Source organism: Salvia splendens, chromosome 1 (assembly GCF_004379255.2).
Source record: "Salvia splendens isolate huo1 chromosome 1, SspV2, whole genome shotgun sequence".
Taxonomy (NCBI): domain Eukaryota; kingdom Viridiplantae; phylum Streptophyta; class Magnoliopsida; order Lamiales; family Lamiaceae; genus Salvia; species Salvia splendens.
This window is the reverse complement of record NC_056032.1, coordinates 11759913-11831366: the sequence shown is the minus strand read 5'-3', so window position 1 is coordinate 11831366 and position 71454 is coordinate 11759913. Positions and strand designations below refer to the sequence as shown.

The window sequence follows — 71454 nt, the reverse complement described above, 5'->3', positions numbered from 1 at the left end:
ACCCTTTGATTTTCGCCCGGTCGGGCGTTTCGTGTCTCAACTGCTGAATAGCAGTTTTTCGGCAGTTTTGTCGAGGAAAAAAGGAAAAAGGAGAAAGGAGGTGTCAGGGAAAGAAAAGAGAGAGGTTGTCAGGGAGGTGACGTGAGGAGCATTAATGATTCAACAAAAATTGTGGGAAGAGAGTTGACTTAGGAGGTGAATTTCAGAGCAGTTTCGACCGTCATTGCGACGCTCCGTTTCCGAATCTCAATTCCACTCAACGAGAGCATGCTTCCTACGGTTTTTGTTGCATATTTCACCATGTGTTTAGGCTAAACTCCCTATGTTGCTCCAAGTTGTAATCTAGGCTTGTATGGATGTTTTTACACCATTAATTTCATATGTTTGTGTCCAACAATGTGCTTAATTTTATTCACTATGTTTTTGGCTATGGATGTAGTGATGTTAATTCCTTTGCTATCGTCTCTTTAACATAGCTTAGGATTGATCGTTTGTTGGTATGCTATCGATTTAGAACTGTTCATGGGATAAATTGATAGTGGATTAGGTAAGTGATTATAGTAGACGACGTTCGTTCCCGCGCATCCGCAGGAATTAAATGTCGTTGAAAGTTGGTTCATGGAACAAGTGTTCAGCTGACTGTGAACTATACGTCGTAGACATGTTCAGTGCACGCGATTAGGTTGATTAGTTAATCCCAAATATGTGCTTTTAATATCGGTGTAGAATAATACAAGCCTCGTGAGCAACTTGGAGTGACGTCTTTTTCCTGTTTGAAAAGTCTTCCTTAGTTAACTTGCAGTAGTATTTTTGTAATCAACTTTTGGAAATCAAAATCTTCAAAACAAAATACCTTCATTTATGTCTTTTCTTTGTTTTAGAATTAAATAATCAACTCCTTCCCTGTGGATCGACACTCGAAATATTACAATCGACACTGTATTCTTGCAGTATTGCTGTAATATTAGAGTTAATTAATCAAACTTGTGTGACTAAACACTTGATAATTGAACTCCAAAATTACACATCAAGTTTTGGCGCCGTTGCCGGGGAAGGCAATAGATTGTTTAACTTCTAGTTTGTGTTTTGTTTTATTTTTATTTTGATCTTTCTCTTATTTTTGTAGGTACTCATTTCGTGTTCTTGGAGGTGATAGCCATCTACCGCGTCTGGACTTGAAGACGAAGGAGTATATTTTCTAGGTGACATCTTTTAACTCTTAGTTTAGGTAGTCTAGTTTTTCACTTAAGCACACACATTTTATAGTACTTACCCCGAAGTTGTCGAGAGGTCTCGCTTTCGGTAATAGGAAATATTTTGTGCTTGTGTTTGGTGTATTTTCTGTTGTGTAGGTTTAAAAAAAAAAAAAAAAGTGAATGCACACGCGATCACAGGGTACACCACCGTTTGGACTACTCTGTTATCAAAGAAGAAGTAAGGTTAGAGGGTCAGAGTTTGAGATCTTCCCGGACTATTCGAGTCCATTCAGGAGTAACCGACTCTTTGGTGAAGAAAGGGATCAGGATTCAGACGGTGAATCAATGGCATATAACAATGAGATTCCACCACCCGTGGTGAGGTTTGGCGACACTCTGAGATCGGGAATTGAGTACCCAGGGGAGTGTGCCTACGCAAATGACAACGTCAACATTCCACCTCACTACATCAGTTTGGTGAATGGAGGAAATCTTTTCCATGGACGGGATGATGAAGATCCGGTGAGTCATTTGAATGCCTTCTACGAGCTGACAAATTCTCATAGACCTCCAAATGTGGAGCATCATCGGATTAAGAGGGCCTTATTTCCATTCTCATTGAGGGAGAAGGCAAGAGCGTGGTATGACTCACTCCCGGGCTACAACATAGCAACGTTCCAAGAGTTGAAGACGTTGTTCCTCTTGGAATACAATTCTCCTATGAAGATTGAGAAGTTGAGAGAGGAGATCACCTCTTTCCGACAGAAGTATGACGAGTCCTTCGCGGAAGCATGGAAGAGATTCACGGAATTGATAAGGAAATGCCCAAGTCACGGACTAGCTCCGGGGCATGACCTTTTGAAATTCTACAAGGGACTCAACAGTGAAGGCACGGGATTGGTGACTGCAGGTTCGAATGGGAACCTAGATGATCTAACTCACGATGAGGTGAGGGCTTTGTTTCAAAGGCTGGCCAACAATCAACGGAATTGGCACAATCCAAGGCGAGGGGCTGATAGAGCAGGAGATACATTTGGTGCTACAAAGGATGCGGAAAGAGTGACCGCAATTGAGGCTCAACTGGCGGACATTAGTACCCAGATGTCTTCAATGACAAAAGCAGTGAAGTCTCTTCAACTGAATCCTCAACCTCAAGCAGTGACTGTGATGAAGTGTGGACTGTGCCAAGGTGGACATCATACGGATCAATGTCCAAGTCTTCAAGGGCCACCAACGGAGGATGTGAACTACATTGGTAACAATCATCAAGGGTTCAACCAAGGCAATCAATACAACAATCAGCAGAATTGGAGGCCTCAACAAGCAACCTGGAATCAAGCTGGTCCTAGCAACACTTCGGGGACTCAATGGAGGAACAACACTCAACCTCCGGGTTATGAGAAGAAGCCATCAGTCGAGGATCAATTGGGACAGATTCTCTCGTTTTTGACTAAGAGTCAAAGGGAGAATGAGAATTTCAAAGAGAAGACGGTGGAAAAGTTTGGACAGATGGAAGCTACAATGAGGAACCTCGAGACTCAAATTGGGCAGATTGCTACAGCATCTCACACAAGAATTCCTAATGCTATCCCGAGTGATACGGTGCCCAATCCTAAAGGTTTTGAACAGTGCAAGGCAGTTAAGTTAAGAAGTGGAAAGGATCTTGAGTCTCCAATCATGCTAGATGTACAAAATGGCTCGAACATCTTGCACGCAGGGGCGGACAAGTTGTTTGGCTCACAAACCTCGCACGCAGGGGCGGACGAGGGGATTGAGTGGGCTACTACCGAAGCTAGGGAATGTCAACAAGGAAAAGAAGAGTCAACCATGAGTGATATCCACAAGAAGAATCCACTAAGTCCGGCAATGGACCCGAAGTGTCCATTTAATTTTCCAGATTTTATCCCGCCACCACCTTTCCCAGTCGAGAATAAGAAGAAGGGTAGGAAAATAATTCAAGAGAAAGGACTCGATTGGATGATGAACATTATCAGGAAAGTTAATGTAGATGTGTCCCTGGTGGATTTGTTCCTACACTTTCCTAAATTCTCCAAGTTTTTTAAGGATCTTATTGCGAAAAAGGAGAAGATACAAGACGATGGTGTGGTGATATTGAGCGCATTTTGCTCACAATTTGTGAAGGGGAAGATGCCGGCAAAGAGAAGAGACCCTGGAAGCTGTGTGATCCCATGTGAGATGGGAGATAAGGAGTTCCCAAAGTGCCTACTTGATCAAGGCTCGGGAATATCATTGATGGCTCTGAAAACCGCACGGTCAATCGGTCTAGAAGCGAGGATTGAACCAATCGACATTGACCTACAATTGGCGGATCATTCAATTGTGAAACCAAAAGGTATCATCGAGGATGTCTTGGTGAAGGTTGATAGATTTGTACTCCCGGTTGACTTCATTGTCCTAGAGATGGAAGAGGACAATGATATGCCTATCCTATTTGGTAGGCCATTTTTAGCAACTGGTGATGTTGTGATAGAGACCAAGACAAATACGGTCATGTTTCGAGTAGATGGAGAGAATGTGGTGATCAAGCAAGAGAAGGCGGGGAAGCGCCTATTGGAGCCTGGATAGAGGTAGACAAGGATGAAGAAGGTCGAGCCAACGACTATAAACAAAGGCGCTGATTGGGAGGCAACCCAAGTTTTTTTGTTTTTATTTTTGATTTCATTTGTTGGAGGTTTTGTTTGCTCAATTCTTTCCTCTAACGTTTTTTTGAATTGAGTGTTTCTTTTTGTAGTTTTTGTTCTTTTTGTAGGAGCAACTGGGAGTTAGGATTGGAGCTTAGGAGGAAGCACACCTGCAAAGGATTTTTACACCCACCCTCCCACCCGAATGCACTATGGACGTCATGCCAAGTTTGGGGGAGTTTCATTTCCCTTTACTTTATTTGTCTTTTTTGCATGCATTGAGGACAATGACGCATTCAAGTTTGGGGGGGTTATGAATGATTTGTGATGTATGTTTTTGGGTGTTTTGCGTGATAAAGATGTTTTGAATCTATGTAGTTGACGGGTGCATGCTTTATCTTCGGCTTTCTGGTTAGGAAATCTTACTTAATTTTACTTGAACTTTGAAGCCTAGGATGAATGGAATGGGTGCATGAATCTATTTGAAAAGCATGTCGTGATTACATCCGATTTCTTGAGTTGAGGAGAGTATGAAAATCGCACGACTTGTGGAAATTATTTTGGATTGATTTGCTTTATCGAGTGAAATGCTTGCGTTCGTTTGTGTTAACGATTTGGGAGGATAAGGCACTAGGATGAACTCTATGGCCAAATGATCACATGCCTAGTCCATCACTTGATCCCCTAGAAGCCACCTTGAGCTTACTTCCTTATTCTTTGTGTAAACACTTAGCCAAACACTTAGCCACTGAAAAAAGCCTAATTTTAGCCTCATCAATTGACCTTGCTACTATTTGGGTGCTAAATACAAGTTGAGCTTGGTTTTTTGAGTTGTGAGTGTGGGGGTGGTGGACTGTAAAGAGTAGACTTCTCTAGACTTGATGTAACGTGAAAAAAATGAAGTTCTTAAAAAAAAAAAAAAAAGACGACCTCCAAATTCACAAAAGTCGAGGTCTTTACAAAAACAGAAAAAAAAAAAAGAATAAGTTGATGAAATAAAGATAGAGCTTCTATGTTTGTTTGATGTAATCTTGTCTAGAATAGATCTCAAGTTTGGGGGAGTGTGAGTTGGGTTGTAAAATTTTGGTTGTTCTATCTTTGGAAGGATGTTGTAGGAGGGAAGATTTTGGCACTCAAATGTGTAGCATTTGAGCTCACTATCCATACTTATCCTACCTCGCCCCTAGCCCCATTAAAACCTTTGTGGATGTGTGTAAATAGCTTGGTAGAGTTATTGGGGATGATCTGACAGCAGCCTTTTATATGAAGGATCTGGGTTCAGCCAAGAGAATATTGGGGATGAACATTGTAAGAGACAAACAGAAAAGACTGATTTGGCTGACTCAATGTGATTATGTGTCAAGGCTTTTGAGAAAGTTCAAGATGGATAACACTAAGGAGACTGCAACTCCTTTGGCTCAGCAATTCAAGCTGTCTGTAGAGTGATGCGAAGCATATTTCCTATACTTTTCCCCCGTAGACTAAACATTTCTATGTTAATTGTAACTCACCAAAGTGTGTTTTGAGTGTAGTTTTGGGTGTTGGAAGCTGGAAATGCGTCAGAATAGTAGGCAGAAGAAACACCCGGTCGGGTGAAATGTTTGATGCATGAGGAGTCCAGAAAGTTCGCCCGGTCGGGCGTTATGACATCACAAAAACGCCCGGTCGGGCGTTTCCCACGATACCTCCAGTAGCACTTCGCCCGGTCGGGCGTTTATACCCTTTGATTTTCGCCCGGTCGGGCGTTTCGTGTCTCAACTGCTGAATAGCAGTTTTTCGGCAGTTTTGTCGAGGAAAAAAGGAAAAAGGAGAAAGGAGGTGTCAGGGAAAGAAAAGAGAGAGGCTGTCAGGGAGGTGACGTGAGGAGCATTAATGATTCAACAAAAATTGTGGGAAGAGAGTTGACTTAGGAGGTGAATTTCAGAGCAGTTTCGACCGTCATTGCGACGCTCTGTTTCCGAATCTCAATTCCACTCAACGAGAGCATGCTTCCTACGGTTTTTGTTGCATATTTCACCATGTGTTTAGGCTAAACTCCCTATGTTGCTCCAAGTTGTAATCTAGGCTTGTATGGATGTTTTTACACCATTAATTTCATATGTTTGTGTCCAACAATGTGCTTAATTTTATTCACTATGTTTTTGGCTATGGATGTAGTGATGTTAATTCCTTTGCTATCGTCTCTTTAACATAGCTTAGGATTGATCGTTTGTTGGTATGCTATCGATTTAGAACTGTTCAGGGGATAAATTGATAGTGGATTAGGTAAGTGATTATAGTAGACGACGTTCGTTCCCGCGCATCCGCAGGAATTAAATGTCGTTGAAAGTTGGTTCATGGAACAAGTGTTCAGCTGACTGTGAACTATACGTCGTAGACATGTTCAGTGCACGCGATTAGGTTGATTAGTTAATCCCAAATATGTGCTTTTAATATCGGTGTAGAATAATACAAGCCTCGTGAGCAACTTGGAGTGACGTCTTTTTCCTGTTTGAAAAGTCTTCCTTAGTTAACTTGCAGTAGTATTTTTGTAATCAACTTTTGGAAATCAAAATCTTCAAAACAAAATACCTTCATTTATGTCTTTTCTTTGTTTTAGAATTAAATAATCAACTCCTTCCCTGTGGATCGACACTCGAAATATTACAATCGACACTGTATTCTTGCAGTATTGCTGTAATATTAGAGTTAATTAATCAAACTTGTGTGACTAAACACTTGATAATTGAACTCCAAAATTACACATCATAGAGCAGAGACCAAAATCAGAGGCTGAAGCTATTGAAATGCAGAGAATTCCATTTGTCAATATAGTTGGGAGCATAATGTATGCAATGATCTCAACAAGACCTGATGTAGCTCATTCCATCAGTGTGATTAGCAGGCACATGGCAAACCATGGAAAGGAACACTGGAGAGCACTCAAGTGGTTGATGAGGTACCTGAGGGGAGCTGGTGATCTTGGTATAATGTTCAGAGGTGATGATGAATACAAAGGGGATGTGATAGTTGGCTTTTGTGACTCTGATTTTGCTGGGAACATTGATAATAGAAGATCACAAACCGGATATATATTCACAATGTTTGGAGCAGCTATAAGTTGGAAATCAAGTCTTCAAAGTGTAGTTGCACTATCAACTACAGAGGCTGAGTTCATGGCCTTAACTGCAGCAGTAAAGGAAAGCTATTGGTTGAAGGGAATAGCTACTGACTTTGGTTTCAAACAGGAAGCGATCTCAATAGGCTGTGATAATAACAGTGCTTTGTGTTTGGCAAAGCATAAGGTATATCATGAAAGAAGTAAACACATTGATGTCTGTTTACACTTCATCAGAGAAGGCATAGAAAGGGGTGAAGTGAAGATTTTCAAGGTGCACACGGATGACAATCCGGCTGATATGTTAACAAAGTCACTACACAAGGATAAGTTTGAGAAATGTAAGGCTTTGGTTAATGTCTGCAAATTGAAGACAGATTGAGCTTCCTTCAATCAAGGTGGAGACTGTTATATGATTGATTGTAGCTTGTGATATAGAGCTTAATCGAGCTCATTGTTGGCTGATATAGAGAACTACTGCGTGGACCAATCTGAGCCGTCGGATGCAGATTAGTTAGCTGGTTAAATTATAGCCGTTAGATTTGTTTGAGTAGTTAGGATTTGGGTGTTAGTTAAAAGGAGCAAAAGGCTGATTTCAAATGTTAACTACTGTTGTATCTTCGTTCTCTTCTTCCATTGAATAAAAGAATTCCCTTCCTTGATATTGTGTTGTTGAGATTAATAGCTCACAATTCTTGTTCATCATATTGATCATCACAGTTTCTATCTTAAATTCTTAATTAATGAAATCGTACTAAAAAAGATTAGCAGGCAAAATTTTCATTAATAGTATCTGTTTGCTATCCTGACTCTTAAAGGGTGCTGACACTCAAAACCAAATATGAATTATTGACTAAAGGAAAATGGGTTCAGATTAACTACGCGGCTGCAGTAACATTCACGAAAGGATATAGACTTAAAGTGCAAGAAACATTCCAACTCATTATGTTTATGAAATACTGAGGTCATCCGCAACGCTGTCTCTTAACCGTCTCATCTCTTAACTATTCATGGGCCCATTGTACTTTTCACTCCATCTCTTAACTAAGAGACAACACCTACAACCCTCCATCTCTTATCTGTCTCTTAACCATGTCATACCTTAACTATTCATTCAATTTCATTTTTTATTTTTATTTCTAACAAATTCAATTAATAAAAACACACTTCATTAAATAAAATAAAATTACAACTTAAAATCCTAAAAAAAAAATACATAATTAAATTCGTGGCAAAATAAATAAAAAAAGACATAATTTAAAATATAAATTTATAGAAATTATAAAAACTACTCCGCCGGCGAATCATCCCCGAAAGCGGTGGCGGTGCACCGAATGGAGGCGGAATACCAAGTTGTCCCGCCAAATACACAATGTCGGCATGATGGGCTTGATATTGAACGGGCGTCATCCGGGAAGTGTCCGCCATCGTGGCGGTGAAGTACATGGACATTAGGGAGGAGGGCGACCCTTGGGAACCTGTCTGGCTTGATTCGTCTCGGCCCCTCCTCCCTCTAGCTGCCTTCGCCGCCTTGGTCCCTTATGGCCGACGGCGCACACGGAAGGACCCCCCTGCATCGTCTGCCGTGCCCTCAACCTCTTGTGCGGCGCTGCCTGAACCGCCCCCACTAGACGAGTATTGGCCACCCGCGGTGTGCTTTGTGCTTTTCGAGGTCGAGCCCGTACTGGACTGGACACCGCCACCCACCTTTCGACGTCTTTGACGGCCTCCCAAACATCGACATGTTTGAATTCTTTATCGTTGTCGTCGAAATATACTCTCAAAGCCAATCTCAGAATGTCGGCTCCAGTGGCTCCGCTTTGGTAATGAGCCGCTTCATTCTTGTAGATGTCGCATAATTTTTTGACCTCTCTGTCGACTTGGTCAAAATGACTTCGGAGCATCTTCAATGTGCGGCGGCGGGACACCTTCGGCTTAATCTCGTTGTAGGCCTTGGTGACCTTTTCCCAAAAGCACTTCCGGGATTATTGATTCCTAACGATGGGATCGTACGAGACGCTGATCCAGGCATTGTACAGAGCCATCGTGTCCTTGCGCATGTTCGGATGACGGCCTATATCCTCCTCCTCCTCGGCTGCCTCCTCCTCTTCCTCCACGGCGTCGAATGCCCTGGAGCTTCCACCGCCTCGTCCTCCTTCAGGATTGGGTTCATCGAGATAATCCTCCCTAATTTGGGATAATCCATGCGAATACCTCAGGGCGGAGGGACGAGTGTATGCATCCACATCAAAATGGGGTGGTTGGTACCCCGCCGGCGTCGACTAGCCTTGGGTGCCTGGCGTCGACGAACCGGAACCGGAACCACCCAAGACATTGTACATGCCCCCTAGTCGCCAAATGCGTTGATGTCGAACCCGCCGTAGCCGCCAGAGTTTCCCTCGCCGGACATTTTTTGATGAAAATTGGAGAGGTTAGATGAAAATTGGAGAGGAAATGGAAATGATTTGGGAAGAATAGATGTGTGTTTGTGTGTATAATGAGGATGAAATAGAAGTATTTATAGAATAAAAAAGAAAAATAAATAAATAACGGTCGAAAACGGTAACATTACCGTTTGAATTTTTAATTTTTTTTATTAAATTCAAATTTAAAAAAATAATTTATTGCGTCAGCGTGACGAAATCCACTCGCGGGCCGGCGAGTGGGCGTCACGCCTAGCGCCAGCGCGTGCCACGTCGCGCAGACGTGTGGCGAGCTGGCGAGCCAGCCGTCTCGGTGGGACGGGCGTCTTGGCGAGACCGGACGCTGCAACGCGTCTCGCTGCCGTCTCGTCTCGGAGGGACGAGATACGAGATACCCACGCGACGCGTTGCAGGTGCTCTGATACTTCAAAAGGTAAAAATGTTATAAAAACACCTTTTAAATTGGGATCACTGTAGAAACAATTCCTTAGGGTGTCCACTATAAGGCGGACACCCCAATAGCCCCGCCTCAGTTTTTGTCCATAGCCCCAAAATTTTATTTCCACCACTATGGTGGACACTTCCAACAGCCCTCAAATTTTATAATCAATTTTCATTTTAAAATGTTTTTTGTTTCAATCAAGTATAATTAAAATCATCGCAATGTATATAATTAGAAAACGAGGTAATTGGACCCAAATATTCGTTGTATTACAAAAGGTTAAAATTATCCTCCTCCTCCTCGGCCGCCTCCTACTCTTCCTCCACGGCGTCGAATGCCCTGGAGCTTCCACCGCCTCGTCCTCCTTCAGGATTGAGTTCATCGGGATAATCCTCCCTAATTTGGGATAATCCATGCGAATACCTCGGGGCGGAGGGACGAGTGTATGCATCCACATCAAAATGGGGTGGTTGGTACCCCGCCGGCGTCGACTAGCCTTGGGTGCCTGGCGTCGACGAACCGGAACCGGAACCACCCAAGACATTGTACATGCCCCCCAGTCGCCAAATGCGTTGATGTCGAACCCGCCGTAGCCACCAGAGTTTCCCTCGCCGGACATTTTGTGATGAAAATTGGAGAGGTTAGATGAAAATTGGAGAGGAAATGGAAGTGATTTGGGAAGAATAGATGTGTGTTTGTGTGTATAATGAGGATGAAATAGAAGTACTTATAGAGTAAAAAGGAAAAATAAATAAATAACGGTCGAAAACGGTAACATTACCGTTTGAATTTTTAATTTTTTTTATTAAATTCAAATTTAAAAAAATAATTTATTGCGTCAGCGTGACGAAATCCACTCGCGGGCCGGCGAGTGGGCGTCACGCCTAGCGCCAGCGCGTGCCACGTCGCGCAGGCGTGTGGCGAGCTGGCGCGCCAGCCGTCTCGGTGGGACGGGCATCTTGGCGAGACCGGGACGAGACCAGACGCTGCAACGCGTCTCGCTGCCGTCTCGTCTCGGAGGGACGAGATACGAGATACCCGCGCGACGCGTTGCGGGTGCTCTGATACTTCAAAAGGTAAAAATGTTATAAAAACACCTTTTAAATTGGGATCACTGTAGAAACAATTCCTTAGGGTGTCCACTATAAGGCGGACACCCCAATAGCCCCGCCTCAGTTTTTGTCCATAGCCCCAAAATTTTGTTTCCACCACTATGGTGGACACTTCCAACAGCCCCCAAATTTTATAATCAATTTTCATTTTAAAATGTTTTTTGTTTCAATCAAGTATAATTAAAATCATCGCAATGTATATTATTAGAAAACGAGGTAATTGGACCCGAATATTCGTTGTATTGCAAAAGGGTAAAATTATACAACGAATATTTAAAATAAAATACAACTAAAAACTCTGCTACTTTTCTACTCGGTGTCGGAGTCGGCTTCCTCGTCTTCTTCTTCTTCTTCTCCTCATCCTCCTCCCTCGCTGCTGCCGGCCGCGGTTTCCACAAGAGCGTCATCAACCAACCCAGCCGACTCTCAATCCGAGTGATGAGCCTCTTGTAGACGTTCTTGACGTACGGTCAGATTCCGCTGCGTATTTGCTGCATACGTCTTGCAGTTGTTGCATCAACTGCACATCTATGTTATCTCTCAAGACCTCGTGGGGAGCTTGCACCATGTGCTGTGGGAGTGGGGCGGGCTGGGGGATGCGAGATCTAGACGGGCTGGAGGTAGGTTTGGGCTAGATGCCCATGGTGGGGGAGATTGACTCCACATCCACGGCTGAGCCGGAGACTCGCCATATCCCGTCTGCTGAGAAGGATATCCGCCATACCCCGATGGCTGTGAAGGATAGCCGGCCGACGGTTGTGAAGGATCGCCGCCATAGCCCAATTCTTGCTAGCCGGGTGATTCGTCGTCTCCACCGTGCATTTTATAGAGAGTGAAAGTGTAGAGATTGAATGGAGGGATTTTGTGAAAATGGTGAAAAAATAGGGGGTGGAGAGTGGTATTTATAGAGGTAAGTAATAAAAATAATAAAATAAAATAAAATTTTCGAGTTGACCGCCGGCGCGCCGATCGCCGGTCACTATGGCCGGCACGCCTATAGGCGCGGCGAACGGACGGCCCGGCGCGTCCTCGCCCTCCCATTGCCTGTCCGCCCCAAAATCGTCGTCCGCCCCGAGGGCGGACACCTCCCCCACTATAAACCGCCCTGGGACCGCCCCGCCGGGGCTATAGGCGGGGCGGTCCCATAGTGGATGCTCTTACCAGCACTTTTGTGATCGGTTGTGGTCCGATACAGTAGGGAGGTATAAAAAAGTGTCCTTGCCATATATTCTGACAGATGGTCCGCAAACAACGGATACTCCATCCCTGCTATCAGTCCTTTTCTTAAGATACTGTGAGGTAGTTCAATGTAACGCATGCCAATCAAACACATTTTTCTGTCAAAGTGGTAAACCTCAGGAACATGATTTGGACACAAGCCACCTTGTTCTTGCAAAACTGATGATTCAAAATAGGCTCGTTCTTTTGTCATTGGCCATGATTCCCCTATACAACGAATGTACGGAAGAGCCTGCAGGTTTTTACCATCAGTTAAACAACAGAAACAATCAACAGTCTCTTACAACGATACTGGTATTATCTAGGATGTTTGAAAAAGATAAGAGAACTTCTAACAATCTTTAACTAAGAGCATGAGATCAACTTGGCCTGAGCACATTTCAGTGGCATTGTTTATGCAAAATCCTAGCTATAATGAGCTAAATAAAGTGAATGTGTTGTATTATTATTACTCTGTGACGGATTCCATTTCTTGTCCCAAGTTACCTGAGTAATTTCCCTTTTTTGGCAATTTTTTTTTATTAGTGTGTCTTCTACTTTCCTCTCTCTTCTCTCGTATTTTATTCTCTCTCCCTTTAAATATCAATTTTTTAAATTTTATGCCCAAAATGAATGCATCAGTTGAGTATTATATTAAGGGTGTCCACAATAGTAGAGCCCGTGGCCAAGCCACAAAACTTGGCCGGGCCACCAAAAATACTTGTTCACACTATAGTGGACAAGCCCAAGCCACCAAATATTAATTTTTTTTCATTTTTTTAGGTATTTTAATTTAACTATAATAAAATTATCGGACTATAATAATTATAAAAAAATGTATACTTTAATAAAAACAAAAATTAAAACCAAATCTTCGTTGTATTATAGAAAGGGGTACGACGAAAATTAAAACCTCAATGAGGAGATGACAGACTTTTCATAACTGTCAGGTTTCTCACCATCACTAGTTAAATTCTTCTCATTGAAGCAAAAAGGCAATTCCGTCGCCTTGGCGGCCCACACTCCGGCCCGACGTCATGTGAGGAGGTTCAATCAGGGTACGCAGTAGCCCATTAGAGGAAGTTAAATTCTTCTCATTCAACTAGTTCTTGCATAGGAGTTTTTGGCTTGGTCTAGTTCAGCAACACTTGACTGATTATAAAACAGATGAACACCTCAATATTGAGGATTTCTAAGTTATTGATGAATTTCTATGGTCGGATAGGAAAATAGGAAGTCAACATGGTGGAATATGAGAAGTGGGAAAGACCTAACAAGAAGCCAAGACTAAAGAATCTTATGAAGAAGCAAATTAGCAAGTTTGATGTGTATAAATTTAAGAAAGAAAATCGTTAATCATCCGCACATGCTTGATGACGATAGATCCCGAGGGTCCACTAACAATATAGACGAAGTTGAGATTTCCATCGCCGACCTCCTTGATTTCAAGCTTATCCAAGTCGTTGCCTAGCTTGGCGGCGAGAGGTGGAGTGACCTTCAAGTAATCCACCAGTAACTGCTCGGTGCGAGGTTGAAATTCGTCGGAAGCCATGTTGAAGGTGGCGGAGGGGCTGCCGGAGTTTTATAGTGGCGTGGATAGAGGCATGACTAACGCCAGTGGAGTATTATATTAGTGGCGAGAATTAGGGGAAAGGGTATAATGGTGATGAATGATTCCATGGCTCGACCAATCCGAGCACGCTCGCTCTACTTTTCGTATTTACTCCAGTGATAGGAAATTTAAAACAATATTTTAAAAAAATATATAAGTATTACTCCTTCCATCCCATATTAATTAATAGTAATTTTTATTCGATATACTTTTATATATTAATTTATAATAAAATATGTATAAATGAATTAGTAGAATGTAAAATTTATTATAAAAAATAATACTCCATCCGTGTCATAAATAGGAGTCACATTTGGTGTAACACATATTTTAAAAAATTTCTAAAATAGTTGGTTGGAAAAATTAGTGGAATATAAGGTCTATTTTTTTATATTGATTTTATAATAGAACGTGAGTGAAGTGAGTTAGTGAAATGTGTGACCTACTTACCATTTATGATAAAAGTAAAATGTGACTCTTATTATGGGACATACAAAAATGACAAAATGTGACTCTTATTGTGAGATAGAGTGAGTAAAAAGTAAGAATTTTAATTAATTAATGACAAACAAAAAGGGAAGTTGGTATCAATTAATGTAGGACAGATGTAGTAATACATTATCATAACAAGCGGTATTAGAAATCGATGTGGCTTAGAGCATCCACAATAGCGGACGAGCGACCGGCTAGCGGCTAGCGGCTCGTCTGTCGCGGACGTCCACTGTTGGATCCAGCGAGCGGGTGACGGACGAGCGCGACTGACGAGAGGTTGTCCGTGGTGGGAGCGCGGTGTCCGGTCGCTTGTCTGCTATTGTGGTCACGCGACGGGCAAGCGGACGAACGACAACATTTTTCAATTTTTTTTTTTTCAAAACTCTATATATACGGCTCGTTGCACTTCATTTTATTTGCACTACAAACGAGCGACCGGCTAACGCATGTATTATCCTGCCCCGTTCGGCTAGCGGTAAACTATACAGATTCAAGTCATACTAACATGTACTTTGTTTGAATCGTTTTTTTAATTGTAATATGTTAATTTTTTTATTTAATGAAATTATTATTGCATTTTCTTCATCCGTATTCGTGTCTAATTTTTAATTCCTTATTTTTGAATTTGTTTTATTTCTTATTATTGTGCTAGGCTATTGGGATATCCTAGTGACGTGGCATGTGGTGTTTTTGAGATGTTCTAGACTTCTAGTGCTATGATATTAGAATGTCCGTCCTACTGTGAATGCTCTTAGTAACTGTGCTATAGCCATATTATATAAAATAATTTTATATAATTAAACTTTTAGCTGAAATTAAAAATGACATTTTAAGAGCATCCACAACGGTGGACGGACGGCGTCCGTCCGTCCGTGTCGCTAGCAAGGACGAGCTCCGCCGCCGCTGCACTCTTGTCGCTGGCACGGACGTGCTCTTAGCTAAGAGCACGTCCGTGCCATCGGCAAGAACACGAGGCGTCGACGTGGCATGCTCTGATTGGCCCGTTAATTTATCATTTTTTATTATTTTTTTTAAAATCGAAAAAATCTGGAAAATTCAAAATTAATAAAAAAATATTTTCCCACTTCCTAATAAAATATATCCATTTTTTCCACACTTTTAATTTATTTTTTTTTATTATTTTTACCCCAAAATTCATACTTTCATCTATAAATAGTCTCATTTCAAACACAAAAATGACACTATACCAAACAACTCTCTCAATCTCAAATTTTAGGATTATAATTATGTAATTTTTAATTTTTAGGAGTCTAATTATGTAATTTTTAATTTTTAGTATTTTAATTATGTAATTTTTAATTTTTAGGATTTTAATTATGTCGTTTTTATTTTATTTGTCATTTGTAATATTATTTAAGTTTTTTTAATGAATTTTAATATTATGGAAATGTTTTTGTTTAATTAAATTTTAAATTTAATTGTGCTCGTCCTTGCGGAAGAGCACAACTGTGGGTGTTGTGCTCTTGCCAGAGAGCAGACAGAAAAAGTGGGTCCGGGACCACAACCGTGCTCGCTGGCAAGAGCACGGTTGTGGATGCTCTAATGCCAATAATTTTCACGACTTGAATGTCAAAGTTTGACTGGAATGTATCTTTCATGGTGGTGTTTGTTTCATAAGAGCATCTCCAATAACCGGCGTCACCACCGCGACGCCGATTTTTTGCCGACGCCGGTTTGACGCCGAACCATTGGAACCGGCGTCGGCGAAATCGGCGTCAAAATCGGCGTCGCCATGCCGATTCCCGCGCTGACGCCGGTTCCGACGCCGATCCTCACGGGCGCCATTGTGCGTCCCGGATCGGCGCCAAACCGGCGTCGGATTAAAATTTTTTTTTTTCGAAAACACTATATATACGCGCGTTGAACCTCATTTTCATTCGCACCACTTGTTTTAACGAGTATTCTCTCTACCTTACTTTCTGTTCAAGATCAATTTAAGAAATGAGTAATGCCGGTGGTAGTGGTGGGGATGCGGATGAGTACGAGCGTATGATGAACGAAGAGCTAGATGCCTATACGAGCCGTGAGGTTGATCGATGGATGCAGAGTTATATGCAGCCGGCGGCACCTCGCCCACGACCAGTTGTCCACCGTCGACAAGTGGTGCATCGTGATCATGAAGCTGCACATCAGCGCCTGTTCACAGATTACTTCGCAGAGGAGCCACGTTTTGACGCCAACCATTTCAGGCGTCGTTTTAGGATGAGGCGGGACTTATTTATGCGTATTGTTAACGCATTGGAGCAGCGATATCTGTATTTCCGCTTCAGGCACGATGCGGCTGGCAGACCCGGCCACACCCCTATTCAAAAGTGCACTGCGGCAATCAGGCAGTTGGCCTACGGCACCGCGACAGACATGTGGGACGAATACCTCCACATCGGTGAGACGACTGCCATCGAATGTATGAAGTATTTCTGCCAGGGCGTGATCGAAGTATTCGGTGATCAGTATCTCCGAAAGCCTACCCCCGAAGATTGCCGGAATCTGCTGCGGATGAACGGGGATCAGCACGGGTTCCCGAGAATGCTAGGCAGCATAGATTGTATGCATTGGGAATGGAAGAACTGTCCCGCAGCCTGGAAGGGATTTTACACGACCGGCTACAAGGGAAAAAATCCCACGATGATCCTCGAGGCCGTGGCTGATTACCGGTTGTGGATTTGGCATGCGTATTTTGGGATAGCCGGTTCGAACAACGACCTAAACGTCCTCAACTCGTTGCCCCTTTTCAACGAGCAGTGCCAGGGCGTCGGTCCGGCCATCAGTTTTGTCGCCAACGGCAACCAGCATGATATGGGCTACTACTTGGCGGATGGGATATACCCTAGGTGGCCCGTCTTTGTGAAGACGATCCGGTGCGCATCAGATCCGAAGAAGGCCTACTTTGCGACGCGGCAGGAGTCGGCGCGAAAGGACGTGGAGCGCGCATTTGGTGTGCTTCAAGCTCGATGGGCTGCAGTTAAGGGACCAACGCGTTTGTGGCATGTCGACTGCATTGCTGATATAATGTACGCCGGTATTATCATGCACAACATGATCGTCGAAGATGAAGGTGTACAACTGACTGATTGGGCCACCGACGATAATGAAGCAGGTCCAAGCCACGGCGTCACCACCGCCAACGTACGAGGTGGGGTACCGCACGATGAAGAAGCCCTCCTCCAAGCACATGCCGACATGCGTCAGACGGAGGCTCATATTCGACTGCAAAAGGATTTAGTTGAAGAGTTGTGGGCGCGGAGGATTGCAAGGCGTTAGTTTTTATGCAAATTTATGTAATTTTTAAAATGTAATTTTTAAAATATAATTTTTTAATTATTGTACTTTTTTTTTAAAATTAATGTACTTTTTAAATTTTAATATTATTATTCGAATTTTCCGTATTTGTCTCGTAAATTAAATTCCGTATGTTGATACGAGTGTAAATTAAATTATATAATTGTTATTAGTGATGTGGATAGGTAGTGTGAAGGCTATGTGAGGGCTATTTGATGTCCAGTTGATGTGGCAAGCTGATGTGGCAGGAGAATTGTAGTGCTGATGATGTGGCAGTGTGAAGGCTATTTGAGGGCTATTTGACGTCCTAACCTATTGGAGATGCTCTAAAGTCATTAATAAATCACTGTGAGATTAGGAGTATATCATCAACTCAAATGACATTTTAATGCCAATAATTTCTACGAATTGAATGTCAAAGTTTGACTAGAAAAATAGTGTTTCTTTTTGTGCAAGTTTTTGTTTCATAAAATCATTAGAGCATCTCCAATGCACGGATATCCTACTCGGACATCCACTAGGACTTCCTAAAAGCATCTTCTGCCACGTCACTAGGACTTCCCATCCCACTGCCACGTCACTAGGACTTCCCCTGCATAATCCGCCTTTCCCATTGCCCTTCCCACTAGGACTTCCCGCAATAAAAAAAATCACAATTATTTAATTACGTAACGGAATTATAATTTTGACACGAAATACGAGAAAATTGCGAATGAAATGAAGTTCAACGAGCCGTATATATAGAGTTTTAACAAAAAAAAATTTAAACTCGAACGTCCGACCCGGACGTCCGACCCACGCCACAATGGCGGACGTCCGCCCGCCCGTCGCTCGGATATCCGAGGACATCCGACGTCCATACGGGACATCCGTATCCGAGTTGCTTTGTTACAATGGCGGACGTCACCGTCGCCCGTCGCGGATGTCCGACCGGACGTCCGCCATTGGAGATGCTCTTAAATCACTATGAGATTAGGAGTACATCATCATCTGGATTATAAAAGAGTGTTTTTTTTTCTAACTCAAAATTATATCTTTACTTTCTTCCTAGTTTTCTCTCACCTGCTACTTTTCACATTATTGTTTGTAGTTAATGCTTATTTATTTTTCTCGATTTTTCTTATACTATTTCTTTTTATTTGCTACTTATTTCCTAAAATATGTTCTCATTATTATTACTATAATTTCTCTTACTCCCTCCGTCCCATGTTACTCGCACTTTTCATTTTAGGCCGTAAATTTGAGATTAATTTTTTAGTGTAATTAAATTTGAATTTTAAGTGTAATGAGTCATCACTTAATAAATGAGCTCTTAACTTAAATTAACATATTAATTAAATGCATTAATTCTAACTTAAACTATGAATAGTGTAAGTTTGTGACGAGCCGAAAAGCAACAGTGCAAGTAACATGGGACGGATGGAGTATATAGTTCGGCTAGTCCCAAACTACTTACATTATTTATATATTATAGCTAATTAAGTATTATATTACTAAACGATCTCCCATTACATTTAAAATACTAATTTGATTACACTAAAAAAATCAATCACAAATTAACGATCTAAAATGAAAAAATGTGAATATAAGATGGAGGGGAGTACTATTTATCTCTTTTGCTTTTATTATATTATCACTCTAATTTATATTAATAATAATAAAGACTGATAAAAATTATGTTAATAATAATGACGATAAGAATATATTTTATTTTCTAATCTAAAGTACTTATATTTGATAATTTGACACCATCTTAACATCTTATATAAAAATTTACTACTAATTAACTAGAATTTGACAAATTTTATTTTTTATATAGATATTATTGCAATTATTTTATGAAAATTGTTTAAATTTTATAATTATTTTGTATTGTGATAGTAGCTATATAAAAAATGAAATTTGTTAAATTCTAATTAATTACTATATTTTTATATAAGATCAACATCTTTTAGGATATAGAAATTAAATAATTTCAATAAAATTAAAAATAGAAAGTTTTATAAATTATATATTTTTTTAAATACGTAAAAATTTAACCTTTTTTATATAAATATTTTGAAGGAAAATAAAATTTGACCTAATACATTTTTTAACAAAAGTTAACGTAACTATTTCAATCAAATATAATAGAGAGAAAGTAAATGAAATAACGAAACTATTTTGATTAAAATATAGGAGTATTGAGAAAGTGAAAATATTTTTTTAGAAATAACTTTTTTTACCATAAAATGAGATCCATCTGTCAACTATTTAATATTGTATTAGAAAATGCGGTATGCAATATAATGAGGTGATCCTTTGGATCATCAAGAATTTCAAATATCAAAACTTTGGTTTCGCATCGTCAGCAGTTTTCAAAGACTAAAACTAAGTTTGAGCATAGTCGAGGATTACCAAACTACCTATGACTTGTGAACCTTATCTCGTTAAGAGCTCAAAAATCGTAGCTAACTTGTAAATATTATCAATCTGATAATTACTTTTAACTTTTGAACATTGTCTAATTTCAAGTTTAAAAGCTTTGAGTATTATTATCAACCACCTTTTATCGAATATAGATAGTAATTAACCATCCACCATTTACTCAATTCAAGTTGCTAGCCTTATTTGATTTTTCGGTAGATCTATTAACCACGAATGCGGATCTCCTACTCCATTCCTACTCAAATACTCACAATGTTTATAACATTATTTTATTGTGTTGAGTGTTGAAATCTATCAATATCTAAAGGGACAGTTTTTTGGAGTCTATGTGGCACACTTTTGAGCGGGAAAATTATCTATTGGGCAAATAAAAAGGCAAATATTATTGGATAAAAGTTGAACCAATGAGACGCAGAAAAAATTGGCTTCTACGAGAAGTTTGACATTTATAAAGACACAACATTAACTGAATCTGCATATTTATGGACTAATTTCTCTCCCTTTCCCTCTCTCTCTCGCCCGGTCTTTCTTTATCTCTTAACCTCACTGATTCTTGCAACTCCACGTCTTCATCTGCAAAAAAAAGCTCGAATTATCAGCGGAGAAAAAGCGGAGCCGAAACAGATCTGTTGATAAAAAACGAGAAAAACCAACCTGGAGAGTCTCTGAGGCTGTTGGTTCGGTGGCGGCGGCGGTTGAAGCCATTGGAGCCGACGATACTAGCTCTTCTGGCTTCTCGGTTTCTGTCCATCACTGAAATAGAATCAGAATTTCAGCTTGACCCAGATGAAGAAATCCAATCAGATACCTCATCAGAGGTCGCTATAGCATAACTCGCCGGAGAAGAAGAGGCTCGCCGAAAATCAAGATTCAGAATGAATCCAGCGGATAAAACAACAATCTTTTTCTCCATACCTGCAAGATACAAGAAAAGTTAATTGCAGTTAACATATTTGTCATTTGTGTTTGTTTTCTCCATGTTTCAGCTTAGTGATTCTTTCCTTTTTTTTGTTCTTGCTTTGTGATGCTTAGATTTTAGTTTGAATACTCATTTATTATTCTTCTAAAATCATTTAGAACTGAATATTGATCTTGGCTACAACTTCATTACCTTATAATTCCTGAGATAGACTCCGATTCCTCTTATTGGAGATAATAATTTAGCACTCTGTAATTTCTCCTTGAATGGAATGTTGTCCAATGATCGGCCCATCTGCTGGTGGTGGGGTCGCCGCTGACGGTAGCGCTGGGTTTGAAGTGTGGTTTTATGTGGTGGCGGAGGGCGGCGAGGCTGGCGAGAAGCGGGCGGAGAGGCAGCGCAGGCGAGACAGAAGAGCGGAGATGATATCCGCCGAGGTGAGAGAAAGGGACGAACAGAGAGGAGAAAGAGAGATGGAGGCTGAACATTTGTGTAGGGTTTGTAGGATTAATTATTAATGTACATATTATTTGGGCTTTAGTTTAGCCTTTTTAGGTATAAAGTGTATATCCAAGTTTGATACAATCTCTAATTATTTTGCTGAATAATTTGAAGTCGTTTGGTATTCCTAATCATGCATAGCTTTTGAAGGTTGGTTTTCATGTTTTTGTTGATGAGGAACATTGATCATTCTAATGAGTTGTGTAATGGAACTCTGTTGATAATCACACGTTTTGGTAATCATGTTTTCGAGGCGAAAGTTTTGATTGGTCATATCGTTGGTGAAAAAGTTTTGATTCCTATAATTTCTTTAACTTCTAATCCAAAATTGTCATTCAAGTTTTACACACTGTCATTTCCCTTTGACTATTGTCTCATGGGTGATTTAATTTATAATATTTTAGTACGCAACCGTTGTGATTAAAGACATTAAGGTTACTATTGTTAATATTTTAATTATAATATCCGTGTTCCAAATTATTCATCATTTTGTATTACCATTTGCATTATCGGTATATAAAGAAGATAATATGGAGGCGATTGATAAATTTTTTTATGTCAACGTATAGATAGAAATATTTAAGTGTGCAAATGTGATTATAAGAATTTTGTTTAATGCTACATAAGATTACATAAATATATATTTCCACAAGCATAGAATTTATTTTTTGAATACATATGTTTTGTTGATTAAAATTATTGAACTATTTATTTATTTAAATTATATGATTTTTTCGTCTCATATCCTCATTTGCACATATATTTTTTTATATATATCTTATTCTAACTAACCCACTATTTATCATTAATCGGGTATCTCATGTTTGTCATTTGTTTTATTTTATTTTACTCCACTCATATCATAAATTAATATTGCATAAAATCGTTTTCCAAACATAAATATTACATTTCTCTTTTTGTTACTGTTTATAATATTTTTAATCCTTTATAATGTTATGAATACTTATTATAATTAACACATTTTTTTAATCATAAATATTATTAATTCTCTTTATCCTTTTTTTTATTTTTCTTATTTTAAAATTTAATTTCATTATTAAAAAATCTTATGTCCCGTGCATAGCACGGGTGATAATACTAGTAGAAATAAAGTAGGAGTATTGGAGTAGGAGATACTCTTCGATTAACCACCCTTTGCTTCATTCTAGCTGTTGGCCTAAAGCGAGAGGAGAGAAAATATGAGAAATAAAATTTTAGGAAAAACATAAATGAAACAAGAGATCGAGAAAAAAAATGGAAATGAGAGAAAATTTAAAGAAATGAGTATGAGAAAAATAAATAAACCAAAAAAAGTGAAAAGAAAAAAAAAATCTGAAAATAGAAGTAATAAAAATCGTACAGTAAGTATTGTTAAAGCCCTAAATCATGGCGGAGCGCCTTCTCCTCCGACAAATTATCCGGCGGCCAGCGACGGTGAAAATAATTTTAACCAAGTTGGTCTACGAACAGAAATGTTGGTACACCGCAGCCAGCGACGGTGAAAACTATGATAAAGAAAAAAATACCAATCAATGGCTGATATTGCCTCCATTCAACCCCGCCCCCGACGCTTCTTCTATCGGGAAAAAACTGTACGGACGACCGGACGAAACCAATGCGTCGGCGCTTAATTGGATTCTCAAGTGCTGTCCTCATCTGCCGAGGTCTCTCGTTCAGAAACTCTTTCGCTTAAGACAGGTTCATTTTCTTTTTCTGTTGATTTATTTAACATCTCTTGACCATCAGCTTCGAAAACCTCGTCGATTTCCATCTTCTGATAACAAATAAGTTAGCACTTCAGTTCGTATCCTTTATAAGCTAGCAATGTACTGCATTTTTGGTATTGCATAAGATTATTATGAGTATTAATTTTGAGGTGGCTCCTTTTGATTTGCTACCAGGTGCGAAAGCAAAGCTCCAGTGCCGGATCTAAAGACCAGCGGCCAAGAAGGGTAAATCACAATCATTCACAATTCTTATGAAACTTCATGCTCTTTTATCTAGTACTCCATGCCATAATAGTGGAGTCATTTTACCATTTTAGTACGTTCCATAGTAGTAGAGTCATTTTTTTTTTTAGTAAAAACATATTTCTTTTCACTTCCTTTACTCTCTCTTACTTTATTCTCTCTTCATCTCTTTACTTTTTCATTTCCTACTTTATTCTTCTTTTTACTTAACTTACTTAACACAATTTTTCTTAAATCTCGTGTCGAAAAGAAATGACTCCACTACTATGTAACAGAGGGAGTAGTATTTTTCTAGTTGTGTCATTCCTACCTCAACGCATGTTTTGTTTTCGTGTCTGAAGGTAGGAGCCAAAGATTTGATGGACATTGGTGATAGGATATGCCTTCCCAAATCTGTTGATGATAAGTCTCACCCAACAGTCGAAGAGAAGAACCAGAGCTTTTCCAGTGAAGAAGAACGGAGATTTGTTCAAAGCCTCGAGTTGTATAAGGTATAAAGGTTCAGATATTGTAGTTAGTAGAATGTAGCTAGCCCTTTACTTTTCTGTAGTTAGTTGCGCGTGAAGGGAGCCTGATTTTGATTAAAACCTTTTTAGGACTCTGCTATAATTGTCATCAATAAACCACCTGGAATGCCTGTTCAGGTAAGATAGAAGTATTTGCTTTCGTTGCTTCTTCCCTGCCCCTCAACCCTTTCTATATTGCTAAAAATGGATTCTGTTTCACACTACGAGAAGTTTCTTTTCAGGGTGGCGTTGGGATAAGGAGAAGTCTAGATGAGCTGGCTGCCAAGTATCTGAGATATGACTGCATGGAGCCTCCTCGTCTGGTGAGTTTGACGAACTCTTTGGTTTCCATAGAGACACTAAGCTCACTAGGTCAGTGGCATTTACCAATTGAGTAATCGCATCGCTCACGTTCCTGTACTATCGTTGCTTGATCTGTATTATCTCTTTCCTGGATGGTGAGGCCATGACTTTACATAACAGTCGCAGCTCTCATTTCTACATATTTTCTATGACTTTGCTTTCTTTGTACTCTTGTTAATTCATTATAGTAATAGAAAAATGCAGACTAAATTGCTTTTGTGGGAGTACTATTGCATCCAAGTGTAAAGAAACATTTAACTAGATTTCCTGGTAGTTTTTCTTTTTTTTCAGGTTTATTGAAAAAATGAACTTGGCCCAGTCCCTTCATGTAGTTAGCTACCCTTTTTTTTTTACTTTGTACATAGTTGTTTTACTAGCTTGTTGGTAGGTGCACAGACTTGATAGAGACAGCACCGGCATATTAGTGATGGGAAGGACACAGTTGAGCACTACAGTCCTGCATTCTGTTTTTCGTGAGAAAACCATTGGAGCTTCAAATGACGTAACTTTTCTTCCTCATTTTAGATAGTACATTTCAATATTTACTGCTTCTGCTTTTTGTAAGCTTTTCAAAGAAATCAATAACAATGCCTTCACAGTGATACATCTGTCATCATGTAGAAGTCATCCGGGTCTCCTTTTCTTGCAGATTCTTGGCAGTAAAAGAATTCTTCACAAGAGGTATTGGGCTCTAGTTATCGGATCTCCAAGACGTCGACAAGGGTCAGTTTCTGTCCCCTTGATAAAGGTGAATTTTGCATTTCTCCACCTTAAGAGTCACTTTAGCATCTCCAAATCTTTTTTTTTCATCTGCCCTGTATCTTCTCAAGGTCTTTACATGTTCTTTAACTCTTAATAATTTGCAGCATGCTCGGTTTATACTAACATAATCTAGATTGTCTTTTTTGATTTCTCATGATATAGAGGCACATAAACCATTAATGTCAATGTTACCTAATCTCTGATCTAGGAAAAAGATGATTGATGCATAGTTTTCCTATATTTCACGTGATGGTTGCATTCATGCTCGTACCTTTTCGACAATCTTTTGGATGTACATTTGATTTTTTTGCCATTTATTAATTCTGACCCAGATATTGTTATGTGTATTTTTTTACTTCCTAATTCGAAGATCTATAGTAAAGTAGAAACAAATGTTCTATCATGCACTGTTTTACTGCATTTGAGGCTTGATTATACTGATATGATGATTAAACGTCTGGAAAATTCTATTTATGGATTCAGCTCATTTTTTCTTATTGAAATTAATTAAATCCTTGTTCTATTTTTTTCTTGTTCATTTCTTATTCAGGTGGTGGTTGACAATGGAAAATCTGAGAGAATTACTGTGGCTGATAATAGCAACAGATTGTCAGGGCAGCATGCTGTAACAGATTACCGAGTAATAGCATCTTCACCCAGCGGTTTGTTCTTAACGCAGTCTTCAAATGTTTCGTCAATGTCTTATTTACTATCATGTGTACTCGAAGGCATGTTGTTTAAGCCATCTCCACCATGTTTTAACTCTGCTCGCTATTTTCTTCTTTTTCTTGTTTGATTGTCTGAATGTCTAGTATGCTATTCCTAATAATGTCACAAATGTTTACACCAATGTACTGGCTCAGTTAGTATTTGCACATTGCAAAATGAAGAGGCTGTGCTGGATATTGATTTAGTATATTTGCATCATCTATTTCAGTTTGATGAGTGATCAGTGTCGCATCAACTACAATGAAGGGTGTATGTTTGCTGAAATTTGAATCATTTATTAATTGATATGGTCTGGAGTTTACTCATACTGTTAACTGATGGATCAGGAATGTTTCACACCATATTTATTCGTTCCCTGAAATCTTTATGGTTTACTATGAGGTTCTGGGAAAAATAAAAAGATGTTACAGCTGTTTATTGACCTTTATTCAAAATAACGTGACTCTATATGTTAATTTCTGATTGAGAACGATAAATATTTCTGTGCACTTATCCTTTTTTTCCTGTAATGTTACATTAATTACGTAACCTTAACCTGTTTAACATCCAAAATATTGTTTATTCAGTCGAGAGGTAAAATGCAGGTTATACATGGTTAGAGCTTTCGCCACTTACTGGAAGAAAGCACCAGGTTACGATTACAGCTCTTAATTTTTATTATAAGCCCCATCATAACTTCCCTTTAAACCTTTGATATAATAAGCTTAGCCAGACTTGCTCTTTGTATTGACTTTGTCATTGTTGAATAGCTTCGAGTCCATTGTGCGGAAGTATTGGGGACACCAATAGTTGGAGACTACAAGTATGGGCGACAAGCTCATAAGAAAATAGGACACTATCTCGAGTCGGCTTCAGATCATCTTAAACTGAGTGACATGCCATCCAAAGATGAAAAGGACACTGAGTTGGAAAGTGGAAGCATATCAGATGAACAATTCTCCCTTCATCTTCATTGCAAGGAGATGGTCGTGCCGGACATTTCAGTTGTCTTGCAAAATGGCAACATAAGTGATGTAGACTCTGCACGAATCAGAGATATTGTGTTAAGAGCTCCTTTGCCTGCACACATGCAAAGAAGTTGGGACCTACTGAGTTCAAATCATAATTTCTGATAGGGTGGAATAATAATGTATTATGCTTCCTTCCGCTACCGATCTCTCGTCTGAAGGTAAGATTTTATTTCACTAATAGCCTGTCAACTTACTGAAGATGAAGTCAGACAGTAAATCATATACGTACGTTGCAAACAGACCGTGATTGGGGTCATGGGAGCTAGCTCAATCTTAAATCATTTATAAATTTGTTGTCCATTGCCACCAAATAGCTCTAGTTGTGATGCAACTGGGAGTAAATGTCGATCTAATTTTGTAAACTGTATTTTGATTTGATAATGAAAAATCCAATAATATTGGAGATTAGATTACTTGGTCAGGTTAAGCGATAGTATTATTATTGTATGCGTAATCAAAGCTTCATATTCAATGCGTTGCTGTTGATCATACATCCCTCCTTCGAATGGACGCATTTATATTGAACTCTGATCATTCAATTATGTTATGAAATTTTAGTTTCATAATTAAGGCATGCGAATTAGTAGAATAGAATGTTCTACTACAAAAGCACGCACATGGAGTTGCATCCCCTAAACCAAAGAAAACATAATAAAAGAAAGTAAAGATGACCAATTTGGCAAATAACAAACTCACAAAATGTGATAAAAGTAGAAGGTATAATTGTATGAACAAGTAGTTTACACACATATATAGGCAGTAGGCACAATGAATATAACTGACTAAGCACAAAGGGAACAGGACAGGCATACTTTCTGAATCGTTACTGTTAGAAGTGTAGCCTAGCTCTATTATGAACATTCACTATTGCAGGCCATTGATAGTGAGCTCAGAATACGAGTCAATCAAGAAGCAAAAAAACATTACAAGTTTGCTAATCTAATCCGCTGTCCCAGTTAGGAAGAAACCACTCAAGGAGCTCTGCACTCAATTCCTACTTTACTCCTCAGCAGCGAATGGCCTAACATGTCTCACCGAGAATCCTCTCAACCAATCTATCCCGTGGGAAAAAACCAGTATCAAGCTGCTGTGTTTACAGGATCGTCTCGGGTAGTGCCAAGTTACTTAAGAAGTTTTTAGCTGATGTATCGCCTTTGGCTAAAATACATGTTCATGAAATATCTCGATGGGTTGAAGCCACTGAGAAATACTGCAGAAAAGAGTAAATTACTTAATACTTTAGCAAACAAGGTGTAGTTAAGGTATAATATTGTACTGATGCTTACGTATGGGGGAAAGAACTAGGACAACACCAATTGGATACAGGAACAAAGTGGTCCTCTCCAGGAAGGGCAATACTGCACCAATCAAGCAAGATAAGAAAATGCTAAAATATTACTCATGAAAATGCGTATATTTTTCAGTAGGCAACTTTATTGCATTTATTTTAGTGGAACTTCAGATCCAAGAGTGTTGATGGACTTTTAAATAAATTTCACCAATGCAAGGCTGCGCTATCATATCCCAGCAAAGGTATAAGTATCAATGCAACACTTGGACGTGGCAAAATAGGTTTAAATTTCTGGACTTGTGCTCATGAAAGGGTCTGAACAGCTTTGTAGCCCAATGCTGGGCATAACATATAACATCAACTCTACAGATAAAAAGACATAAATGTGGTAAGACTTAACTCACCATCATAACCTAAGTAATTCAGGTAATGGTAGTATGATACAGCTACCATGAAGAGCGCATTTGATAGCAGTAAAGGAACAAACCCATGAGCCACTAGCAGAGGTGATAGAAAATAATGAAGAACTGCAAAAACGAACATAATGTCATAATTATCTGGAATATAGTTAGCAAGAATCATAGGCAAACATTTATTTTACTTACCATAAAGCAGCACAAACATAGGGAAGAAAGAGTTGCAGTGTACATCAAAGGCGTACAACCTTCAGAAGAATGATGAAAAGTTAGTCCTTAGCTCAAAGAGACATCAAACAAATACATAGTATAAAGTAATATAGTACCTTAAATCTTAACACAAACATGTACAGAAATAATTGTAATCACGTAAGGAAATACAGTCACCCAATAGAAAGGGATAAAAGATTAGCAAACAAATCAGACTCCGATAGAAAGCTCAAAATCCTTACCATTCCACCCGTTGCTCCACCACGTAACTGTTTGGAGCTTCTTCTCGAAGATAATTGTTAGTGAAAAACCTGAAGAAAAATGGCCAAACAATTGTCAGTTAGACCATCATGACATCCACAAATAGACACATAATGCAGACGTCCCAACAAACCTCCATCATGCGATAAAGACGGAATTATAACATAGTAGTATTAACTAATAAGCTGCTCAGGTGGCTTTGAGAAGATTCTAATGCATAGCAACAGAGGCAGATTGAGATGTTATGTAAGACAACGAGACTACTTGGCATGGTGAGTCATTTCTGAGAGGAATTTCAGTTTATTTTGTGAAAATATATTTAAGCATGTCAAAATTTAACTACATCTAACTTAGAGATGACTGTCCCCAAAGCATATCCCCTATGTCAATGTGAAAAGTTCTAGAAGATGCTATACTTCTTTTTTCCATACTTCCCTCACTGTTAAGCAAACAAAACAACTCTTGTATTAATAAGTGATGTTTCTACAAAAGGTTCATGGAATAAAAAACCTAATCATTCCACCAGATTTACCATGAGCAAGTACTTCAACATTCAACCTTAGAACTTATGCGCCAACTGATACGATCCCACATCGGTTTCACACGAAAGTGTGGAATAGCATATAATAGGGAGTCAACCCTTTACCTTTGACCATGGTTTTGGGTTAAGTTAGGGCTTCCTATCTTATATGCTTATCAATTTGGTGCGGTGAACGTGGATCCGGATGTCCTACGGAAAGGGGCTACCCGTAGGTGTGACCAAGGGGTGCCACCGAAAAAAACGTGGGCCCGAAAGGAAAAAGGGCCGTAAAGCGGATGGTGGGCCCGTGGCGTGTGCCGTCCGTGGACGTCCGGTTTAAAAGAGGGATGGATTGATACGATCCCACATCGGTTTCACACGAAAGTGTGGAATAGCATATAATAGGGAGTCAACCCTTTACCTTTGACCATGGTTTTGGGTTAAGTTAGGGCTTCCTATCTTATATGCTTATCAATTTGGTGCGGTGAACGTGGATCCGGATGTCCTACGGAAAGGGGCTACCCGTAGGTGTGACCAAGGGGTGCCACCGAAAAAAACGTGGGCCCGAAAGGAAAAAGGGCCGTAAAGCGGATGGTGGGCCCGTGGCGTGTGCCGTCCGTGGACGTCCGGTTTAAAAGAGGGATGGATTGATACGATCCCACATCGGTTTCGCACGAAAGTGTGGAATAGCATATAATAGGGAGTCAACCCTTTACCTTTGACCATGGTTTTGGGTTAAGTTAGGGCTTCCTATCTTATATGCTTATCAATCCATCCCTCTTTTAAACCGGACGTCCACGGACGGCACACGCCACGGGCCCACCATCCGCTTTACGGCCCTTTTTCCTTTCGGGCCCACGTTTTTTTCGGTGGCACCCCTTGGTCACACCTACGGGTAGCCCCTTTCCGTAGGACATCCGGATCCACGTTCACCGCACCAAATTGATAAGCATATAAGATAGGAAGCCCTAACTTAACCCAAAACCATGGTCAAAGGTAAAGGGTTGACTCCCTATTATATGCTATTCCACACTTTCGTGTGAAACCGATGTGGGATCGTATCACCAACAGATTATCACACATTCTACAACTAGGATGAAACCTTAGGCAGTCATTTGAATCCAAAAATTACTTGTTACTGCATTAATATACTGAAACAGAACACAGTGAAAGGCAGTATCTCCAATAAAGATTCTGCAGATGAAGATTAAACAAAAAAAGTGACACTTTGGAGAAATAGAAGTTCATTAATTGAAATGAAAAACAAAACTGAGCAAGCTATTCCGAAATTTATGTAATTATAGCAATCCATGTTCTTAAATATCCTTACCAACAAATTGTAGCCAAAATTGCACCAATCACAAAGAAATGGATGAACAAAGTTGAAATAACTACAAAAACAGCATGCCCTGCACTATGGTCGTACCTGGTACACATGAAAAAACAACAATATAGGGGCAGTCAGCGTATAAGATACAACAATTCACTTAAGTGTATAGCTAAAAAAGGAAATAATAAAGACAAAAACAACCAATCACTTAGAAATTTGACCTGAAAAGGAGATTGTTTGAACAAGAATTGTATTGAAGCAATATCGATAAGATTGATAGTAAAAATATTCATTACTCCCTCCGTTCCACTCAAGATGTCCACATTCTGTAGTGGCACGGGATTTTAGGATGAGTTGTTAGTGAAGTAAGTAGAGAGAAAAAAGTAATAGAATATTTTAATGAGGAGAAAGAAGAGAAGGATTTATTTCCAAATATAGAAAGTGGGCATCTGAGTGGGACAAACTATAAAGGAAAGGTGGACATTTGAGTGGGACGGAGGGAGTACAAAAGAAATTCTAGGTAGGGCTTGTCTGGTACTGATCAATAATTATGAAAGCAGATGTGATAGACAAAGTGTCAAAGATACTTACGCAGCACAGTATGCAATAAGGGAAACTGACAAAAGAAGACTACATATGACAACAAATGCAGGATCATCACGTGCCCATTGGTTCTTTGTTTCTGCAAAAGAAAAGATTGTCTTATTTTAGGGAATTAGTGCACTGGTAATCAGCAATGCTTCTTAAAACCAGTTGGACCAATAAATTATACATTTAGGGTATAAGACACAGAATAGGATTAACCAAGAAATAAGTTAACCAGTCCATATCGAACTATCAATGTGAACATATTAATTTTCCAACTTATACAGTTTACAGTTACATGAAGAACATTTGATTTGTAGACCTTCAGAGAAAATATATTAACGTTCCACAGAGAAAAACCAAAATAAATGTGATAATATTGTATTCCTGAACACAGATGCTAACAGATTAGCTGGACATCATTGAAGCTAATGCTACAATTTTGTAAAGAATGCCTGAAGAGTGAAGATAGCTTATTCTAAAATTTGAACTGAACACACGAGGAAGTTAATGTTTGACAATAATATTAGTAAATCTATGAAAAAGTAAACCATACATCAAGTATTGGTGAATGATATTTAAATTATAAACAGCTTCATTAAGACTTAGATGAAAATAACATTCATTACAAAAATACATGGGACAAGTAATAAAAGTATGCTCAGTGATTATGCATCATTTAAGATGTTAGTCATCGGTACAGTAAGTCAATAATACTTAACAAAACAAAATAATTGAAACAGATCAAAGAGGAAACTCACGCTTGTGATACTTGGTGTGTTGATATCTGCACCATTCGTACAATTCCACATGTAAAATAAGGAAGTAAAGTCATCAGATAAATCTGAGTAAAAATTAATTCATGAAACTACATAATTTTACAGTAAGTGTCTTTAAAAGTGACACTGCGAGCACTACAACATCTTTCTCTATCGGATGGAGATAACTAAGTTAATATGTACAAACCACATATAAAAAGCTAACCTCATTTGGCTTATTTAACACCTGTGATTCATAGTAGTTTACAGAATTACGGATTGACTGATTTTAAAAACTCCATATTTGTTAACATTATAATTGTAGAAATAAAAACCAACTACTACTCCATATGATAGTAGTACAAGAACACACCATTAGCATAACTAAAACGCATCTATCTGCCTGAAAATCTTTTCAACACAGTGAAGGATATGATGAAAACATTCTATAGATAAAACATACAGAATACACATGAACATTCAGAAAACCAAAAATATTATGCAGAGGTTAGATACCCACACGACTTTTGGTGATGTGCACAGGTTAAGCATTTGCCAGAAAGTGTACTCAATATCCATCTGTTGCCACTGCAATTGGCCATAAAATTAATTGGTGTTACTGAGAGAACATGCTGAATCCCAAAACATGTTCACATAGGAACAAGTTAATAACCATTGAATCCCAGTAATTATAGCACATCAAAATTTAGCTGTAAGCTTTTATTTTCTGTTATTTTAGCAGTCGAATTAAAACTCAACATTTTTTAACAAAGAGGTTTCATTATTAAAGCAAATAAGCCCACGGTTGTGGAAAAACAACAATATTCGACGTATGCAATCTTTAAGCATATTCAGCAATAGATTACACACTTCACAATAACCTTAACTATATAGCCATATTTCACCAATTTAAGCAGCAATGACTTCAACAACAATTTCACCAGACCAAATTGTATCCTTTCAACTATAAACTGTCACACCCAAGATCAAGTTCAAACAACCAACACCTATTGTTCGCTACCAACTAGGGAACAATTAGTGAAAGCACCAGCTGCCTCCAGCTCTAATCCTGATTCCAGAAAAGCCCCTACTCACATTAACAATAACTGGCATCAGCCTATCAACAACAGCAAACCAAATGAATAAAGACACGAGTAAAAAGGCGTATTTCTTCACAAACCAAAACAAAAAAGACATCAAGGCCTAATCAAGCCACAAACTCCTAATGAAAATGCAATGAGACAACAATTAGATAACCATCCATCAAAATTCACGAAGAAAATCGTGATCAGATCTGAGATTTCTGCCACGATTTCGGACAAAAAAATCATACGCGTGAGAATTCGGGAGGAAGGGCGCAAAACCTTGACTATTCTGCGGAGGTAGGGGAAAAACGAATTCGGCCGGGCTTGAGGGCCCGATCGGCCCTTTGTTGTTGAAGCAGTAGGCAGCATCCTTCTTCTTCTTCTTCTTCTCTGATGTATTCTGCGGTGGATTGATTTAATTACTCTAGCTTATTGATATGTGATCGATGGATTGGGTTTGAAGATCTCTTAAATTTCAAGTAACATTTTTGTTGTTCCCTTCCCTCCTCTCTGTCACTCGGCTTCGGTAAACTGTAAATGCTAGAGCGGGCCGAATCGTACGGCCCAAAGGATTAGGTGCTCTATGATAAAGAGAAAATACTGCTATTCGGTAGTATTCACTAGTCCAGCAACACCAACGTGGGATTATGATATGGGTATGTCTAACCACCACACCCGTAGAAATAAATTTACACGTTAACTAATTTCACTGAATGGAACATTAACTTCTTTGGAAAAAGGCTAAAATATGGTACTTCCTCCGTTCCATAGCAATGAAAGCGTTTCTTTTCGACACGGAGATTAAGAAAAATTGTGTTAGGTGAATTAAGTAAAGAGAGAATAAAGTGGAAAATGAAAAATGTAGAGAGATGAAGAGAGAAAAAAGTAAGAGAGAGTAAATTAGGTATGGAAAAATGTGTTGACTTTTACTAAAAAGGAAAATGACTCTATTAATATGGAATGTACCAAAATGACTCTATTACTATGGAACGGATGGAGTAACATTTTTGAACTTCCTATATACTCCATACACTATACCGTATATGCATTTATATGCACACAATACACTATACCGTATATGCATTTATATGCACACAGAGTAGTGTTATATTGTTAACTCAATAATTAATTGCTAACTATAATTAAATAATAGTCATTAGATATTCAAATTAAGAACCTAGATCATCAGTCCCGGAATGTCAATATGATCAACAAAAAACGTCAATAAGGGTATTAATGTTAATTTACAACAAATTAGTCGTAACTAACTTTTGAAAAATATCTCATAACTTTAAAACGCATACAACTTTCTCGATTTAAATTATTTTTTCACACAACATATATCAAATTAAAGATAATTTCATAAGGATTCTAACGAGATCTCACTTGCATATGTTTCGATGTCAAAATCTGAAAAAAAATTTTGAAAATTTTCAATTTTTTCGTTCAGCAACAAATGTCAACATAATATATAAAATATGTCAATATAATACATGTAGAATGTTATTCTTGAAGTAATGTGTTGACATTCTCAAAACATTGTGTTGATATTTTCAAAACACTATATTGACATTTTCATCTAAAACCCTAATTTGACAGTTTTTTTATCATTTTCGATTTAATTAATAAAAAAAATTACACGTGACAAATTTTAGACCACTAGATTTTTAAAATTCTATGGTCTTAAATTAGTTGTAGTTAATAATTAAATGATGAGTTAGCAATTAATCACTCTCCTATGTACACATTTATTATATTACTTATAGATATACATTGAGGAGAGTGTTATATTGCTAACTACAATTAAATAATAGTCATTAGATATTCAAATCAAGGACCTAGATCATCAGTCCCGGAATGTCAATATGATCAACAAAAAACGTTAATAAGGGTATTAAGGTCAATTTACAACAAATTAGTTGTAACTCACTTTTGAAAAACATCCCATAACTTTAAAACGCATATAACCTTCTTGATTTAAATTATTTTTTCGCACAACATATATCAAATTAAAGATAATTGCATAAGGATTTTAACTAGATCTCACTTGCATATGCTCCGATGTCAAAATTTGAATTTTTTTTTGAAAAATTTCATAAATTTCGTTAACAGCTTTATATCAATACACGACACATAATATGTCAATACAATGCTTGTACAATGTCAATATGTAATTGTATTGACATTGTCATGCCTTTGTGTTGATGTATTTCATACACTGTATTGACATTGTGTTTCTAAACCCTAAATTTGATAGTTGCTATTATCTTTTTAATATTAAAAAATGAAAAGCGAAATCACACATGGCAAATTGTAGACCACAAGATTTCTAAAATCCTATGATCTTAAATTAGTTGTAGTTAGCAATTAAATGATGTGTTAGCAATTGATCACTCCCCTATGATGAATAACAACATCGTAATTAAATCCCTATTAATTTTATATTTAAATTTTGCTCACTAATTTTGATGGAGTTATTTATTCTGTTTCATTTTGATTATATTTAATAAATACGTATATCACGTTCCAATAACCTAATTCATAAATATTGACTTACTTAAATTTATTAATTTTTATATGATATTAATAATTTAACGTAACAATAAATTTGTATACTATTAAATACACTGTAATTGTTTTTATAAGTATTGTTGTAGTGATCATCACCTTAAATTGTGTAGTACTATTATATCTATTTAAATTATTTTTATCGGATTAAAACTTTTATGATCAATTGATAATATAAGTTTTAATTATTTTTTAATTTAGAATGTAATTTTAATTGGATTAGAATTTTTGTGGTTAATTGATATGATTAGTTTTAATTATTTTTAATTAGTATGTAATTGCTACGTTTGTAAATTTAATCTCTAAGTACAATATTTTATAGTAGACTATTTAAGTAGATATTAAATATAATAAAATTATTTTTAGTCATCTCCTTATAATTAGCTCCTACAAGTAGGCCGGTCAAAATGGATATCGGGTATCCAATACCCGATATCCAAACCCGAAAAAGTCAGGTAATTGGATACCAGAAATTTGAAAAATCGAGTTTCGGATCAGGATCGGGTATTGAGAATTTTGGATTTTCGGATATCGGGATACCCGATATCCAATCGGGTATACCCGAATTTTTTAAAAAATTAATAAATAATGTATTTATTCTAATTTGCGTAGGTAATAGTGGCTGTGGAAGTGAGGATATTCTTACTTATTTACAATCACAAGTACCCAATTGTCCGCTTTATATTCTAATTTCTAACTGCTCATAGTCATAGGGTTTTAAAATAATGTATTAATTGTAATTTTTAAAAATCTAGGTAATTAAATATTAGGATAATTGTGATGGGTAACTTATGAATTTTGTATTTTTAAAAGTTTGTAGTTATTTTCTCTTAAATATTACTTCAAGTTTGTATTAATGCGAACTACATGTTTATATTTATAAAATTTTATATATAATATTTTAAAAAAGTCAAAATTGAAATTAATATTGGGACTGGATACCCGAAATCAAAATCGGATCGGGTATCGGATACTAGATTTTGGAGAATTCGGGATCGGGTATCCAAATTGTCGGATCGGGTATCCGCAGATACCCAATTTGACAGACCTACCTTATATATAGATGCAAATTATATTGTATATATAGGCAGTCCAAAAATGTTACCATATTTTAGCCTTTTTTGCTGCAATATTTTAGCCTTTTTCCAAAGAAGTTAATGCCCCATTAAGTGAAATTAGTTTAGGTGTAAATCTATTTTCACATGTTAAATAAATAATGGTTAGGCTTACCATGTCATAATGCTACCTTGGTGTAGCTTGCCTAGTGGATATTTTCTCATCTGATAATACTCCAAAGTGTTGCGCATTGTAATTTGTAATACATGCTTTCGTATACTCCGTCATTAAAAATATAAACTCATTTTTTAGTTTGTTTTCTAGAAATATTTTTTTTTATTTTAAGAAACTTCTTTTTCTTCACGAGATATCTCATTTTTCACTAACACACTTTTTTTTTCTGTCTCTTTCATGCTTTATTAACTTTTGTCTTAAAATTCATAAGGTTTCAAAAGTTCCTATTTTTTAAAAATGGAAGGAGTAATAAAGTTACTTATATACTCCATCTATTCTACAATAGTATGCACTTTTGGTTGGGAACTGAATTTTAATACACAATTGGTAAAGTACGAGAGAGATAGAAAGAAAAAGTAATTAAAGTATTTTTAATAGAGAATGAGTCTCACAGAGAAAAAATAATTTCCTAAATTAGTAAGTACATACTCTTGTGGGATAGACTAAAAAGGAAATAGTGCATACTATTATGAGACGGATAAAGTATAAACTAATGCTACTATTATGGAACGGGCAATGGAAAGAGCTAAAATTTTGACAATAAAACCACAAAAAGAAAAAAAAATATGTTTCCTCACTATTAATGGATATGAGGTAGCTTTCGGTGCTAGCATCGTTAGATATAGTTGCGGTGTTGATTGGGACAACAAAAGAGATAGATAATGATAGACAAATAAAATTTGAAGATGAATGAAGTAAACTATTGATACATACGATAATTGTTGATATAAGCAGCATTGTCGTTGAAATAATTGAAAGCGTCAGGAAGGGACGATGAAGCTTCGACACTAAGTTGTGACCGATCGAGAGAGAATGAGATTGACACAGAAGGATAAATAAAGTGGATATGAGAGAGGCAAATATAAAGACAGATGGATGCAACGAAGGTATTGTCAGATAGAGAGGGAAGTAAGAACTTAGGGATCCATGGTGTACGAAACTCATACATACATCTCGCATGGAAGCCTTCACTTCATCATAATGTTGGATGTTTGAGTCGGTGGAAGAAAGATGATGAGTGTGACTGTTGAGAAGACATTCCAATGGAGGGAAGTAAAAATGTACGAAAAATGGACCGACAATAGAGAAACAACCTGACCAAACCGAAGAGAACGAATCACAAATTCGGCCAATTCACAACCAGTGGGAGGCCGATCCCGTTGTGAGCTACGCCGTGTGTGGGAACGTATATGTGCAATGGAGTAGGAGTAACTCTATTAGGCCCTAAACCCTAAAGTGACGATTACAAGCAGTACAACTCCAGACAATCTACACGCGATCCATGAGACACATTACAAATGAACACAACATTGTGGAATTTGTTTGTTAAAGCCTACAACAAAGACATGTCTCAGTTAGAACGACAAGCAATTGCAAAAGCACCTTATGAGAATTTGGACACTATTAATGAATTGTAGTTGTAGTTTTTTAAATTTCAACTGTGCAAAAAACCCTAATTCTCAATGGAACAATCTCATCGATCTTCTGTTCATCGCGCTTTAGGCGGTGGTGCAGGTACCATCATACTCGCTTATGTTCCAGATCGTAATCAAACATGCAAAAATTTAACGTAATATGTCACTATGTTACCGTATGGGTGGATTATGGACTGTTCTGGGTACGATGTTGATTTGGATATATCTATCTTGTGGAATTTATTTTCATATATTCCTGATGCAGTTGCTGATGTGATACTGTGGAGAAAATGGACTCACAGCGCCACTTTTCTCGTGGTCTCAACTGCGCTTTGGTTCCTATTCGAGAGGGCTGGATACAATTTATTGTCATTCATGTCGAATGTTTTATTGCTGCTCATCGTGATACTATTCTGCTGGGCTAAATCTGCTACAATTCTTAATAGGTAGAAAATCTGCGTCGATTCTTAATAGGTAGAAAATTTGCGGAAATTGAATTAATGAATTCTGTCTATGACTTTAGACCACTGCCGCCTCTCCCTAATCTTGAAATTTCAGAAGAGACTTCTGTCAAAGCTGCTGATGAGATGCGAGTGTGGGTAAATTATGCGTTGTCAATTGCACAAGACATTGCAGTTGGTGGAAACTGGACAGTTTTTTTGAAGGTTTAAAACTTAGTTATGCTCCTCATTTATTATGTATGCCTTTTTAATTCTCGTTTTGCCAATCACTGATTGTGGAGACTTTGTGGTCTATTTGCCATGCTTATTAGGTTGCTACACTATTGTGGGTAATTTCCTACATTGGAAGTTTCTTCAACTTTCTCACTTTGATTTACATTTGTATGTATGAACTATGCGGCATGTAGTATATTTGCACTCTCTGTTCTGCTAATTGTAATCATTTTCTCGTTGGAATTATATTGCAACAGCCGTTCACCTCCACCGTCACACTTCACTTTCAAGTTTCATAAGGTGTTTTCATAGTTTCACCTCCACCGTCTCACTCTTCTTCCATGTTTCATCAGGTGCGTGCTCTCTCTTTCTCCCTTCTTCTTTTTTATTTATTCGTGTATCAGTGCATGTCAGTGTTTATATAAATATGTTTGATAATTTAATTTCTATAGTATTTTAAAGTTCTATCCGTGTATATTAATATACTTATATATCTATATACCTGCAAAAGTGAATTTTTTTGTTAGGATTTAAAAATTGGATTTGTACTTTTTTGTTAAAACCCTAACTTATCGTATTTGTTTAATTAGTAATTTATTGCTTTTGTTTTTTAGCTATTGTTTGATTAGTTGCTTCATTACAAGTTCACATTTTTTATTAAATATTGGTAGCATTTACTTTATATAGTATGTGTTTTAGAACTCTATACTAAACAAATATAAGTGATAATTGATTACAGCCGATGCAAAGCAAAGACATTTTAGTTAGTTTATACATTAGTTTTACATGATTATTTGATTAGTGATTAATCAATGCTAATAATATTTATATTTCTGATGCAGATTTATAATTGTTAAGAAGGAAGATTCTTCTCCAACAGTTAATATTGAAAATGTGGAGATTCTAGGTGATTCCAAGCCTAAGAATAGACAAAAGACTTCCGATGTTTGGAATAACTTTACGAATGAAGAACCTGACAAAAATGGGAAGAATGTCAAGTGCAATCATTGTCTTCAAAGATGGAAATATGAAGGTACGAAAATGAGAACTTCCACTTTTAGTCGCCATATGTTGGTTTGTAAGACGAAACCGAATTTTGGAGATGTCGGTGCTATGCTTCTTAATCATGATGGCAAGTTGAAGGTTAAGGATAATGTAATAGACCCAAAAACATGCCGAGAATTGATGATTAAAGTATCAGTTGCACATAATCTTCCATTGAGGTGGGTTAAATATAGCGAAATGCGAGTTTTTTTTGAAGTATTTGAACTCGGATATAAGGTTTATCTCTAGAAATACGCATGCCTTGGATGTGATGAATTTGTATGAATCTGAAAAGAAAAGATTGAAGATAAGATTGAATAGTATGCCTGGAATGTTGTGCTTGACTTCTGATATTTGGACTGGTTGTACTAATTCGGGATATATTTGTATGACTGCACATTTTGTGGATGAAACATGTAAACTGAATAGCAAAATACTTGCATTTTGTTCAATGCCTCCTCCACATACTGGAGCTGAATTAGCTCAAAAGATTTCTGACATTCTGGTGGATTGGAACATAAATAGGAAAGTCTTTTCTTTGACTTTGGATAATGCTTCTGCTAATAATTCTATAGTGAAATTGTTGAAAACACAACTTCAGTTGCAAAACTCATTATTGTGCAATGGGGAATATTTTCATGTGAGATGTTGTGCACATATCCTGAATCTTATTGTACAAGAAGGGTTGAAAGTAGCTAGTGATGCTTTAAATAAATATAGAGCAAGTATCAAATATGTAAAATCATCAGAAACGAGAATGATCAAGTTTAAGGAATGTGAACGAAAAGTTGATATTGAATTTACTACTTCATTGTGCATGGATGTGCCTACACGTTGGAATTCCACGTATTTGATGCTTGTCAGTGGAATTAAATACCGCCAGGTATTTTGTATGCTTGAATGTAATGATTTAGCTTATAAGCATTGCCCAATAGAGGAAGAGTGGGAAAGAGGAAAAGTGATGAGTGAATTCTTAAAGCCATTTTATGAAATAACTAATTTATTTTCTGGTTCATCCTATCCTACTTCCAACCTGTATTTTATGGAAGTATGGAATATTGCTCAATTGTTGGAGATGAATTCTAGAAGTCATGATGAAGTGGTAAGGTCTATGTCTCTTTTGATGAAATCAAAGTTCGAGAAATATTGGGAAGATTATAGCGACATTCTCTCCATGGGAGCTAGCCGTGTTTGATCCAAGAATGAAGTTAAAACTTGTGGAGTATTGTTACTCAACACTTGATCCTCTTTCAAGTCAGGATAAAGTCAATAGGTTGAAGATGAAATTGTATACTCTGTACGATGAGTACCAGAAAAAGTGTTGATGCATCTTCGATTAAGATTCCTCAATCTAGTGGAAGTTCTAATTCTGAAGTTGGAGAGTCTAAATTCATGGAAGGAGGAGTAAGGAAAGCATTGATAATGAAATCAAGAGTACTTGATGTAACTAATCTTATTTTCTTTAAATATTTGTTTGTATTTATATTTGTATCTAAAGTAATTTCATTTATCTTTTTTACTTACATTTTAATATTATTGCTATAGGGATATAAGAGTTACAAAGGTCTAACTTCTGATACAAAGTCAACATTGGATGTGTATTTGGAAGACCTCCCGATGGATGAAGATGTTGAAATCGATTTGCTTAAGTATTGGAAAGAGAAGTCATCCCGTTTTGGAGTACTTGCTAGGATGGCGTGTGACGTGCTTAGTATTCCTATAACAACAGTAGCATTCGAATCTTCCTTTAGCATTGGAGCACATGTCTTAAATAAATACCGAAATAGACTCCTTCCTGAAAAAGTACAAGCTTTAATTTGTACACTTAATTGGTTGCATGGATATTCTTGCACACTTAATTGGTTGCATGGATATTCTAATGGTAAGATTTTACTTTTGTTATAAAATTCTAAACTATCAAACTATATTTTATGTTAACATAGTAATTTTGTTAATAGAAGATGGAGATTCTAAAGATGACGAGGAGGAAGCTAATGCTCAAGTTGAAGTGTCAAAGCTTATAGACTTGGAAGAATGTCATTCAAATATTTAGGTTTATTTTGAAACATGGATTTTTTTTACTTGGAAGAATGTCATTCAAGTATTTAGGTTTATTTTGAAACATGGACTTTTTTTAGAACTTGTGGTTAAACAGTTTATCTTTTTGTTATCTTAGATTATGTCATGAATATTTTAGATTTTTAATATATTACTTTACTTATGATAGACTTATATTTTATTTTTTATATAATAATTTGTTATGGAATATAGATATAAGATTCTTAAAAGTTAAATAAGTGTCCACAAGCATCAATGGGACGGATTCGTCCCGCCTGAGTCCGCCGCTGACGGCGAGAAGATCTTCCGGCTGAACGCCGACCTTGAGTGGGAGGCAGCACACGAGCCCTCCACCAGGGGCTCGACGCCAACAGAGAGTGCGGCGTAGGGCCCGGGCTGGCCTTTGCCAACGCGGTGAAGGAGCGCAGTAGGGCTGGTGCCGTGCGCGGCGGCGGGGACGCAGATGAAGGATTGGGCGAGAGGCGGGGTGCTCTACGAGAGAATGGTGAAGCGGGCGAAGGGGGCAGCGGAGATAGCGGCGGTGCTGTGGTATCAAGGGGAGAAGGACACATTCTTGAAGGAGGATGCAGAATTGTATGGAGCTATGCGGCACCGATACGGATACGCGTATCGGTATCCGAAGGATACGGATACGCGGATACGGCTCTTTCCCAAACAACCCGATACGCGGATACGTTTTAACTATTTTTTTTAATAAATAATAATAGTGCAAAATAAATTACAAAATAGATATTCTAATTCAACATAGAGACATTAAAGGTCTATTACACTCAAAATAACATGATAGCAGCAGGTTCTAAATTAGGAAATAATTAAAAGGTAGTAGCAAACTAGCATCAAGCCATCAACATCAAGCTTCTTCCTCATTCCCCGTCTCCTCCAGCTCCACACCTTCATCCTCGGCATCACCCAATCCAAATGATACAGCCTGCAACTCAGGTTCATCAATGGAGAGGTCAGCAACTTCAAGAAGACCAACACCACTAAGGGAATCAAAAGAATCTCCCCCAACATCCCACATCCTTGTCTCTCCTTTCTTGTATGCATCAGTTCTTCTTGACAAATGTCTCAGATTTGAGTGCACAAAGACCAAATCTTCAGCCCGCTCAGGAGTTAAGGCATTTCTCTTGACACTATGGATGAAGCTATATGTGCTCCAATTTCTTTCACAGCAAGAAGAAGAGGCCGGTTGGCTGAGCAGTTTCATGGCCAAACTCATCAAAAGAGGGATAGATTGTCCATGATTTGTCCACCATGTCATTGGGGAAACAGCCCATCTATCATGTATAGAATCAGGGTCATTGAATTCTTCTGAACAACTAGAAAACCTTGCATATTCTTCCTTCACTGCAGCCAACTCTTGCGGTATGCGAAAGAATTTCTTGAAGCAAGTCATCCTCATTTGTGATATTTCCTTGTCCTTGTGGGGGGGTAGTCGGCCAGCACCTTCTTGAAGCCACATGTTGCTGTAAAATCTGGAATTGGCAGCAATTTAGATCATGAAGTTAAAATGAAAAAATGAAGAGCAAAGAATCTGAATTTTAATTGCACAGTGCATATTACCTTGGATTGAGTGAATGAGCCAAACAATGAAGTGGATTATTGCCTTTTGTCCACCTAGCAATCAATATATCATGAATAACAGAGTAGAGGTCTGACTCCTCATTTGGTTCCTTCCCTTCATACAAATATATTTCTTTCTTCACTTTCTCCATAATATATTTCCTCCACCAGGTTTAGGCTTCTCTAGAATGGTGACATGATCCCACAATGGAGCCCTGATATCAGTTATTTGTCTGGACCCAGATCCAACACTAGAACTAGCAGCAGAACTAGCACTAGAACTAGCAGCAGTAGCACTCAGATTTGGAGATGCCATACTGCTGAAATTATAATTGAATTGAATTGGGGGAGCAAAAAACTGAATTATAACATAGAAAAGCGATGGCAAAAATAGATACATAAAACGAAAAATCTAAAAAAAAAAGCATACCGAATCTATGGAGGCGGGGAGTTTTTGACCTAGCTGCGGCTTTCTCAATTGTGTGGAATCTTATATTGTATAGAGCATCATTATTTATAGAGCTAGATTTGTTCATCCAGCTGCAATGGGCTACATCACAAATGGGCTTTTTGGTCCAGCCCGTTAATTCTATCGGGCCGGCTCCTTTAGATGGGCTTTAAACTGGGCCGTATCCACCGAGATACGTATCGAATCTGAGGTTTCCCGGCCCAATACGGCCCATCCCGCGGATACGCCCAGGATACGTATCCGTCGCGTATCCGTCGCGTATCGGTATCGGATACGTATCCGATACGCGATACGGCAACAAAGTGAAGTATCCGTGTTATATAGGTATGGAGACAACGTTGAGAAGCTTATTCTCAACCTCCGTCAAGATCTCGATTTGCCTGTCATCCTTGTCAGTGCATTCTCACTTGATATCTTCTAGCTCTCATGCATTCTTTGTGTAATTATGTGTATAAACTATGTTGCAGGTTTCCCTTGCATCTGGAAGGGAGTACCTAGACAAGGTTAGAGAGGCACAAAAAGGAATTAGTGTGGAGAATGTGGTTTGCGTGGACGCTCTGGGACTGCCTCTCCAAGAAGACAATCTTCATATCACTACTGAGGTGAGGCCCATATTCTCATATGATGGCAGATTCTTATATCACACATTTTCTTACCCAATAAATGTCACCACGCCAATTCTATATTCCTTTCCTGCGATGTCTTCAGAATGTAATATGACGTGAATCAATGATAATATTTGGTTTGGTTGTGATTCTGTAACAATACATGATGTGTAAAATATCCTTTTATGTTGATTTATGTAGAACCAAGATGGCAACTGAATTCTACGAATGTTGAGACTCCGGCCAAATTGAAACCACTATTCCTGATATCTGTATTCAGTTTAGAGATTTAATTGGCTCAAGAATGTCTTCCATATAAATTTGAAATTAGTACTACTAATATTGTAATGGCAATTTTTTATGAAATTGAATTTGAAGATCAAATATTCTAATTCAATACCAAATTTTTTATTTCATAACATCAAATAATTGGCATAAAATTTTATTGTTGTTCAAAATTAGTTGGTAAGTGGAGTAAAAAATAATTCAAGATTTGACATCGACCTTTTATTAAATAAATTTTACTTAAATAACTGTGTATTTATATTTATTTGACGTCATCATTATGAGATCATAATCTTTCGACAGTTGTATGTATTAAAATATCAAAAAATTTTATATTTCGTTTCTTATTTCTCATGATATATAAATCGTTATATCCGCTTAGCATACGTATGTGCTTTTTTAACCTACTTGGTAACAAGACTTTCTATATCGCTTTTTATTCTACTTGCGACGAACTTTAAAAGTGATCTAAAATATCATAAACATTTCACAGTTGCCTACATAGAATAGGTTCTTATTCGACCCGAGTTAGGAAATAACAAATGAAATGCAAGTTTTGTCATATTTTAGACCATATTTAAAGTTCGTGAGAAATATAAAAAATTGGTCAAATTTCATGATTTAAGGAGCAAAATCCTATTCGGGTTGCGGATAAATCGAGTTGTAATTTTATCGGGTAACAATCTATATTTCTCACGCTATTTAAGTTAGCCTATCAGATTTTGAATCAGTCCTAATCAGGAGTCATGTTAATCAAGTCATGTTAATCCAGTGGGGGCTAATTAGATTGTGGTTTTATTGAATTAGAAATATCTAATTCTAACTTTTTAAATTTAACGAGCTATCGGGCTAGTCCATAGATTTCAGATTGCACTGACATATCTACTAGCTGGGAATAAAATTGGAGAAATAACTGATGAAAAAATATTTAAAATATAATATACTAAATATTAAGTTTTTGTATAATACACTTTGTCTATCCTGCTGTAATTTTGAGCACGAGATTTTAAAAAATGATATTTAGAAAATTAAATTGAGAGAAAATAAAGCACGAAAGATAATAAAATAGAGGAGTGGAAAGAAAATAAAGAAAGAAGTGTGATTGTGTTTATAGTTTGCTAAAAACAATGTAGTAAATGAGTCATTTTAATGGAATGTAAAAAAAAACTTAATAGGACAGAAAGAATGTTATTTTAATATGTATACATAATTATTCAATTATAAAAAAAATAGGCTTAATAAAATTCATAGCATTACTTCATCTATTTCTTTGTTAATTGAGTTGTTTTTTTTACTTTAAAAAGTTTCAAGATAATTGAGTTATTTTTAATTTTTAGCAAAAAGTAACACTTTTTCTTACTTTGTTGTCTCTTACTTTATTCATCATCCACTTAAAACACTATCTTAATCATCGTGTTCAAAAATATAACTCTATTACTCCCTCCATCCCAAAGAGTATGAACTATTTCCTTTTTCGTCCGTCCCTGAAAAGTATTAACTTTCTAGTTTTGAAAAATTCAACCAATATGTGATTCCTACACATCATTTTATTTACAACTTATACCATTACAATAATGTGGACCCCACTTTCCACTCATATTATTTTCACTACTCTTTCTTTCTCTTATTTTTTCCTTATTTATTAAAACTCATGCCAAACCTATTTTTTACTCCCTCAGTCTCACTCAAGATGACCACATTCCTGAGTGGCACGGGATTTTAGGAAGTATTGTTAGGTGGAATAAAGTAGGGAGTGAAAAGATAGTTGAATATTTTATTAAGGAGAGAAGAGAGAGGAGATTATTTCCCAAATTAAAAAATGATCATCTTGATTGGAATAAACAAAAAAGAAAAGGTGATCATTTTGAATTAGACCTGGATAAATTCAGGACAGATATTTCCAACCTAAAAAGATGCTCAAGTGTAGCGTGTCCATAGTAATAAACATAGTACTGCTACCTTGAAAGAGCCATGACACTCCAGTCACATGCGTCCTTATAAAAAGAACAAAATTGTACTCTACCGTTCCATAAATTTTGTTATTTTGACCGGAGATAGTAACTTTCACCGAATGCTAAGGGCATCCATAATGGGGCGCCCTAAGGCGCGCCCTATATATTTTATTATTGTTGTTTTGTTAATTAATTTAAATGTTTTCAAATATATAATGCAAACTAATTTAAAAACACAACGAGTAACAAAAAACTGACGAAGATTGCATTAATTACACAAGTTACACGATTCAAGTTGGCTAATCTACGCAATTCCCAACTTCCGGAGCAGCTCATCGATCAACCCCCGAAGATATTCGGCTTCGGCGGGGTCCGTACACTTCTTGAGGGCCTTGTGCGTCTGCAACAACGTCTTCGCCATCGAGGCTGTTGCCAACGACTCATACGCGACGGCCGTCGGGCTCGGGGTCAGGATCGGGACCAGGATCGGCGATGGCGCGGCAGTGGTCGAGGATGATGTCGTCGTCGCTCAAGTTCTCGCCGCTCCCCTGCTCCCTCGCGCACTTCTCGTACTCCGACGCGAACAGGTTGACTTGCTTCTTCACCTGATCCCAGTGCTTGCGGAGCTGCTCCCGTTGGCGCTTGTACGCGCTCGACGGCTTCGCCGCATTGTAACGCTCGACGATGCGCTCCCAGTACGCCACCTGCCTCTCGTTGTTCGCGAATATCGGGTCCTCTGTTATATCCACCCAACACCTCGCCAATACGAGGGTTTCATCCGGCTGGTAGTTCGTACGGCTGGGGGCGTACTCTTAACAAGTTCCTGGAGGTAGAAACTTGTATGCACGCTGCTGGTTCCGCTTCTTTTTGGCGGCGGCGGAAGCGGATGGGGTGGCGTCAGCGGCGGCGCGGCGGGAGGGGGCGACGGGTCGGTTTGGAGACGGCTCCATGTCATCCAAACCGTACGATTCAGTACTGAATTCGGGATCGTACTGCGTGTTGGCGTTGAACGGCCGATATTCGTCGTGTTCTGTACCCAGCCAACGCGCCTCACCAAACATCGAACTATTGGGACTTGAATCCATTTTGTAGTAAATGTGAGTTTCGAGAGTGGAATCGTGAAATGAAATATTACAAATGAAGGTGGGGTTGGAGGTATTTATACAAAAAATAAAAAACGTGTGCCATCGTCCGCACCCATCGTCCGCCGAGCCCACAATGAGGCGCCCGATGGCGCGGACGATGCATTGGGAGTGGGCGTAGGGCGCAGACGATGGCGGACACCCACAATGGAGGCATCGTCCGCCCCCGAGGACGATGGCAGCCATCGGGCGCCCCATTGTGGGTGCCCTAATGAAAAATTAGCGAAATATGAGTCTAATTTTTATATATTAGTTTTTCTATAATAAAATGTGAGTGCGAATGAGTTAGTAGAATATGAGATCCATTATCTAAAATGAAAAAAAAAAATTTAACGCGAAAAATTTTGTGGGACGGAAGGAAATGAAAAAATGTGACAAACTTTCTGGGACAGAGGGAGTACTGCTATTAACGCGCTAGATTAGATAAAATAAATTACTCCTCCACCCACCGATAATCTTAGATAAAATAGTACTTTATTCGTCCGTCAATAATTATCTCATTTTACTCCCTCCCTCCCACAAAAATTGTCTAATTTATTCATTTTCGCTCGTCCCACAAAATTTGTCTCATTTCTCTTTTGACCATATTTGGTAGTGGACCACATATTCCACTAACTCATTCCTACTCACATTTTATTATAAAACTAATATATAAAAGTAGGACCCACATTCCACTAACTTTTTCAACTCACTTTTCATTACATTTCTTAAAACTCATGCCCGGTCAAAGTGAGACAATCTTTATGAGACGGAGGGAGTACTATTTTTAGAGTTTAAGGTTTAAGACTTAACTCAAGGTGCATCTGGTAGATCAGTGGATGCCAGAGAACCATGAATGACCGCAGAACACACTATCTAGGTGATAAGATAGACATGAAATCAACGGACGAAGAGCAATCTCTCTAGTGAATAGGGCTGAGCTTACCAACCAGCAACGTAAGTGCTGGTGTCCAATCTGCCAAATAATATGAAAGTGATGAAAAGGAATACCATTGTACTTGTGACCATTTCTCTCCGTTTAAAGAAACCTAACAATCAAACAATGAATTCAGTGGCGGATCCAGAATTCGATATGAAGGGGCATAATTAAATATTAAAAAAATTAATATAATTTTTAATAATAAAATTAAATAATGTACTCTGTATTTATTAAAATATTAAAATACAAAAGTAACTAATGTTAAATAGTAAACATTTAGACTCCATAGATGTTTCAAATGTTTATTTTAATACAAGTAAATGCAATAAAGATCACATCAAATACGTATTTTCTAGTAATTAATAAACGTATTAATAATTTTGAAAAAACGTGTTTAATTAAAAATAAATAGTATATGTAAACTAATAAAAATATAGATTTATAAAGTATTTTAATGGTTTGATTTGATAATAAGAAGAGATATGAATTGATAAAATAAAGAAAGAAGGTTAGGAGAAGAAAAAAAATGCTCTTAATGAGGTTTGATGGCTTGATCTATGGACTTCTTAGTTACATAACCACTAAGCTACTAACTTTAATATATATAGTAGTAACATTTATTGAAAACCTATATTTTTCTATTCATGGAGGGAGCGATTTTGTTAGTTCTAGTTCAACCCTAAGTGATATTTAGGCTCATCGGACAACCGGGAAGGGGCGGTCCCCCACCTTGTCCCCCAAATCTGTCGGTGAAAGAACTAGAGAAACTAAATCAATTTTACAAAAATCATACATACTTCATCCATCATGAGATAAGTGAGGCATATCAAATAACTTGATGCATTTTCTTTATTGGAAAAAAACAATATTTTATCTCTGTTATTTTATTCTTTCTAATTTTTCTCTTTCTTATTTTATTTTTTCTCCTACTTTTTCCTCTTCTTATTTTATTTTTTTTGTTTAACTATTTCTTCCATCCAATAAAAATAGAGATATTTGGAATGACAAGGTAACTAATGCACAATTGATAAAGTAAGAAAGAGAAAGAGAAGAGTAGGTAAAGTAGTTTTAATAGTTAATGAGGATGGAAACAAAGAAAATAACTCTATTTTTTTGGTAATTACCAAGGTCGCTAGATTTGTATGCACCTTAATGAATGAGATAACTGACCAAGTATTTAAAACTGTTCTATATCTAAAAGTAGGGATCGATCCCTAACTATTTGATTAAGGATGGATGTGTCCCATCCACTCGACCACTAACCCTTGGATTAAAAGACTAGTCCATACAATTTGTGGCAAAAAAAGCGCACAAGGACGGACTAGTATATTTATAGCATTCACAATGGTTGGCCGATGGAGAGGCCTTCCCGATCTGCCCCCATCTGCCAACCATTGTAGCGGAGGGGCCGATCATCGCCCCATTCCTCCTCCCCCATTTGAGCCGTTCCATAGGGCCGTCGATCGGCCCTATGATCAAATTTTTTATTTTTTATTTTTAGATTTTGCTGAGAGAGAAAGAGAGAGAGGAAGAAGAAATACGCAGAAGAAGGGGGGAAAGAAGCGGGTGATTGAGGAAGAAAGCAAATGCAACCCTAATTTGTATTTAAACTAATTTTATTGGGCTTATTAATGAGCCAATAATTTTATTAAATAAATGGATTATAGATGGGAGATGATCTAATTTAGGTTTTCATCCTCTAATTAATTAATAAGTTGTCATGTATTTGAGATCAATTAAAATTTATTTTATGTATTGTATTAATTTAATATTTTAATTTAATTAAGTTGATAACATATTAAATATAAAAGTGCAAAAATATTAATACAAAATAGTAATGACAGTGGAAATAAAATAGAAAGGGATAGGTCTTTGGGAGGACCCCATTGCAGGGAGACAAGCCTTTAATAAAATGCTGGATCGGAAGAATAGACATTCGACCTAACACCAAAACATATCTCACTGAAAACCAACCTCAAGAGTAAAACCAAATCCCTCGAAATTAAATCCATCTCTCAGAGAAATGGAAGTTGTGAGTTCAACCAAAACGTTGTTTATCTTATCGGGGCAGAGCAACATGGCCGGCCGTGGAGGCGTGGCGCAAAAACGTTGGGACGGCGTCGTCCCACCCGAGTGCGCCACCGACGGCCAAAAAATATACCGACTGGACGCCAACCTCCGCTGGGAGGTGGCGCAAGAGTCTCTCCATCACGATATCGACTCAAAGAAGGCGTGCGGCGTGGGGCCCGGGATGCCCTTCGCCAACGCGGTGAAGGAGCGCGTGGGGGTGATCGGGCTGGTGCCATGTGCAGTCGGCGGCACCGCGATCAGGGAATGGGCGCGTGGGGAGCATCTCTACGAGGACATGGTGAAGCGGGCGAAAGCGGCGGAAAGCGGCGGAGAGATCGCGGCGTTGCTGTGGTACCAGGGGGAGAGCGATACGACGTCGCAGGAAGAAGTCGACGCCTACAAGCATAAATTGGAGGAGCTTATCCACAACATCCGTGCAGATCTCAATTTGCCTAATCTTCCCGTTGTTCAGGTTTGTACCTGAGTTTTATTTAATAATTTCTTCTCTCTCACTCTATATTTTGGAATTAATTGCAGGTAGCACTTGCATCTGGAATTGAAAAGAAATACGTGGATGAAATCAGGGCAATACAACTGGGAATGGATCTCCCCAATGTTGTATGTGTTGATGCAAAGGGATTGGAGCTGAAAGAAGATAATCTGCATCTTACTACTGAGTCCCAGATTCAGTTGGGCCACTCCTTGGCCCAAGCTTTTCTCGCCAATTTTTGGACTGAGAAGGCCCATCTCTGATTGGGCTATGAGAATGAATTCCATGACCAGCCTACTACCTCTGTTATAATATTGCAATTTTAATGTATCGCGAATCAACTTTTTCCTTTTTGCATGTATGGAATATGGATCAAAGTTATATTCATCAAATGTACGTTGAATTTGTCGATTATCTAATAATTCCATTAAATATGTGACTGAATTGTTACGTCCTTTCATTTTTGGGTGATTTGCATTTTGAGGGTATATCAATTGTAATAAATGAGTGATCAATCTCTGAAAAGTATAATTGCCCAAAGTAAGAGATTTGATAAAAATAATACTGAAAAGTTTAATTGCCCAAAGTAAGAGATTTGATAAAAATAATACTCCCTCCGATTAGTTGAGGCGAAACTTTTTGACACGAAGTTTAAGAAAGGATTGTTGAATGTGTTCAATAAATAGGATAAAAAAGTAAGAGAGAGAAAAAGATAAAAATGATAAAGTAAAAAGTGAATAAAGTTAGCGAGAGTAAAGTAAGAAAGAGAAAAAAGTTACTCCATCCATCCCATAATAGATGGCACACTTGGGGAATGACATGTGATTTTAGGAGATGTTGTTTTGTGTGTTGAGTGAAGAGATAAAATAGTATATTTATATTAATATGAGAGAGAACTTTTTCAAAAAAAAAAGAATTGTGACATCTTTTGTGGGACAACTAAAAAGGAAAGTGTGACATCTATTGTGGGACGGATGAAGTACTATATATGAAAATGACTCAACTATGAGGAAACTTCTCGAAATGAAAAAATGACTCAACTATGAGGGAACGGAGGGAGTACACTACTCCACTTTATATTTGGAGATTTGATAAAAATAATACTGAAAAGTTTAATTGCCCAAAGTAAGAGATTTGATAAAAATAATACTCCCTCCGATTAGTTGAGGTGAAACTTTTTGACACGGAGTTTAAGAAAAGATTGTTGAATGTGTTAAATAAATAGGATAAAAAAGTAAGAGAGAGAAAAAGATAAAGATGATAAAGTAAAAAGTGAATAAAGTTAGCGAGAGTAAAGTAAGAAAGAGAAAAAAGTTACTCCATCCGTCCCTGCTAAGATGACACATTTCTTGATCGGCACGAGATTTTATGAGTTTTTTTTTTAAATTAAAGGAGGATCGACGGTGGTTCCCCACCTACCCCCGAAGTGACTCGGACCCCCGGCCTAACGGTCGGAGGTGAAGCGTCTTACCAAGACGCGCTTCGTTGTCAAGGTGGGACCCAATGGGTCCACCAGCCCAGCAGGAACGGGTCCAGGATTTTTCACCTCCCCTAGCTCCTGGGTCCAGGCACGGGTACAGGCTTAATCACCTCCCGAAGCTCTAGAGTCAGGCTAGAGTCAGGCCAGTGAATCCACTAGGCCCCAGGGAAATTAATCCCCAAGATGCGCCTCCCAGGGGTCGAACACGCGACATCTAGGATGACGCGGTATCCTTACCTCTCTTCTAAACCAGTTGAGCTAGGAGGCTTGGATAGTGAAAATTATCCTTGCCTCCCTTCTCAACCAGTTGAGCTAGGAGTTATTGGTTAAAGTGTTTAATTGGAGAGAGAAAATGTGAGTGTAAGTATTACTCCCTCCGTCCTACTTTAGGAGTCTCGGTTTACTATTTTTGAGTGTCCCACTTTAGGAGTCTCGGTTGGAATATTCCATAATTGGTAATAGGCCCCACATTCTACTCACCTTTTACACTAACATTTTATTATAAAACTATTTAAAAGTAGGATTCACATTCCATTCTCTTTTTTCATCAACTTTCCTTTACATTTCTTAAAACTCGTGCTGAACTCAATCGGGACTCTTAAAGTGGGACGGAGGGAGTAAAATAGAGAGAAAGAAAGATAATATTTTAATAAGAGTAAGAAAAAGTAGCTGAGTATATTAGGGAATGGATCCCCTGCTGTGGCAAAATCACAGCAGGGGTTGCTGTAGAACAAAACGCAGCCTCTTGAACATTAAACGCATGTAACTCTTTTCTTTCATTTTTTATTAAGCATAGCCAATATCATTTTCTGTTAAGCATATCTCCCTTCTTCTTTCATTTCTATTAAGTGTTTATTATTTTTTTTATGTTTTCTAATATTCAAAAATAAAAATATTAAAAAAAGATAGAATAAAAATGTTGAAAAATATAGTCAAAGACAGAACCAAAAGGAAAAGAAGGTAGATAGATTTCAAATATTAAAAATATATTTAACGCAAAGAATAATATGCTTAACAGAAAATGATATTGGCTATGCTTAATAAAAAATGAAAGAAAAGAGTTACCTGCGTTTAATGTTCAAGAGGCTGCGTTTTGTTCCACAGCAACCCTTGATGTGATTTTGCCACAGCAGGGGATCCATTCCCGGGTATATTAATTGGAGAGAGAAAGTTTTCAAAAAATGAAATGTGTTTATGACAAACTAAAACGTATCTATGAAGTTAATTTTTAAAAAAAAAAACAAAAAAAAAAAAACTAAAACGTATCTATTAGAGCATCTCCAATGGCGGCGTCGGCACCGGCACGACGATTTTTCGCGGACGCCGGTGCTGACGCCGAACCATTGCAGCCGGCGTCGGCGAAATCGGTGTGCCAACGCCGATTCTTGGGCTGACGCCGATTCTCATGCCGATCCGCACGACGCCATTGTAGGCCCCAGATCGGCGTCAGATTTTTATTTTTTATTTTTCGAAACACTATACATATGCGCTTTGAACGTCATTTTCATTCGCACCACTTGTTTTAACGAGTACTATCTCTATCTTAATTTCTGTACAAGATCAACAACGAGAAATGAGTAATGCCGGTGGTAGTGGTGGTGGCCGTGGTGGAGATGCTGATGAGTACGAGCGTATGATGAACAAAGAGCTAGATACATATACGAGCCGTGAGGTTGATCGATGGCTGCAGAGTTATATGCAGCCGGCAGTACCTCGCCCACGACCAGTTGTCCACCGTCGAGAAGTGGTTGATCGTGATCATGTAGCTGCACATCAGCGTCGAGAAGTGGTTGTCGAAGATGAAGGTGTACAATTGACTAATTGAGTCAACGACGATAATGAAGCAGGTCCAAGCCACGGCGTCGCTGCCGCCAACGTACGAGGTGGGGTACCTCACGATGAAGAAGCCCTCCTCCAAGCACATGCCGATATGCGTCAAACGGATGCTCATATTCGACTCCAAAAGGATTTAATTGAAGAGTTGTGGGCGCGAAGGATTGCAAGCCGTTAGTTTTTATTTTAAATTATGTAATTTTTTTAAATGTACCTTTTAATTTAAATGAAAATAGTATATTTTCGCGTATATGTGTCGTATATTTAATTCCGTATTTTGTGTGATTGTTAATTGTTTGTTTTTCATAATTGAGTGATGTGACTGGGCTATTGCATGTCTAGTTGCTTGTCCAGTTGCATGTCCAGATGATGTGGCAGGAGGATTTTAGTTCTGATGATGTGGCAGTGCCAAGGTTATGGAAGAGCTATTGCATGTCCAGAACCACCAGAGATGCTCTTAAGCGGGACGGATGGAGTAGTAGTCCGAAGTGAGTCGAAATAAATTGACTTTATTAGCAAAGGTTGTGCAGGACAAGTGTCGGATTCCTGGGTGCTTCCTCACCACTCACGCATCTCGGATTTGTATTGGATATTGTTGCAGCAGTCGAAAAAGGTCTACGGTGGATACAATGGCGGCCGCCGTGCTATCTTCTTCTTCTCTCTGTCGCTATGCCTCAATCCGCGGTACAATTTTGTTTCTCTTTCTCATGTAGTACAAGTTGTGAAGCGACGATTCTAACTCCTACTTTGCAGATACTCGTATGCCTCATCATGCTAAATTAGTTTCTTCTTCTCGTCAATTCGGCACCGCCTTCGCCACTGGTTCCCCTCTCTGTGAGAAATCTCCGTTTTATAGTTCGAAGTTCAATCTCTCTGTGTGTGTAGTTGGCTATCTCATGTTTATATACTCCTGCTGTATACAATTGTAGCAGTGGTTGTGGAATACTTACAATTTGCTTCTTTATATTGATTTTGATTATGGATTTTCTACACTCTGACATTGATATAGCTAAGATTCTTGTTTTTGAAAGTCAAGATGTGATAATTTATGTTGGTCTTCAGCGATTCGGACACAACCAATCTACCGGAGAAAGGCTGCTGCTATGAGTTCAACATCAGTGTGTGTAAGATGTGAGCAGAGTACAAATGAACAAGGCAGTGGTTTAGATGTATGGCTGGGACGACTCGCTATGGTTGGTTTTGCTGCTGCTATTAGTGTTGAAATTGCTACTGGCAAGGGGCTTCTAGAGGTATACTACATTACTATGCCATCCATGCCTATGCTTTTCTTCAGATTTAGTATCCCTTCTTGGTGTTCATGATTTACTATCTATGTTTCACAGCCTCATCTATTCTAACCATATATACCTTTAGGCTTTGGATAATTAACTATCATGGCTACAGCCATTATTGTTGATTGAGTAGCAATACCATCTACCATCTTATGAGTGCAAGAGATATGGGTGGCTCTTTGTAATTGAACTGTAGCTAAAGGTATCGAGAATAGCTTGTTTTGATGGTGGTCATGGACCATATATGATAATTCAGGCAATGTGTAGTAGTATCCTTTGTACAAAGCCTTATCCATAGGCTTTTGTAGATGAAAAGGTTTTTGTGACTTCTTATAATCTACTAGCATTTATGCAATATAGGAGTATGAAAATACTTATCGTGAAAGCCGATGAGTTGGTATTTGCATCCTTGTTTTGATGAGGTTCAAATGGGAGTAGCATACTATTTCTTCTTCTACCTCCTTGTTGGTGAGTATGCAATCTTTTGTAGAGATATCAATCATCATTTCAAATGGGAAAAATTGATACTAGAGTAGCTTTAGACCAACAGTTCCATGATACTTCTAAGTTCTAAGTTTCATTTCTTTCCTTTTTTTTTTCTTTTTCTTTTTATTTTTCGTAGATGACTGAATTATGTATTTCTTCCTCTCTTGGCAGAATTTTGGGCTCACAGATCCTCTGCCAACAGTGGCGTTAGCAGTCACAGCATTGGTGGTAGTTCTCACTGCAGTCTTCATCTTTCAGTCTGCATCCAAGAATTGATCTCATTTGTTTTTCTTGAAGATGCCTTCTATGTGTATGTATGTACTTTTGAAAGATGTAGTTACTTTCCACATACGTATCTTTGAAATTGTAAAGATATTGAGGTTCTTTATATCAAATCCAGGTTATTTGTATGATTAACAATTGAAACATCATGGTCATGGTTGTAGTTTTTAGGCTATCCACCACGGTGTCACTAAACTGTCCCTTAATCATCCCTTAAATTATTATTCGTGGGCTCCACTATACTTTTTTACTCCATCCATTAACTAAGGGATGTAACCTGCAACCATCCGTTATAACCAAATTCAATTTAAAAAACACACTTCATTAAAAATAAAATAGAATTACAACATAAAATAAAAATACAACTTAAAATTTAAAAAAATAAAAAAAACACATAATTAAAATCCTAAAAAAATAAAAATGACATAATTTAAAATACAATTTTATAGAAAATAAAAAAAACTACTCCGCCTGCGAATCATCCCCGAAGGCGGCGGAGGTGCACTGAAGCCGTGAGGAGGCGGAATGCCAAGTTGTGCTGCCATAAACGTAATTCCGTTAAGCCAGGCTTGGTATTGGGCGGGCGTCATGCGGGAAGTGTCCGCCATTGTGGCGGTCATGTACATGGCCATAAGGGAGTTGGGGGGTCCCCCCGAGCCCGAGCCCGCCTGGCTTGATTCGGCTCGGCCCCTCCTCCCTCTAGCCGCCTTCGCCGCATTTCTCCCTTGCGGCCGACGGCGCCCACGGGAGGAACCCCCAACATCATCTGCCGGGGTCTCAACCTCCTGCGAGGCAAACTCTTGTGGTCCGCTGCCCGAACTGCCATCACCAGACGAGTATTGGTCACTCGCCGTGTGCTTCGTGCGCTTCGAGGTCGAGCTCGTGCTGGACCGCACACCGCCGGCCCACCTTTCCTCGTCCTTGACGACCTCCCAAACATCGACATATTTGAATTGTTTGCCGGTGTCGTCGAAGTAGACCCGCAAAGCCGACCTCAGAATGTCGGCTCCCGTGGCTCCGCTTTGTTAATGAGCTGTTTCATTATTGTGGATGGCGCAGAATCGTTTGACCTCTCTGTCGACTCGGTCAAAGTGAGCGCGGAGCATCTTATATGCGCGACGGCGAGTTTTTTTCGGCTTAATCTCGTGGTAGGCCTCGGTGACCTTTTCCCAGAAGAACTTCCGGGGTTGTTGATTCCCGACGATGGGATCGTACGAGACGCTGATCCAGGCGTTGTACACCGCCAGCTTTTCATTGGGGCCGTATGAATACCGGGCTAGATCCTCCTCCGCCTCGGCCTCCGCCCTGGAGCTTCCCTCCGCCTCGGCCTCCTCCCCTGCCTTGATCTTCTTCCGGAGTGGGTTGAATCGAATAATCCTCCCTAATCTGGGATAATCCCTGCGAATACCGCGGGGCGGAGGGACGGGCGTATGCATCAACATCAAAATTGGGTGGTTGGTACCCCCCGGCGTCGACGAACCCTGGGTCCCTGTGTCGACGAACCGGGACCACCCAATGTGTTGTACATGCTCCCCCAGTCGCCGAACTCGTTGAAATCCCACCCGCAGGAGCCGCCACCGCCGGAGTTTCTGTCGCCGGACATTTTGTGATGAGATGTTAGATGAAAATTGGAGAGGAAATGAAGATGATTTGGGAAGAATAGATGTGTAGTTGTGTGTGAAATAAGGATGAATTAGGAGTATTTATAGAGTAAATATATATATATATATATATATATAGGGAAGCGTTATTCTCCTTTTCACATCTTAGATTCTTTTTCCTTCTTAATATTACGCGTTAGATCTAAGGCATCAACGGATCAGATTGATTCTATAAAACTGGTTCCGTGTTGCATTATAGAAGGCGGTTGTATGCATTACAGGGTTATTATTGACATTTGACGGAAAAGTAACTGCCACATTTTGGTATCTGCGAATAATGCACCACATGGTCACGAGTAATGCATATAATTGACTATATAATGCACAATATGTGAACTGCAATGCATACGAATAAGTTGTACCATGTTATGATGTTTGGACACACGTTTCTTATTTCCCCTAAGGGTTTAATAAGCTTAGGGGCTAGGGTATAGTACGTAGACACGTATGTAATCTTCACATGGTAACGAGTAATGAATATAATTGACTATATAATGCACAATTTGTGAACTGCAATGCATACGAACAAGATGTGCTGTGTTATGATGTTTGACACACGTTTCTTGTTTCCCCTAAGGGTTTAATAAGCTTAGGGGCTAGGGTATAGTACGTACGCATTAATAACAAATTATAAAACGATACGAATAATTCACCAAATTGTCACGAGTAATGGATGTTATTAACTATATAATGCACAATATGTGAACTGCAATGCATACGAATAAGATGTACCATGTTATGATGTTTGACACACGTTTCTTGTTTCCCCTAAGGGTTTAATAAGCTTAGGGGCTAGGGTATAGTACGTAGACATTACTAACAAATTGTTGTTATTGGAATATACGTATGTGCATTATTTGGTTTAGGTAGTGCATTATGTAGCTGTTAATTGTCATTATCTCAGTATATTATGCATTATTAGAGGTATTGTGTATATGGGTTAATCAACGGATTGAAGATTACATACGCGCATTTAGTAATGTCTACGTACTATACCTTAGCCCCTAAGCTTATTAAACCCTTTGGGGAAACAAGAAACGTGTGTCAAACATCATAACATGGTTTATTGTAATACCCCGACTTTTTCTATCTTTTTAGTTGTTCTTGAAGGGACGTCGTTTGTGTAGCCGAAAAAAATTCCTTCAATTCTTTTGGAATAGCCAGTGTTTTTATTATTGAATTTGGGCTATGATCTTTTTCTTTATTTGTACGAAGCCCAATTCTTCGTCACCAACTTTTGGAAGTCCTTTTCAACTTTCTTTCAGACCTAGAGCAATTATTCCTTTTAGCCCAAATTGAAATCCATTTATTATGAGCCCAAATAAGTTATTAATTTTCATCCCACTTTGAATATGCAAGAATTTAACGTGAGATTAGTCTCACCCAATTTCTGTTCCACAAAATCCGGTTTCTACTTCCCATATTCCATGGAATCGGTTTCTACACCTATATCTCTCATGATCCCACGTTCATCACTCACAATCAGTCAATCAACATCTTTTTATTTCAACAAATTTCGCAATTATCGCAATCCTTTTCACCACTTCAATAATTCTAAAGAAACAGAGAAAACGAGAGAGAGTTAGAAAAGAGAGAAGGGGCGGCGGTGGTGCAGTGTTGAGAAGCAGGTTGCGCAAGCTCCAGCAGCGAGGACGGCGGCGTGGTTCCGGAGAGATAGCGGCCGGGCGGACAGCAGCAGCAGCCGCGGTTGCTCATGACGGACAGCAGCTATAATGACGGAAGCGGTCGGAGCAGAGGTGGCGACGGGAAGAGCTGGCCAAGAACAGAGGAGAGTTGGCGATGGCGACGTGACATTGAGTGGGCCTGAGCAACAACGTGACTGGACAACGGTGGAGCTGCGAAGTGAGGAGGGGGACGGCGATGTACGGAGGCAGAAGGAGAATTACCGAGGAGGTGGTGTGGTGAGATCTTCGCTGTGAACGCGGTGGCTGTGGCAGAAATTGAGACCGGAAAGATGGAGAGAAACGACGGGGCTGGACAACTACGAGCACGAACGGATGGAAGAGATGAGAAGGAGAGTCCGAGGAGAAGTAGACTGTTTAGGGATTTCAGATTGGAGTTAGAAGAGAGAATTGGGGATTGCCACGTGAAGTGAGAAATTGAGATAAGGGGAGAAGATGACTATTGTTTTGGGCCATGTTGAGTATTGGGGCAAATTAAATCTTTTGAAGAGATTCTCATTGTTGGGCCGACAGAATGTATATAGTTGTTTGCAGTCAGTCGGCCATTTTGAGGAAGTGTACTGATTTTTATAAGAGTTCAGAATTTCTAACTAAGATAAGATGGTAAGATTTATACATGCTATTTTATTTAATTAATTTATTTTTTTCTAAGGCTTAACTTTGCATGTTATGTTATTTCAAAAAAAGGTATGTGAGAACGGAACGGGAAAGACAAGTCGAGGATTTTAAGCGAACGAGGTGGGCTTTCTTTTTAAATAAGGGCTATGTCCTAAATACTTTTTATGTGAAAGGAGGTGGAAAGTGTTTGTCTTGCCATGTTTTGTATTTGAATGAACCTATCTGAAGTGGCTATGCCATGCATGTTAAATCGAATTCGGGTCCCAGTAGGGCTGCAAACCCTGCTCGGACTGGTGTACACCCCGTAGATCGTGTGCTATCTCTTTGGAGTTGGCTGGTCTAGTGACTTGGTTCGTGGCCACGTTCCTTGTCATGTATGTTCAGATATGGTATGATGATGGTGGATGTGGATGGAAATTGGTTGCGCAACCGAACTTGTGAAATAAATGTTTTTGTGTACTTGGGTTCTTTTAATTAAAACCCCCAAGGTCACTTGATTATGGCTTGACAAACTATATTTTGGCATGTGTCCACTGAGTGCATCAAGTACTCAGCCCTGCATTTCTTTTTTAAAAAATGTGCAGGTTGAGCGGCGACGAGCGCGGTGGGTGTTGAGCATAAAAGTGAAGAATGTCTATCAAATGTCTAGAATATGTTGTGTCTTCATACATAGCATTATTCTACTCTCGAAATGCTTCTGCTAAATATTGTTTCTTCTGAGTTCGTGTATTGTTGAGATATTTTCAGTTGGAGTTGTTGATTGTTGAAATGATACTCTGATTTTATTCGAGCTATTCCCATTTGTTTCGAGCTATGGTCGAGTTGTGTTGTTTTCCCCTTTCTTCCCCGCTTCTTTAATCCTCCCCTAGTCGCGATCAACCTTGTTTTCTATCCTTGAAAATGCGGGCGTGACAGAGTGGTATCAGAGCAATTTTTCTTTCCGCTCTAGACCCGAGAGTCTTTTTCAGTCTTAGTCTAGATTCGATTCGCTAGACTAAAATAAGGTTAAATTTGGAAGACTCAACATCCCGCTTCGCCACGCTCAACCAAGAAAGAGGTAATATATTTTTATGTGAAAATTTTCATGAGAAATTTTTGAGAAAGAAAGAGGAGAAAATTTTTATAAGAAGGAGGAAGTAGAATCTTTCTGTGAGGGATTGATTTCGAGTTGGGAAGAGTATTTGCTGATATTTGAGAAAAGAACGAGTCTTGATGAGGAACGATGGATTATTTGTTTTACATGAAAGATGAAAGTGGATGTTCAAGTATGTTTTGAGTTTTGAGTCAAAAATTTTACTCTAAAGTTGAAAGTGAGATGTGAAAATTTTGAGGAAAGTGTGAGAGTCTGAAGAAAATTTTATTTCAAAAGTTTTGAATGATAATGTGAAGTGTGAAAGTGTTTTGCTTTGAGATGTGAAAATGTTGTGTGTTATAGTACTTGTTGTGATAGTTTGTTATCTACGAGATGATGAAATGTGTCGTGAACTAAGAGTGCCGAAGATGTAGACCTAGTTGACCATGCGGACCGTAGTTCTAATTTGAAAACTCACCTATTGCTTTCCCGAGCGATGCAAACGAACGAGAATGGAAAGTGGGGTGAAATTTCTAAATTATCGAGATATGAGACGAGAGGATTGTGATAGAGGATGGAGACCGGTGGACCATGTAACTTTTTCTATTTCTTGGAATGACGCGAACTAATGGAGCAAGCTTAATGTGTGAAACGCATATTAATTAATGGTCTATTGACGTTGAAGTATGAGGTATATTATGAAATTGTTGGCGGGAGTGAAATATGACGCTATGAACTTTGTATGCGAACATAGAGTGCCTAAGAAGTATGTTAGATTAATGATATCGAATTTAGTTGTTGACAACTGCAATATCACTTTTCCGAGTGATAGGACAAATGGAAATATGTGGTGTGAACTCGAACTTTATTGAATAATTACCAATTTCAGTATTGTTATTCCCTGAATGACAAGAACAAGGAGAATGCGAAAAGACGCAGTATATGATAAAGAGTTTAAGAAAAGAAGAAGTGCAAATTGAAGAGATGTTCCAAACGAGAAAATGTTTGAGGCAAGAAGAGATGCGAAATGGTGTAATCCTACAACGGAGGTAGAGATCATACCTGCGATCTAATAAGATAAATCCAATCTTAAGTCAAAAGTGGCTATGCGACGAAAACGACCGCTATAGCATGTTGAGAGCGCGAGAATAACTACAACGTTTTAAGAGAATGACTGTTATCACGTGCAAAGAATATTATGAAGATATGGCTTTTGACTGACTACAATTATTTTGTTGTAATGACGTGATGAATATCAACTTGGAATCCGCAGTTTCGTAGGACAATGTTACCATGTTCAGCCTCAGAAAGATGAACGAGAGAGTGTGACCTTCGTAGCTAGAATGAATGATTTTAATCAACAATACTTACTTGGATTCTAAGTTTTTTCGATACGTATTGAATAACCGTGAGCCCTTGCTTATTTAACCACCTTGGTTGACTCATGCTTTGCTAGTAATGCCCATTATTTCTTTTCCTATATCGAGTCATGACTCACTTTCAGTTCTTGAAAATTGGTTCTTGCCTTCGTAACTTTGGATATCTTGATTAGTAGTCTTCTTTGATTCATCTTTCGTAAGGAAAATATTTTGACCTTATGAGCTTCCGTCATTGAACTTCATTCCTAAAGTTGTTTGCAGTTATGACCTTCAGTATGATCACATCTCTCATACATGTTTCTTCAAATGATGGAATATTCTTCTTGGAACTTTTGTACACCTTTTTATTTCGTAACTATGCATGCGGCAAGTTCTTTCTTGCAAAAGTGAAATTCTTTTTAGCTCAGTTTCACTTCTATATTGTTTCATGCTCAATGATTTTTCTTTCTGCAACACCAAGTTAAGGCTATCGTGTTCTCTTTTTCCTTAACGTGTTTGATCTAGCTGATTTTCCTAAAAAATTCACTTCATGTTGCTTGCAAACCTGTGAATCCATTGATGTGATTTCATTATTCAATAACCTGATGTCGCCGAACCATGATCAGTGCTACTTTATGACATTTGTCTATGCTTCTAAATCCTCCCACGATTGACCATCTCATGTCATGACATGTTTGAACTATCATTCATTGATGTCGAATTTTGCAAATTTGATTTGACAATTGAAATATCTTATTTGGCAGTCTACTATGGAATTTGAGGCTTAATTCAGTTTCATCCCGTTTTCAAGACCTATCTCATATTCTTTCGAGCCCTCATCAGAAGTAAAGTCTCAAGCTTTATGAGTTTATCTGAAACCTTAATTCCCATAATGAACATGATAAGTTCAATGGAACTTAGACCCTGCTTTATTTTTTTTTCAAAACCAATTTTTGAAAATTGGTGATGAGATCTAAAAGAGTCGAGCTAGAATGTTGTTCTTGTTTTCTTGATTAATTCTGCAGCCTTTCTGATTAAGACACTTCCTGCAGTGTTGTTATAATTTTAAAATCAGTTCATATCCAAGTAAGACTGCTTGATCAATTTCCGAGTTCTTGATACTAGACTTGGAGGAAAGGGTGAGGTTGAGCTTTTCGAATGCACACAAGGGAATAAGTTTCTATAATCAGACATGCGTAAAAGTGATACACCAATTAGAGGCATCGATATAACCAAGAACACGAGGTGTTAAATTTTCAGCAATGGTTATTAATTTTAAAGCGATACGAGGAAGCTGCTTGGAAATTGGATTACAAGTTCATGGAGAAATATTTTATTATAATGATGTAAGCAAATTTCGGGACGAAATTTTTGTTAAGATGGGTAGATTGTAATACCCCGACTTTTTCTATCTTTTTAGTTGTTCTTGAAGGGACGTCGTTTGTGTAGCCGAAAAAAATTCCTTCAATTCTTTTGGAATAGCCAGTGTTTTTATTATTGAATTTGGGCTATGATCTTTTTCTTTATTTGTACGAAGCCCAATTCTTCGTCACCAACTTTTGGAAGTCCTTTTCAACTTTCTTTCAGACCTAGAGCAATTATTCCTTTTAGCCCAAATTGAAATCCATTTATTATGAGCCCAAATAAGTTATTAATTTTCATCCCACTTTGCATATGCAAGAATTTAACGTGAGATTAGTCTCACCCAATTTCTGTTCCACAAAATCCGGTTTCTACTTCCCATATTCCATGGAATCGGTTTCTACACCTATATCTCTCATGATCCCACGTTCATCACTCACAATCAGTCAATCAACATCTTTTTATTTCAACAAATTTCGCAATTATCGCAATCCTTTTCACCACTTCAATAATTCTAAAGAAACAGAGAAAACGAGAGAGAGTTAGAAAAGAGAGAAGGGGCGGCGGTGGTGCAGTGTTGAGAAGCAGGTTGCGCAAGCTCCAGCAGCGAGGACGGCGGCGTGGTTCCGGAGCGATAGCGGCCGGGCGGACAGCAGCAGCAGCCGCGGTTGCTCATGACGGACAGCAGCTATAATGACGGAAGCGGTCGGAGCAGAGGTGGCGACGGGAAGAGCTGGCCAAGAACAGAGGAGAGTTGGCGATGGCGACGTGACATTGAGTGGGCCTGAGCAACAACGTGACTGGACAACGGTGGAGCTGCGAAGTGAGGAGGGGGACGGCGATGTACGGAGGCAGAAGGAGAATTACCGAGGAGGTGGTGTGGTGAGATCTTCGCTGTGAACGCGGTGGCTGTGGCAGAAATTGAGACCGGAAAGATGGAGAGAAACGACGGGGCTGGACAACTACGAGCACGAACGGATGGAAGAGATGAGAGGGAGAGTCCGAGGAGAAGTAGACTGTTTAGGGATTTCAGATTGGAGTTAGAAGAGAGAATTGGGGATTGCCACGTGAAGTGAGAAATTGAGATGAGGGGAGAAGATGACTATTGTTTTGGGCCATGTTGAGTATTGGGGAAAATTAAATCTTTCGAAGAGATTCTCATTGTTGGGCCGACAGAATGTATATAGTTGTTTGCAGTCAGTCGGCCATTTTGAGGAAGTGTACTGATTTTTATAAGAGTTCAGAATTTCTAACTAAGATAAGATGGTAAGATTTATACATGCTATTTTATTTAATTAATTTATTTTTTTCTAAGGCTTAACTTTGCATGTTATTTTATTTCAAAAAAAGGTATGTGAGAACGGAACGGGAAAGACAAGTCGAGGATTTTAAGCGAACGAGGTGGGCTTTCTTTTTAAATAAGGGCTATGTCCTAAATACTTTTTATGTGAAAGGAGGTGGAAAGTGTTTGTCTTGCCATGTTTTGTATTTGAATGAACCTATCTGAAGTGGCTATGCCATGTATGTTAAATCGAATTCGGGTCCCAGTAGGGCTGCAAACCCTGCTCGGACTGGTGTACACCCCGTAGATCGTGTGCTATCTCTTTGGAGTTGGCCGGTCTAGTGACTTGGTTCGTGGCCACGTTCCTTGTCATGTATGTTCAGATATGGTATGATGATGGTGGATGTGGATGGAAATTGGTTGCGCAACCGAACTTGTGAAATAAATGTTTTTGTGTACTTGGGTTCTTTTAATTAAAACCCCCAAGGTCACTTGATTATGGCTTGACAAACTATATTTTGGCATGTGTCCACTGAGTGCATCAAGTACTCAGCCCTGCATTTCTTTTTTAAAAAATGTGCAGGTTGAGCGGCGACGAGCGCGGTGGGTGTTGAGCATAAAAGTGAAGAATGTCTATCAAATGTCTAGAATATGTTGTGTCTTCATACATAGCATTATTCTACTCTCGAAATGCTTCTGCTAAATATTGTTTCTTCTGAGTTCGTGTATTGTTGAGATATTTTCAATTGGAGTTGTTGATTGTTGAAATGATACTCTGATTTTATTCGAGCTATTCCCATTTGTTTCGAGCTATGGTCGAGTTGTGTTGTTTTCCCCTTTCTTCCCCGCTTCTTTAATCCTCCCCTAGTCGCGATCAACCTTGTTTTCTATCCTTGAAAATGTGGGCGTGACATTTATCTTATTTGTATGCATTGCAGTTCACATATTATGCATTATATAGTTAATAACATCCATTACTCGTGACAATTTGGTGAATTATTCGTATCGTTTTATAATTTGTTATTAATGCGTACGTACTATACCCTAGCCCCTAAGCTTATTAAAGCCTTAGGGGAAACAAGAAACGTGTGTCAAACATCATAACACAGCACATCTTGTTCGTATGCATTGCAGTTCACAAATTTTGCATTATATAGTCAATTATATCCATTACTCGTTACCATGTGAAGATTACATACATGTCTACGTACTATACCCTAGCCCCTAAGCTTATTAAACCCTTAGGGGAAATAAGAAACGTGTGTCAAACATCATAACACAGCACATCTTGTTCGTATGCATTGCAGTTCACATATTGTGCTGTGCATTATATAGGCAATTATATGCATTACTCGTGACCATGTGGTGCATTATTCGTAGCGGTTTCCAGCCATTATTAGATTACTATTGTACCCTCATAATGCACAAAATAGGACAAATAATGCAACACGGGATTAATTACCCAATGTTGATCTTGACCGTCCATTTCTCTAATCTAATGGCTGATATTAAGAAGGAAAAAGAAGGAAATATTGGAAAATGAAATGAATACATCCCTATATATATATATATATATATATATATATATATATATATATATAGGGATGTATTCATTTCCTTTTCCCATATTTCATCCTTTTTCCTTCTTGATCTCAACCATCTATTTTCATCATCATACGGCCGAAAATTGTTAACTTAAATATTACATTTTAATCTAATTTAATTCGAGTAGGGGCATATTAGGGAAACAATTGTTGGTGGTTATGAAAATTTCCATCAAATCCTCCCTTGAAGATCTTTCGGTTTTTTGAGTAAAGCCACGCGTTCCAAAATTAAGTTTTGTCGTCTTCAATCTTTCGATTTTTTATTGTAGTATTCCTGACGTTGCAATCTTCGAGTCTCGGTTCCCGGATCTTCGGTTTTTCTATATTTTTTCGCCGGCGTTTTTGCAATCGTTTTTATCTGAATAATGGAAGAAGGTAATTCAAATTTGTTTTTCTGCGTATGCGTGTCTGTGTGTATGAATCTCCGGTTTCAATACCAATTCAGTTCCGTTGGTATACTCGATACTTGTTGAACACTGAGTACGTGTATTCAATTATTTTGCGAAAATAATTTTGCTCAGGTTACCGATAGGGTTGTTCTTATGGTCTGTGGTTGCCCAATTTTGGTGGATTGGTGATTTAGTATAGGGTGAGAGACAATAATGAGCGACTAGTAATGGATAATGTTGACGGATAGCCTGTAATTTGTTACTGTTGACAGATAGCCTGTAATTTGTTTGTTACTAACAATACACCAACTAGTATATAGACTATATAATGCGTAATATATGAAATGCCATGTACATGATAGAGTAAATAATGAGTGTATGGGTGTAGTACGTACACATAAATAACAACGTTTAAACTGATACGAATAATGCACCGAATGGTTACGTATAATGGATATTATTGACTATATAATGCACCATATATAAACTGCAAAGTATACGTTTAAGATGTGTCGTGTTTCGATGATTGACACACGTTTCTTGTTTCCCCTAAGGGTTTAATAAGCCCAGGGGCTAGGGTATAGTACGCACTCATTAATAACAATGTTTAAACAGAAACGAATACTGCACCGAATGGTAACGAATAATGGATATTGTGGACTATATAATGCACCATATGTGAACTGCAATGTATACGAATAAGATGTGTCATGTTTCGATGTTTGGCACACGTTTCTTGTTTCCCCTTAGGGTTTAATAAGCCTAGGGGCTAGGGTATAGTACGTACTCATTAATAACAACGTTTAAACCGATACGAATAATGCAGCGAATGGAAACGAACTGATACGAATAATGCACCGAATGTTAACGAATAATGGATTTTATTGACTATATAATGCACCATAATTGAACTGCAATGTATACGAATAAGATGTGTCGTGTTTCGATGTTTGCCCCTAAGGGTTTAATAAGTCTAGGGGTTAGGGTGTAGTACGCACTCAATAATAACACTGTTCAAACTTATACGAATAATGCACCGAATTTTTTTGTTCGTTATTGAACTGCAATGTATACGAATATTGCTGAATAATGATAATTTTTCGATGAATAATGAAAGGTTTAATTGAAATAATGCACATGTCCATATCCCTTAGCTTCATCCACTTTTGACAAACAATGTATCACAGAACATAAATATGCAAAGTGTTAGCTAATATCCAAATTACGAAATTAACAAAAAAAACAACAGATCCGTTATCCCTTTTCTATCGTGGATTCAACTGCTTCAGATCAGTTAAGTAAACAACAGTTCCGTTATCCCTTGTTGGTGTTTCGGCTCTTCCTTATTTCCAGACGTACTAGGGCCTATCTTGGCCAACCTATCGCTGAATTTTTTTGCCAGAGCAACGGGAATAACGTCGTCGAGGGCATCGTCTATGTCGACTCTAATCTGCTTCTCTGATATGGACCAAACAACATAACACATCAGAAAATTATCACTAAATCAAAAGACAACACGATATGAGCTTCATAAGGATTAATGCATATTTCAAAACAAATAATGCTTAAGTCATAATAAATAATGCACATAAACTTGACCCATAATGCGTAAGACAAAGCACATAATGCACCCAACATTACATAATTATCAATTTAATCAAGTACACACACTACCTCTGATGTAATTACAGATACAACTTACCTTTGATAATGCACAATATACTTCACATAATGTAAATATCATGATACATAATGCAATCTCTAAACCAAAAAATGCACATATATTACACGCTAAGTTTATTAAAATATATAAAGAATACCACTCAAAATGCACAATATATCTCATAATGCCTAATATACAAAATACATCTCATAATGTCTAATATAATCCAAATAATGACAATAACCTGCTATATAATGCACTGCCTAAACCAAATAATACACATATGTAATCTTCACTGAGTTGATTAACCAATATACAAAATACATCTCATAATGCCTAATATAATCCAAATAATGACAATAACCTGCTACATAATGCAATGCCTTACCCAAATAATGCACATATGTAATCTTCTCTGAGTTGATTAACCCATATACACAATATTTCTCATAATGCATAATATACTGCACATAATGACAATTACACACTAAATAATGCACTGTCTAAACCAAAAAATGCACATATGTAATCTTCACTGAGTTGATTATCCGATATACACAATATCATAGACAATTTTTGCCTGAGATGCTTAAATAACCATATTGAATCTTGACTGAGTTGGTTAAACATCATAGACAATACATGTATTAATACCTAATATATACAGCATAATGCAAATATCAGGGTACATAATGTCAGACCACCGCTAATACCGTTAATAATGCTTAATATATTGACTACAATGCATATATCATGATATATAATGCACAATATAAGTTAAATAATGCACATAAATTTTTTTTCTTAATATTATGCTGTAAATCACAGATGACACTACATACACCTCTACAATGCAACAAAACCTGGAATGTATGCTATTATACTTTGACATAATGCACTGCATATTCAAAAAACAACATCAAATGAGATTAATGCGGATACATACGTACAACACGGAAAAATTGATGCAGTCAGAACAATTAATGCATACAAATCTTACCCATAATGCATAAGATAAAGCAAATAATTATAATTGAAAATTCACATTTATAGAATTTCTATTTAATCATCACACTGAAGCCTCTGTACCAATCAGAGGCAACAAACCAATACAAACAACACACAATGTTAAAAGCAACATAATGCATAAATCATGGTACATAATGCAAAGTATGTCCTAAAAAATGCACACAACAATCTAACATAGTTTAGTCTCTAGCACAGTCAATACCCTACATATTGCATACTTTAATACACATAATGACTCTGGAAACATATTAATAATGCACTAATCAAACCAAACAATATATGTATGTACTCTTGACTGCGTAACACAAGCACTATAAAAAATACCCCAAAAATACATTCTTTACTCCAAGTTATGAAAGTAGAAATCAAAATAATGCAGTGCATATTCAACCAATATAAACACATACAAATTTTGAATGAAGCAATTGACCTCAACTAAATTAAATAACATTGTACAGTTATTCCCTTTTTACAATGTATAATGAGCAACTCACAGACATGCAAATACCATTCTACACAATAAACAAATACGATATTGAAAAGCACAAGTTGCGACGGCAATATACCTGCATCCTGTGATGCTTGCGAGCGCGGACGA

General features: G+C 38.0%; 5 protein-coding genes, 1 long non-coding RNA gene, 1 other non-coding gene and 2 pseudogenes across 9 annotated transcripts; 4 read left to right on the top strand and 5 right to left on the bottom strand.

Annotated features, from left to right (window-relative positions):
• Positions 1-13682, bottom strand: part of LOC121795458 — a 19310-nt pseudogene extending 5628 nt beyond the window's left edge.
• On the bottom strand, positions 1929-2035 carry LOC121757975. The gene has a single exon (XR_006041294.1). It is a non-coding gene; the product is annotated as a small nucleolar RNA R71 (small nucleolar RNA).
• Positions 13683-20320: 6638 nt separating the features above from the next.
• LOC121795900 lies at positions 20321-21536 on the bottom strand. Its single transcript, XR_006049653.1, has 2 exons — positions 21073-21536; positions 20321-20876 (listed from the first exon to the last, which is right to left on the bottom strand). It is a non-coding gene; the product is annotated as an uncharacterized LOC121795900 (long non-coding RNA).
• A 1206-nt stretch (positions 21537-22742) lies between these two features.
• LOC121742358 (RNA pseudouridine synthase 4, mitochondrial-like) lies at positions 22743-27134 on the top strand. Its single transcript, XM_042135479.1, has 10 exons — positions 22743-23079; positions 23283-23333; positions 23693-23842; positions 23948-23995; positions 24100-24180; positions 24609-24722; positions 24870-24968; positions 25533-25644; positions 26296-26342; positions 26461-27134. Exons 1-10 carry the CDS (start codon positions 22768-22770, stop codon positions 26821-26823), a joined length of 1377 nt encoding a protein of 458 aa, XP_041991413.1. The 5' UTR covers positions 22743-22767; the 3' UTR covers positions 26824-27134.
• A 262-nt stretch (positions 27135-27396) lies between these two features.
• LOC121742350 (protein unc-50 homolog) lies at positions 27397-33794 on the bottom strand. Its single transcript, XM_042135469.1, has 10 exons — positions 33457-33794; positions 32613-32680; positions 32096-32121; positions 31341-31431; positions 30750-30845; positions 28881-28949; positions 28618-28676; positions 28417-28539; positions 28008-28079; positions 27397-27931 (listed from the first exon to the last, which is right to left on the bottom strand). Exons 1-10 carry the CDS (start codon positions 33544-33546, stop codon positions 27858-27860), a joined length of 768 nt encoding a protein of 255 aa, XP_041991403.1. The 5' UTR covers positions 33547-33794; the 3' UTR covers positions 27397-27857.
• Positions 33795-41470: 7676 nt separating this feature from the next.
• Positions 41471-45091, top strand: LOC121795371 (annotated as a pseudogene).
• Positions 42919-44614, bottom strand: LOC121795878. Of its 3 annotated transcripts, none has more exons than XM_042194544.1 (3): positions 44241-44614; positions 43811-44130; positions 42919-43722 (listed from the first exon to the last, which is right to left on the bottom strand). In XM_042194544.1, the coding sequence occupies exons 2-3, from the start codon at positions 43960-43962 to the stop codon at positions 43098-43100; spliced, it is 777 nt and encodes a 258-aa protein (XP_042050478.1). In that variant the 5' UTR covers positions 43963-44130; positions 44241-44614; the 3' UTR covers positions 42919-43097. The 3 variants fall into 3 exon arrangements, with proteins under 3 accessions (XP_042050478.1, XP_042050484.1, XP_042050471.1); XM_042194550.1 differs by having other exon boundaries at positions 43811-44127; XM_042194537.1 differs by lacking the exon at positions 44241-44614 and having other exon boundaries at positions 43811-44234.
• Positions 45092-51101: 6010 nt separating the features above from the next.
• On the top strand, positions 51102-52176 carry LOC121795871 (probable carbohydrate esterase At4g34215). Its single transcript, XM_042194525.1, has 2 exons — positions 51102-51724; positions 51790-52176. The coding sequence occupies exons 1-2, from the start codon at positions 51206-51208 to the stop codon at positions 52003-52005; spliced, it is 735 nt and encodes a 244-aa protein (XP_042050459.1). The 5' UTR covers positions 51102-51205; the 3' UTR covers positions 52006-52176.
• Positions 52177-55573: 3397 nt separating this feature from the next.
• On the top strand, positions 55574-57250 carry LOC121795864 (stress enhanced protein 1, chloroplastic-like). The gene is made up of 4 exons (XM_042194514.1): positions 55574-55739; positions 55809-55889; positions 56118-56305; positions 57005-57250. Exons 1-4 carry the CDS (start codon positions 55685-55687, stop codon positions 57107-57109), a joined length of 429 nt encoding a protein of 142 aa, XP_042050448.1. The 5' UTR covers positions 55574-55684; the 3' UTR covers positions 57110-57250.
• The last annotated feature ends 14204 nt before the right edge of the window (positions 57251-71454 follow it).

Excerpts from the sequence above, each read along its gene's own strand:
- LOC121795864 (XM_042194514.1), top strand. The coding sequence starts at position 55,685 with ATGGCGGCCGCCGTGCTATCTTCTTCTTCTCTCTGTCGCTATGCCTCA. Across the intron at positions 55,740-55,808 it reads TCGCTATGCCTCAATCCGCG|ATACTCGTATGCCTCATCAT; the intron begins GTACAATTTTGT and ends CCTACTTTGCAG. Across the intron at positions 56,306-57,004 it reads CTGGCAAGGGGCTTCTAGAG|AATTTTGGGCTCACAGATCC; the intron begins GTATACTACATT and ends CTCTCTTGGCAG.
- LOC121742350 (XM_042135469.1), bottom strand. The coding sequence starts at position 33,546 with ATGCTGCCTACTGCTTCAACAACAAAGGGCCGATCGGGCCCTCAAGCC. Across the intron at positions 32,122-32,612 it reads TGCACATCACCAAAAGTCGT|ATATCAACACACCAAGTATC; the intron begins GTGGGTATCTAA and ends CGAATGGTGCAG. Across the intron at positions 28,677-28,880 it reads GTGGAGCAACGGGTGGAATG|GTTGTACGCCTTTGATGTAC; the intron begins GTAAGGATTTTG and ends ATTCTTCTGAAG.
- LOC121795871 (XM_042194525.1), top strand. The coding sequence starts at position 51,206 with ATGGAAGTTGTGAGTTCAACCAAAACGTTGTTTATCTTATCGGGGCAG. Across the intron at positions 51,725-51,789 it reads CTAATCTTCCCGTTGTTCAG|GTAGCACTTGCATCTGGAAT; the intron begins GTTTGTACCTGA and ends AATTAATTGCAG.
- LOC121795878 (XM_042194544.1), bottom strand. The coding sequence starts at position 43,962 with ATGGAGAAAGTGAAGAAAGAAATATATTTGTATGAAGGGAAGGAACCA. Across the intron at positions 43,723-43,810 it reads GCTCATTCACTCAATCCAAG|ATTTTACAGCAACATGTGGC; the intron begins GTAATATGCACT and ends TGCCAATTCCAG.
- LOC121742358 (XM_042135479.1), top strand. The coding sequence starts at position 22,768 with ATGGCGGAGCGCCTTCTCCTCCGACAAATTATCCGGCGGCCAGCGACG. Across the intron at positions 23,080-23,282 it reads AACTCTTTCGCTTAAGACAG|GTGCGAAAGCAAAGCTCCAG; the intron begins GTTCATTTTCTT and ends ATTTGCTACCAG. Across the intron at positions 25,645-26,295 it reads AATAGCATCTTCACCCAGCG|GTTATACATGGTTAGAGCTT; the intron begins GTTTGTTCTTAA and ends GGTAAAATGCAG.